The sequence below is a fragment of the Bidens hawaiensis genome, unplaced genomic scaffold (assembly GCF_021521415.1).
Source record: "Bidens hawaiensis isolate Kalapana, Puna unplaced genomic scaffold, B.hawaiensis_p1.1 tig00000097_1, whole genome shotgun sequence".
Taxonomy (NCBI): Eukaryota; Viridiplantae; Streptophyta; class Magnoliopsida; order Asterales; family Asteraceae; genus Bidens; species Bidens hawaiensis.
In genome coordinates this window covers 3888510-3960598 of record NW_027491017.1, presented here as the reverse complement: position 1 = coordinate 3960598, position 72089 = coordinate 3888510, and the positions used below count along the sequence as shown (strand labels likewise).

Genomic DNA, 72089 nt, shown 5'->3' with positions numbered 1-72089 from the left:
GAACTCGCTAATTCGTTAAACAACCTTAACAAATTAGCCTTTACATTAAATAACTAACATAAATTACATAAATGCCCTTAACATTAAAATATTAATAAATTACAAACGATAATTACAAAGACTCGACATGATAAAACCGTGTACTAACAAACACCCCCTCGTCTTGAGCTATTTGTCTTTAATTAACTTGAAGCGCTTTGATTGCCAATCGCGACAACTATGAATCCCAAACTCGTGACATACACGTATGACATGCTGGAACTACATAACTCGGTTTTAGTCTTCCTGGCGCTCTATCAAGATCTTGTTCACCAACAGCACGTCATTGTCTGTTTCTGAAAAGTTAACGAGCCACATTGGGCTAATAACTTAAATAAAATTAGTCTTCAAACCTTTCTCAAGAATAATGACGGCCTCACCGGTACGATTGTTGTAGTATCAACGGTTAAACGTTAGGTGAAGACCTTGCGGAAATGTCTTCATCGATACATACTTCATCGTTTTCAGTGGTTCTACCTTAAGCACGAGCTTCCTCCATCCCGTCGTGGATCAATCTCGTCAATACGTTTACGGATCGGAATCTGGCGCTTAAAGAATTTAAGCCCGCGGCTTACCTCGGAGAGCAAATGTTGATGAAACCATTATGCTCGACGATCTCCACCGCGGTTGGTGAAAGATCGATTCGCGAGGGTACGAGCATCCCAACGCGGTAATGAGAGAACGTCAATGATGTTCTGATAATACTGAACACCGTTCTCCCATTTTACAATACAGACCTTAAGCTCAGAATTATAAAGCCATGAAACGATATCACCTTTTACAGTTGACACGACTTTAAAGGTTATTTTCTAATTGTCTTTAGCGCGTGTGATCGCATCCTGCTTCAGTTCTTCATCCACATACATGTATGCTTCAATAATTTTATGAGCCCGTTTGCTCCGGTACTCGAACCAACCCTGAATATCAGCAATAGACGGATCAGGATTCCACTCAAACTTCTTGCCTTTACCCTTTGATATCTTTTCCATATGATCTTCAACAGCTTTGAAATTTTCTTCATTGAAGGTAGGAATACCCTCATCAACATTGGATCATTGATAAAGATCGGGGTATTCCTCTATTGTCACATCTTCAATCTCTATTTCTTCATCTTCATAAATAAATGACGTATTCATCTGAGGAATCATCGGATCTTGTAAGACTTCCTCATGGTTTACCACCTCTACATCATCCTCGGCTTCCAGAGCATCGAGTTCTTCATCGTTCAGTCCCAATAATAAAGCAATCTGTTGACGTGTCAAAGACTGATCGATGAACTACCCTTCTTCAATATCATCAAGGTTGGAAAAACACATCACGATGCCCTTCTTATAATTCATGAATAGGATGGTGTTGGCTTTGACCAACTCGATTGGGTGAACGTTCGTCGAGTCATGATAGACCACCATCTGTCTATCACCGCCTTCACCGTCGCTCGTGCCAGCACCAGAGGATGATCCGTGAGCTTGTTTCGGCTCATTGTGTCTAGCACCTGAGGCGTCAGGATCATCGTCGTCATTCTTCAGTTTCTTTATTTGATCGTCTTTGCACATAATCTAAAGAATAAGATCCTCTTGTTCCTTTATTTTCACCTCCTGAGCCATGACAATATCACGAAGCTCCTTTGTCTCCTTTTGGCAATATTAGACAAACCCCATCATACGCCTTTGATTGATTAGAATATGCTCTTGAGCTTAACGATCGTCCGCCATTTGATTCTCACAAAGATGAATCAAACTCAAGAGCATGCTCATTTAATTTTCCGGGGGCAAAGCATAGAAAGACTAAGGTACCGGCTGCATAGGACCTTGAGGACGACTAATCCTCATGAATGAGACATCCATGGGATGTGTCAGCATCATGGTCCGTTTTGGAGGAACCAAGCCTTGGATTATATGTCAACGTTGGTATAGCAGATAACACAAATTGAGGAATCAAACCAAGCCTCGGATCAGATGTCAGCGTTGTCATCAATGTGAATTCCGGAGTGCTAGTAGTAAGCGGCACCGCTGGGCTTTGAATATCAGACGACTTGGGCTCACGTTGACCTATCTCAACCCTAAAGCCATGAACCACACGACGTTTGGGCTGTTGCTCAATTGCTAGATCATTACCCTTTCGCTTACATTGTGCAGCAGACGAACTAGCTACAACAACCTCAACACGTCGTTGGTCACCACCTTGACCACCATCTCCACCATCATCTCCATCATCATCTCCATTGTTCCCACATGGACCCTCTTCACGTTCGGAATCCTAATCATCATGGATCCAACGATCATCAGAAGGACATTCGAACGTTGAATTCAAGTTGTGACCAATCAAGCGTTTGGTCCTCGGCGTTTCCTGACGATACTGCTTCATTCTCTTTAAAGTGTCAGCAATCATATGATTAAGCTTCAGCACGTCGTTGCAAAGCGATGCATCAACCTCCAAATCAGGAGTAGCGTCCTGAATGATCAACTGGATACACCGTGGATACATAAGGAATTTGTTTCATCGATTTTTGACTAAACAATTTTCCTTAAGATGATAGAAGATCATCTCGGAGAAGTTGAATGGTTTGTTCAAAACCAACGCGACAAATGTCAATTGCAACATGGTACGGCACTCGTCAAATTCACCTTTACAACCTCCAAGGCTGTGGATAAGCATGTGTAATAAATACTGTAAGTGGGGCACAAGTAAGCCTTGTTGTACATCGAACGTTCAAGGTCGCCGATATAAAACACACGACAAAATAAACCTCGGATCAACCCCTTATCGAATTCACACGGTTTGTCCATATTATAACCAAACCTCAACACCCTTCGTATCACCTCAGTTGATATAACAATCGGCCTCCTGTTTACCTCAGCAACTATATGATCTTCAGCCTCAATGTATCGAGCTGAATTCCAGAATGGTCGAATAATACTAAACCGAATCTCTGGGTTTGCTGTGACGGCATAGCTTATACATGATCGGCATTTAAAGGCTATCATCTCGTGAAATAGATCTTCATCAGCAAAATTTGTCCCGACAAAAGCACAGATGTTATGCTTTTTGCCAAACGATAGCAACGGGGGTTCCGGCTCTTGTTGTTGTTGCACTGGTTGTTGCTCAACAGCGGGGACATCTTGAACAACTTCGTCTGCCATCACTGAGGATGCATAAAACCCGAGATTTAGTAAAATGAAAAAAAAATAATATATATATTTTATAAATTTTTGTTTCAATTTTTCAAAATATATCTAAGTATAATTCGTTAGTTTTTCTGATTCGTTATAACGAATTAGGTATTTCGTTATATCGAATTGTTGTAACATCCCGTTTTCTAGTTTCGGTTAATAAATGAAAATACGAGTCATTATGAGTCAGGCTAGTGTTGGGATAAATGGATATGGGTTATGGACTTGGGTTATGAAAGAAAGTGGAAACGACCATGGGCTTAAGCCCATGATCCATAATTATATAAGTTATAAATACCCATTAATCATTCATTTCACACATATTCCATACACCACCAAAACACACACTTAAGCTTTCTCTCTCTCTCTCTCTCTCTCTCTCTCTCTCTCTCTCTCTAATTCTCTCTCTAGCGAAACATAGAAGAAGAACCGATCCTGACCCAAGGTAATGATAGTATGATGTTGTATTAACTAAAATCCGTTAGACATGGTCACGAAACGACGAGCCGACACCGTTAAACCGTTTAAGTCACGAGATCCGGGTGGAATCGGGTATAAACCGAACCTACGATGAGCTTAGGGATCACCCTAGCTCAGATCTGGATCGAACGGGGCGAAAAACGGTGAAAAACGAGTCCAAACTCGTTTTTCTGGCGAAACCGCGTTTTTCCGGCGAAACCGCGTTTTTCCGGCGACGGCGCCAGAAAGTGGTACGAGGTTAAGGGGAATGTCAGAGAATGTTCTGACATTCTCTGACCTAACCCTAATTCGTTAGCAGAGGTCTAACAAACTAGCATTGATTCGCGAACTGATTCGTTATGGAAAGACTAACGAACTTGCTCCAGTTCGTTAAGTCCAGTTCGTTAAGTCTAATTCGTATGATGACCAGTTCGTTATAAGGTCTAATTCATTATGAGGACCAATTCGTATGATGAATGGTTCGTTATAAGGTCTAATTCGTTATGAGGACTGGTTCGTTATTAGGGTTCAATTCGCTAAGAAGTTCAATTCGTTAAACAGACCAAACGAATAAGGTCCAGTTTCTTATAGGTCCAATTCGTTATAAGGACCAATTTGCTATAAAGGCCAATTCGTTATGAAGTAACAGCCAATTCGTTATGGAGGACAGAATTAACGAATGAATTCCAATTCGTTAAAGAGCATAATAACGAACTAGACTTTGAAAGAATGACATAATGGTCCCTGGACTTAGAAAAAGAATGAATTAATTACAAAGAAGCCCTTGGACTTTTAAGTTAGCAAATTAATTAATTATTCAAAATCCTAACGGAAAATGTGTTAAGACAGTTATTGAAAATGTGTTAACCCCAGCCAGGGGCTCTGCCCCTTGGACCCCGCTAGGGGCTGCCTCCCCTAGAACCCCGCTGCTAGGGGCGCTGCCCCAGGAACCCTGTTCGTTGAGGGTTATAATTAGACTAGAAAGACGATATGTGTAGTGATAGTTTGTTGATACGTATAACTTATATACAGTTAGTCGTGCACAACTCAAGAAAGGAATAACCATAAACGGTGAACGTAATCGCGTTCAGGTGAGTTTCTAGCCCCATTCCTTGTTATGTTTTCGGGGCTGTGTGCATACTCGATGTGATTAGTTAATACACTTATCCTAAGTGATAAGTTTATGCCATATATGTTTTATGTGAAAGGTATGATTGACTGCTTGTCGGTACATGAACGATCTTCGGATATTGCATGTACTTCCAGGTAAAGGTTTGATGATAAAATTGTTGTATATGAAGAATGAATGATGTATGTATGTATGAAACTTACAATTATGTATATAGAAAGGTATGTTATGAAGGTATGGAAGAAAGGGTGACCGGACCCTAATAATATCCGAGGATGGAGGGTACCGGACCCTAATAATATCCGAGGATGAAGGGAGACCTGACCCTAATAATATCCGAGGATGAAGGAAGACCGGACCCTAATAATATCCGAGGATGGAGGGTACCGGACCCTAATAATATCCGAGGTATGTAGGGTGAAATGTCCCTTATAACGTAAGGTTAGCTATAAGGGTGTATGGACGAATGAAGTACAGGTTATGCATGTAATGCGTACCTTCGGGCACGTATATGTGTATGTACAGTAAGTTATGTGATTAACTAGAACTCAATCAGCGTAGCTGACTTTTAGTATGCACGCAGGTTAACAGATTGAGGCAGCTGGTTTGAGATGGACACATGGCAGGATTGAAGAGGCCGGCATCTGATAATTGTCATGATGTTTTGAATGTTATATTTTATGTTATATTTTAAAAAGAAAAATTATGGATAATTTTAACGAATGGTTGATGTTTTATATTATTCCGCGAAGTTTTTAATTAACTCTGATATTTGGAACCGCGTTTATGAGTAAATCCAATGTCAAAAGTGAGGCATCGGTAATGGGGCCTTACAATTGAGTAATTCGTTATCAATAAAGGAACATGAACTAGACATAACGAATCACCTTTGAAGGAATAATGAATTAAAGAACGAATGTGAAGTAATTCGTTATCAATTTCATGAAAGAGTTGATTCGTTATGTCATTGGTAACGAATTGGACACGAATGAGTTTCAATTCGTTACTAAATAACGAATCGTCAACAATAATTTACAATTTTGACTAATCATAAGTCAAGGTCAAACTTGGGATGAACTTGAAAGTCAAACATGCAATTCCATAATCAATTGAACCATGTAGGACGATATCAAGATCTGCAATAAGCATAAATCAACTCGGAATCACATCGATAGCTAACCCAATATATCTAAATTGATCAAATCTGAGTATAACTTGGGTTTTAAAGATTTTTGTTTTATAAGTTAAACCGGTATACATAATCGACTAATAGACCCCTGAAATGGTCATGTTATTCAACGAAAATCATTGAGTTAGGATTCTCATTACCTTACGAAGCTAAATTGATGATCAAAAGAAGGTTTTGAGAAGATCGATATTTCTGGGAAATTTTTACAAGAGTTTTTTTAAGGACGAAGGACAAAAATAGTGGACGAATGAACTGAATCGTTCGTCACTGTTCCCTATATCAGACGAAATGGCACATTTCCCAAAAAAACAAATCAGCTGATTCGTTAATTTTGAATTAACGAATTAGCCAATTCGTTATCTCATTCGTAACACCTGGCAACTTATTAGTAATTCGTTATAACTTGCACGAAGAAATAACGAAATATGAGTAATTCGTGCTTAATTCGTTATTAATTTTTTATATATTAGAAGATGAATTGGGTCATTCATTACAGAGTCACGAAAGAGAATCAAATGGTAACGAATTGAAGTAATCCGTTATTAAAATAATCTCATTCGTTATCCATAAATAACAAATTAATTTATTATGAATTAATTTATTTATATCCCTTTTTCAATATAATTTAAAAATAGTTAACTTAAATAAATAAATAAAGAATTAAATAACCCTTGTCCCGATGACCTTATACCTTACAAATCTTACCCAACGTGATAAGATGTATTACCTTAACGTGTTTTACGCTTAAAACACATAACTTAAAACGAAATAAATAGACTCTCATAGTCGAACATCCAATCAGGTCATTTACCTTGGGAAGGTGTGGTATACCGTTGACAATCAACATGGTACCACTCCTCTACACAGCCCGGATAAAGTTAAATACACGTTTCTTAGGTTATGCATAACCTAACCTAAGAAATATCCTTCTATTACTTTTTTTTCAAATTTTTCCGCATCTTTCTTCAACATAGTACAAGGACACCCAAATGGTTCCAAATACTTTAAATTACGCTTATTTTTTTTCAGAAGTTCATAACTTGTCTTTTGAAGCTTCTTCACAGTCAAAACACGATCGAGCGTGTAGCAAGCAGTATTCACAGCCTCGTTCCAAAATTGAATAGGAAGCTTAGATTTTGCAAGCATTGTTCTTGCTGCTTCAATCAATGTTCTATTTTTCCTTTCAGCCACCACATTCTATTGTGGTAAGTAAGGAGCACTGTATTCTCGATGAATTCCCTTTTGAACACAAAAGAAATCCAATACATTATTTTTAAACTCCATACCATTATCACTTCGAATACTTCTCACTTTCAATTTGTATAGTGATTCGATCTTAGTGATTAAATTTTGAATTAGAATGGGTGTTTGATCTTTTGAACTCATAAATAAGACCCATGAATATCTTGAATAGTCATCAGTGAAGACTAGACAATACCAATCACCAGCAATACTCGCACGTCCACATGACCAAATAAATCCATATGAAGTCGTTCTAGTGGAGTATCAATGGTATTAAATAACTTAGATGGGTGTGACTTCTTCTTTTGTTTGCCCTTTTACAAGCAATACAGTGATCAGATTACTTAAAATGTTTCAACGAAACACCATCAACCAGGCCTTTTGCCATTAAATAATTCATTTTCCTAACATGAATATGACTCATTCTTTTGTGCCACGGAATCGTGTCCTTTTCAGTTTCCTTAGAAACAAAACACGTTTCCACAAAAGTCGATACTTTAAAAGACATGTTCAACACATAAATATCATTCGATCAAGGAGATCTCATGACTACCATGTCCTCAGGAATGACGTATCGCGGTTTCAGTATTATGCACTCCTTATCATTAAATACGGTAGTGTGTTTCTTATCACAGATTTGTGACACACCAGGTTGTGATCAACTTTATCACAATAATAAATTTTTCAAAGGTGATGCAACCACTTTTGACATTTGTTAAGAGAGTGATGTTTCCGGTTATGTGACGAGAGCATCCACTATCCATTATCCAGTTTTCCGCAGAAATAGTCTTGGATGAGCTCTGCACATGTAACTAAAATGATCAGTTCAAAAAGGGCAGCCCAGGCCTCAGTATTGGGCACCTCTTGAGTTTCTCTTTAAGTCTTAACATTCAATGAATCCAAATGTTGCTTAGCCGCTTGTGAATAAGTCACAGGACGTTTTGACTTTCGTCGCAAGTATGCAGCTTAAACTACATTTTTATTCACGTTTTCAAATAGGTTCCGTAGGAACAAATTTGGGTTTTACATTACTTACATTCTCATTAACATGAACCACTGATGTGCTAAAAACAGCCAATTAAATATTAACTAAATTAAAAAGTAATAAAAACTAGACTTAAGACTCAACTACACAAAACACCGACAAGTGAACCGGTCATTTGTACTAAAGCTAAGTAAGTCCGGAATATCGAACCCACAGGACTCTATAAATTACGTTAATTAACCTAATTAAACTCAATTGCAAAGTACAACTATTTATTAAATAAGATTAACGGGGGTTTTTATTAAACTAGTATTAAACTAAGAAAGTAAATTAGCAAGTAAACTAGAAAACAAGCAATCAAACACAAGATTGAAACCAATAAGAGAAGGAATCTACCTAGGTAAGAATCTCATGCATCAATAATCATCAAGCAATGGACAGCCAACATATTATGAAAACTGATTTCTGAACATATTCATCTAACAAACCCTAGAGGACCCTCGATCTCATCAAGTAAAATCCTAAAGAATAACTATTAGATTATTAAGCAATCAGTTGGATTGATTTCCTCACAATCATCAATTAGGGTTAATTAATAGTATCTAAAACAAACAATCTCACGAAACACTAAACCCAATATAACTTGATAAGCTAAAACATGACATCATGAACAAGGATCAACATAATAACCAAGCAAGAATATTGTCACGAAAAACCTAACTTAGTATGTAATTGACCAAGATACATGAACAACTCCTCACCTTACAGCTATTGAAATCAGCAGAACATTATAAACCAAATCAACTATCAACAAGCTTATATGATCTAATAGGCCTATTCAATCACAATAATCAAAACACCAAGTAATGATTAAACATAATCCTTGAATCTAAAGAACAAAATCAAGAGATAAAAGATCTATGTGAAGCAATAGTTAACAATCAATCAAGATAATAAACACTCATATGCATCATTAAAGTAATAACAAGTCTTTACTATTAATATAACGAAACCATAATCAAAACAATCATCCAAAGCAAGAATCAAGTCAATACATGTTCATCAAACCTAGGTAGACATGAAGTCTAGCCTAGAATCATTCTTAAAAATAATCCCAAACAAATATTAAAAACAAAGAAGAAAGACATGATAGAAAAAGTGAACAAGGAATGAAAGTTAGAGCAATAAAACCCTTGGTGATTGATCTTTTAACACCTCGTAGAAATACTTCTTGATCCTCTTTGATTCCTAGCTTCAAAAACCTTTAGTATTTGCTTTCTCTCTATGAAATTCGGCTTGAATAGTTGATAAAAACGGCTAGGGTTGGAAAAATATGTTTATATAGTGCATGGCTAGGCTTATTTGCGAAGTTTGATGGACCAGACTGCTAGAGGCGCCGCGCGACCAGGCTAGCCCTCCCTAGCCGCGTGGCGCGGCGTGCATGGGGAGGGGCTATGAATTTCCCTTTTTATTTTATTGCTCAATCATGCTAGAACTTTTTAAACCTTGTGTAATATCTTCCTTGAACTCCAAGCAATGATAGGAACCTTCTAGAACTTGTTCATCTTACTTTTCAAGCCATAAATCTATGAGGAAACAAATCAAAACAATAAGTGAACTAATCATGTAACCATTGATGAGCAAAAACGAACTTAAACTTCACATGAAGTGATAGAAAGAATTAGGGTTTAATATGCAAGACACCAAAAGGTTTAAAACATGATAAATATATAATAAACTTGACTCAAAACCTAATTTAACAAAAGATGAACAAACACGAACTAAACCGAACTCAAAACCTTAAATATACAAAACTTTACAAGGGATTTGAGATGTATAAATAGATGTATATCAACCACCTTACGAGGATTCACATCAGAAAACATAATGTGAGTTTCATCATCAAAAGACACTGGTCTTCTCAAAATCTCCTTAATCACAGGAACGGTTTTGGATTGTTCCTTGATAACTGGATGAAGATTTTGGGATTTTTTCAGACCACAGTTTTTGACTATGTGACCATGTTCACCACAGATTAAACACGTTCTCATGTCAACACGTTCATGTGATGATTTAGCATAACCATGAGTAACCGAAGGTTGATGATAAACACCAGCAATGGGACCTTTGTCCAAGTCATCAAACATCACAGATTTCCTTTTCATGTAGAAATCCAGATTTGAACAATTTGAAAAGTTTTGTAGAGTGTCAGTTCCATTTGATTTCACAAATTGAACATTTTTAGCAGATTTTAACAAATTTTTAGCTTTTATCAAAGGATCTACCATTTTTGATGTCTTGGAATTCACAAACTTGTTTTCAAGGTATTGTAACTTAGAAGTTTCATTATGAAAGACACTTTCAATCAATTCGGGCTAGATCAAGTTAACTGGAATGTCTTTCTCGGTGAACATTTTTCTTATTCCTTTAAGCTTAAAAACACGACCAGTTGATGGCTTAGATGCAACAGGATTGATAAAACGCATCAAATCCTCATCAGAGACTTTAGGCTTTTTTGATTTCTAAGCCTTTACTGGTTTAACTATGTTCTCCTTTTTCATCTAAGATGCGGTTGAACCATACACCACCTCCTCAAATTCATAAGGTTCATATAGAATGTGATTCGAATGTGGAATGTTCTGGTCTTTTTGTATCATTTCATGTTCAAACACATCCTCAATAATAACTTTCTCAACATTCTCAACAAACACTTTATTGCTTTCAACATGATGTTTTTGAGTTGATGATTGGGCTTTAACATTATCAGGTTTTACCAGTTTAGGTTTTTGTTGAATAATAGGTTCATTAACAACATCTTCTTTTCCAGCAAAAGGATTTGCAGTATAATCATTATGAAAAGGTGGTCGTACTTCAACAAAACTTACACCCTTTTTAGAATCTTTTTGGTTACCAGTAACTTCAATTATCTCATTTAGCAAAATTGATGAATTTCTAAATTTGCCCAATTTATTCTTCAACTCAAGAACTTCATTCTCAAGTTAGATTATCTTAGATCGATGTTTCAAGATTTCTTGAAATTTCTGATCATTAATTGTCATTTTAAATGATAATTCAGCTTTGAGATCATGGTTACTAATAGACAATGCATCAATTTTCTCTCTATAACTCATTTGAGATTCTAATGATTGTCAATAAGTATCCTTGAGAGAAGAAATTTCTTTCACTAAACGATCATTATTTTCTTTCAACGAATCTAACTTAGGCTTAACGTTCTCACAATCAACACAAGGCACATTTGCAGATAGATTAACAGAATCAGAAGCAGAAGGACTAACCTCGTCGATTTTGGCCATACATGCAAACGTGGTTGGCTGCATTTGACATGAGTCATCAGAATTAGACTCAGTGTCGTAGTCAGAAGATAACTCATTCCCACTTGCATCTTGAAAACTTTCATTCAATTCGATCATAGCCGAGTTTGCTTGATTATCGTTGCACAATAACCTTTGTGTCCAATCAGTTCCATCAGCAGCACAAAGCAAGGCTTGTGATCCCGAAGCAAACGATTTACTGCATGAAGGTTTATCAGCATCATTACTCTTTTTCACAGAACTTCTATCTTGGCTTAGAGGTCCATAACGGGTGCATCGAAGGATGACCCATAAGTGTGTTTAATTGATATAAAATGATATGCATTAAGTGTTAACTTCATGGAAATTGGATAACTACTTTTTTGTGGTTAATTGCAGACTAAAAGGAAGTTCCGGAGTCATTATGATGTATAATGAAGAAACCAAAGGAAATGGGAAGTCAAGAAGGTCAAAACAAGTGAAACATGGACTTTTTGGCTGAAGTCCAACGTGGCCCACAGTACAGACCATGGGCCACAGTCCATTATCAAATGGAGCAGAAGCTACCGTATCGTGGCGGGCATTGTCACCCACACCGTGGGCCACATTCCGGCAGTTGTAACCGACGATTCTTCTTTGTTTTATGTCATTTTTGTTGGTCTTTTCACATACTTTTAAATCAAGAACACCTAAGGGACGATTTTGGGAGTACAACAACGATACTTTGGTTATTGTAATCATTAGTTTGGGTTTGTGATTCGTATGATTACCCTAATTGATGTGATGATGAATCAAACTATGTGTGGCTAGTTCTCTTTATGTTCTCTCCCGAATTGTAAGGTTTCAATTGAATACTTGTGAATCATTTATGTTATTTGTGGGACAGTAATTTGATCTTATGATTGTATTGCTATGGTGATTGTGAATTTGATTAGTAATTTTTAGTATAGTATAATTCGTGTTCTTAACAATCAGTTCTTGGTGCTATAGGCAATCGGGATTTATTGGAAGGGAATTAGGGTTAACTATATAAAATTGATTATCGAGTGACAACCTTGAGTTTTTACAATCCAAGTACTTAGTCCTCTTTTATCACAATCAAACTCACTTTTACGAACTATATCTTTGTAGTTCATCCCAAAAGTAAACGTTAACATTATCAACATTGGAAACCTGAAATCGGGAGGGAGCGTTCTCTTTATTAATTCAGTTAACAATCGTTGAATTGTTTTAGTTCTTTTTGTTATTCAAATCAGACAACCAAATCGTTGAATTTACTTTTTGCACTTAGTTTAATACAAATTAATTACAAAGCTACTTAGTAACGCATCTTCCACAAACTCCTTGTGTTCGACACCCGCTTATCGCTATCTAATAAATTATAATCGGTTTATATTTGAGTGAGTCTTCGACCTCACATCAAATTTTGGTGCCGTTTCTGGGAGTAGTGCGCAACGTGTGTTAGCTTTTGTAGTTTTTTGTTTGTTATTTTCGGGTTTACGCTAGTTGTGTTAGTGTGCAGTTACCTACAGGTGTATGCATACTAGAAGATATAACAGGTCATCACCACTAATTATCGATCCTGAGATTAACCGAACACTTCGAAGAAACCGAGTCCTACTTAGGGAGAACAAACTTCTTGGCTCTCCAACTGCATCGAACGATACCATGGAATCACCAATTCCTACTTCAGGTCAAACATTGCCATCCACACATCCGCCTATTCCACCTCCACCTCCACCGATCACTACTACCATACCTACTGCAATAAGTGAACTGAGACCAACTCACACAACCGAACCCATCACTGCTCAGTACACCTACTCAACATCATCCACATTGCCATCTATTTCCAACCTTTTTCCCACCTTTGGTGCATCATCATCTCAACAAAACCAACAACCAACCTTTCAACAACCACAATCAAATTACCAATATCAACCCTCACATTTCATGCAACATTCAAGAACGCAAGGTGACAGTTACGGGTATGGGTTTGACAATGAATTTCAGGGGTATGAAGTGGAAGGTTACTACGCGGGAGGTGACGGAAATCAAAGGGTAAATCCGGGAAATTTTGCCTATTGTCAATGGCAACAACCGGAATTGGTGCAAGAGCTTAATAAACAACCACCACCGGTTGTTCAACAACAAGATCCACAACAAGGGCAACAACAAGATCAAAAATTTCAACAAATGCTCAACCATAGTTTCAACAATTTGCATCTCCAAGACCCGTTTATAGGCAAATGGGTCAACCAAGAGTACCAATGGGGGTACCAAGAAGGCATGCAAGAGAGATGGTAAGGGGTGCTGAAGCTCATTTTTGACCAATAATTACTAATAATCCATCTCCAGTGGTGATTCCTCACAACCAACAAGGGAGGACATTTGAGGTGAGAACAAATTCCTTCCAAAGTCTACCTAAGTATAAGGGTTTAACAACGGAGGAACCTTACTTTCATTTGGAGGTATATGACTCCATTTGCAACACGATTGGGGTCAAGGTTTTACATCAGATGAGGTTAAGTTGGTCTTAGTTCAATTCTTTCGAAGACAAGGCAAAGAGATGGGTTTACACTTTGCCTTCAGTATCCATTTATACTTGGGCCGAAATGCAGTATTGCTCTTTGGGAGTCGTTGAATGCTTTTCATGAGGGGTTGAGTATGGAAGAGAATGGGATTTGAGATCAATCATAAATGGCACATTTGGTTCTAACTATGAACAGGTCGATTGGGTATACTTGGAACAAATGGCGGTTACATCAAAGAGAAAGGCTCAAACCGGAAGAAGAGAAAGACCGGCAATCGGAAGACCACAAGTACAAGCCGTGGAAGAAGGAGGGGTACAAACTACTAATCAGGTAATTGATGTTTGTACGAATTGTAATGAATTGGGCCATGCTTCAGAGGTGTGTACGGTGGGTCAAGTGCAAGTGGAGGAGGTGAATGCACTTCAAGGGGGGAGGTGGTAGGAATTACAATATGAACTCCAATACTTACCACCCCGGATTAAGAAATCATCTGAATTTTCGTTATGGGAATCCAACTACTCAATCCAACCCAAATTTTCAAGGAAATCAAGGAAATTATGTTCCTCATCAACAATATAACAATCAAGGTAATTTTCATGGCGGGAGTAATCAAGGGTTCCAAGGTCAAGGGGTGGTGGTCAAAGTGGGTCCGCGGGTCAAGGTTCATCAAGTGGAATGAAGTTATGGAGATCCTCAAGGTGATGAAACAAGATATCCAAAGGAGGAATCAACTTGATGAGATTCGCATGCAAAAGGATGAGGTCTATGACAAGGCCATTCAATTTTTGACCACTCAAATGGGTCAACTTGCAACAGAAGTATCTGATCTAAAGAAAAACAAGGGCCAATTGCCAAGTGACACTAAGGTAAATCCTTCTCATAGTTCTTTTCGTAATGATCCTATTAACCATGTTAGTGTTTTGAGAAGTGGTAAAGAGTATAAAGCTGATTTGTCACCGGGTGTGGTTGATGGGGAAGTTGAGGACCTTATGGGTAATGAAAGTGATGATGAAATTGAAACTAATAAACCCACTAAACATGTCACTTTTGAAAAACCATTACAAACTTCAGGTCAAGATCCAAATTTAAAAAGTATAATAAGGAAGTCGAACCAAATGCGGTTCCATTTCCTTCGGCTTTGCTTGACCCGGGTAAGAAAAACGTAATTATTAAATGAGGTCCTCAAAAGGAGGAAATGTGGGAGGTATTTAAACAGGTAAAAGTGAATTTACCTCTACTTGAGGCAATTAAGCAAGTACCCGCTTATGCTAAATATTTGAAGGAATTGTACACCCAAAAGAGTCAACAAAAAGTGCCTAAGCAGGTGGATTTAACCGAGCGGGTAAGTGCGGTATTAAAAGGAGATCTTCCTCCTAAGATCCAAGATCCAGGAACGCCCTTAATTAATATTCAAGTTGGCGATTTTCAAATGTCTAGGGCATTACTGGATCTTGAGCCGGAGTAAGCATTCTCACAGGGGGGGGCTTATATGACCAATATGACTTTGGTCCTTTAAAACGTGTTGAGACCACGGTTGTATAGGCAGATTTGTCCCATAAAATTCCCCGTGGAATTGTGCGAGATGTAATTGTGTAAGTGGAAAATTTTTATTATCCTGTGGATATTTTGGTGTTAGACTATTCATCGGGTGACCCAAGTCAACAACAAAATGTTATCTTGGGTCGACCATTTTTGAACACTGCCCATGCAATCATTGATTGTAGATTTGGTACCGTTGACATGGCATTTGGTAATCGAAAATTGCGCCTTAATGTTTTTACTAACGTTGCTAATTCTTTGAGCGGTGAAGAATGTTTTATGGCAGATTTGGTGGATCATTGTATCCTCATAAATATGATGAAGATTGTGTGGAAGCTTGTATTTGTGATGATTCTGAACAAGTACATGTGTGTGCTTTGCGGATGGAAGAACAAAAACAAGAAGCTTTAGCTATGAAAGAGGGAAGACCACCGTGGACTCATCAATTCGAGAATTTACCAACGAAGATCAATTCGGACACAAAGCCATCTTTGGAGTGTCCACCAAAGGTTGAGTTGAAGGAACTTCCAAGTCATTTGAAGTATGCATTTTTAGGAGATAATAAAACCCTTCCAGTTATCATTGCTTCAAACTTGGAGGAAGATCAAGAGAAAGCATTGGTAAAGGTTTTGGGAGCACATAATGCTTCCATTGGATGGACACTTTCAGAATTAAAGGGTATTAGTCCGTCGATTGTTATGCATAAAATAATTATTGATGAGGAGGCTAAACCAACAATGGAAACTCAAAGAAGATTGAATCCGAGTTTGCGAGAAGTGGTGAAAAAGGAGGTGATTAAGTGGTTGGATGCGGGGATCATTTATCTCATTTCAGACAGTGCATGGGTGGGCCCGACACAGGTAGTACCCAAGAAATCCGGCATGGTGAACAAATCGCCACCCGACCGGTAACTGGGTGTCGAGTGTGCATTGATTATAGAAAATTAAATAATGCAACCTCAAAAGACCGTTTTCTGTTACCATTCATTGATCCAATAATTGAAAAACTTTTTGGTCAAAAGTATTATTGTTTCTTGGATGGATATTCGGGTTACAATCAAATTGCAATTCATCCCGATGACTAACACAAGACCAACTTTACTTGTCCATATGGTACTTTTGCCTTTAGGCGAATACCATTTGGACCGTGTAATGCCCCGCCACTTTTCAAAGATGTATGATAAGTAGGGATGGTAACGGGCCAGGTATTGGTAATCCCATGCCCATACCCATTTGTAAAATTGTGTTCCATACCCGGCCCATTACCCGTCTGGTATCAGGCATACCCGCGGGTATCGGGTATACCCATTAGTTTAAAAAAATTATTTGAAAGAATTTCTAAGTACGTTTTAATGATTCTAGCTTTATCCTTTTAAAAACTTCAACAAATTAAATATGACAAAACACAAGGATATAACATCACTATTAGATAATATATCAAATATCAAGATAATGTAAACTTTATGATCCCAAAAAAAGGAAAAATAATCTGCAAATCTAAATACCACTGTTTGCTTTTGCATTCAAAATACATATTCAAAAAAAATGTTTGTAGCTGCGTTCAGAATCATAGTTGCATATCCAAAACAATAATTTCATTTACTTGAAGCTACAGGTTGATTTGGATTTTCATGTCACTCCTAAAATTCAAAAAGAAAAAAGAACATTTTATTATATAAATCATCACTAAACCAATATATACAGTTAATTTGGAACATGTATATATATGTATTTATAGATTTACCTTATCACCATATCATAGTCATACTCGATTGTTTTACAATATGCTTCGGTTTCCATTGAGCAAGTTAGTATGTTTACAAAACAAATGCAACACAATTAAATTCTAGAAATGAGTTCATTTTAAAACTTAAGTCAAATAAAATTACCTCTTATTTCATTTAGCAACCAACTTTGAGCGCACATCAATGCTTCTAATGTATTTGGATGAAGACGACTACGATGAGGACTTACCAATCTACCGCTAGTGCTAAAAGAGGACTCAGATGCAACCGTTGTTATAGGGATTGCTAATACGTCTCGGGCTATATTTTGGAGAATCGGATACTTCATACCATTTGTTTTCCACCAAGCTAGTATATCAATATCCATGTTCGGTGGACAAATTTTCTCTTCAAGATAATGTTCAAGCTCCAATATAACACCTCCTACAACATTTAAATAAAATTTTAGGGTCTTACTATCTATTTGAGCATGTATATAATAACAAAATATAGTAAAAAACAAGCCATGCCAGATGTATTCTCATTGTCAACATATGATGAATAATCATCAAGCAATCCACTTTCACTCTTGTCATTGTTTGAAGTCGAACTACTATAATCTTTGTTCCTTACATTCTCATAACTTTTTGTCTTATAGTATTCAAACAATTCATATATAAATTTTCTGTGGTTCTCAACTTCAACATTTGCTGAATCATAAAGCTTGGGAAACAAATACTTCATATTTGTCAACTTGTAGCGAGGATCTAAAATAGTTTCTACCCCCATAAACCCATGAACGACTGACCAATATTTATTGTATTTAAAAATCATTTTCTTGGCCATGTCCTCGATCACTTTCTCCTTATCTCTACTCCACTTGTCGAACGCAAACTTTATTTCATATATAGATTTGAAAAATATATTTGCTGTTGGATATTTTGATCCAGAAATCAATTCAGTAACGTCATGAAATACCTTCAATTTGTTACAAATTTTAGAAGCCAACTCCCAATCTTTTTCTGTTAGCAAACTATTATAATGAGTATCCCGTTGCTTAAGACGTTTGAAAACATCTTTGTAGATAATAGCAACTTTCAACATCAAGTATGTTGAATTCTAGCGAGTTTTGCAACTAGGGACAACTTTTTTGTTGATGGAATTGCTAAATGTCAAGCTGCTTCTTCAAACTACTCAAGGCGTTTGGGTGTTGCTGTCCAAAAACCAACTCTATCCCTAATTTTCTATATCCCATCAGAAATAACCGCAACCCATCTTGAACAATTAGATTTAGAGTGTGCGCACAACAACACATTTGAAATAAGTGTCCCTCTAAAATAAGATCACCCATAGATAGTTTATCTAGCAAAAGGTTAATTAACAAATCAATTATTGAGCAATTATCAACGGTTACCGTTGAAACTTTCCTATCAATGTTCCAATCACACATGGACTCATATAATACATTGGCAAGAACTTCAGCAGTATGAGGACAAGGAATATAAATAAACCTAGTGTAATTTTTTAAGAATTAGTTAAACAAATAAATGGAAATTTATATATAAATATAACATGATATACCTCATTATTCGACTTTGCAACTTCCAGTTGTCATCGATGAAATGAGTAGTAATCGCCATGAATCCCTTTTTCTGATTGCTTGATGTCCACATATATGTGGTTATTGCAATTCTACTCGCATTCTTCTCCAATATCCTAAAATAATTAATCATTAGTATGAACATAAATTAATAAAGATTTAATAAAAAATAATAATCTATACCTCATTGTCTTATGTTTTTCATAATCAAAAATCTTCAATGTGTCACTTTTGAGGGTATTTCGAGATGGAACCTTAAAGAAAGGTTGAAGAATCCCCACAAATTTTCTAAATCCATGATGCTCAACCATAGTAACTGGATATTCATGCACAATTATCATCTCAACAAGATTTTTTCTTGACTTATCAACGTCAAAATTGTAGCAAGAGAGATCTGATGGTCCTGATATTTATATCTGATTCATCGATAACACTTCTTGACGTATATCTTTATTTTTTCATTTCTTACAACTTTTCATATGAGCATGTAAATGGTGTGTCCCATTTTTACTCTTTGCTCCTAATTTGGATAGGCAATAATTGCACTCTGCCTTGTCCTCACCATTCACCTTTATCTTTTTAAAATGTTCCCATACTTCTGAAACTAATTTTCTTTTTCTCTCAACCTGATTGCTCTCATCTCGAGTTTGCTGATCTTGTTCTTGTTCTTCTTCTAGAGTTTGTTGATTTTCTTGATTACTACCATCATGTTTATCTGTTTTCGAGCTATCACAATTTATGATTCCTTCTCCTTCCATATCTATATTACCTAAAAAAGAATATATAAACATAAAGTAAGCACAGGAAAAAAAAAACTAAAAACAATTCTACAAATTAAATCAAATACAAAATAAATTCTAGAAAAGCACGGTAGCACGTGAAGATAAATTAGTATTCAATCATAAGAAATGATAATCAATGTGTGTGTGTCTATTGCATTCAATGATAAATTATTATTCAATCATTCAAGTCCCCCCCCCCCCCACTGGTCACTGCCAATACATAAACAAATTGATAAACATGTGAACCACCCTCCTCCAAAGCCCAAACCACATTCTTTGCAACAGACCATAAGCACGACGGATGAGTAAAAATTTCAAGTATATGTGACCCATTAATTCATTAGTGGGCCACTTATTAGTTTGTTTGTTTACTATAGAATAAAAGTTTATAAAAAGAAAAACAATTAAAAGATACAGAAGGAGAAAATTTACCTAGGCTTCAAGTCTGCGACTGAGATTACTGATTAGATGAATGGATGAACGATATCGCTTCTGGAGATGAACCATGTTTAATCGTCGATGATATTAGGGTTAAGGGGAGTGACGATTGTATTATAATGAAATAATGAGTCTCTTTGAGAAATTAAAATCTTGATGACAGTGTTAGCAGTTAAGCTATTAATTGGATAAGCTATACGAAGAGTCACCAGGGAAACTTAATTCATAAAGCATTAAAGTATTGAATTATTAATTAAAGTATTGAATAAATAGAAAATTATAAAATGTACATAAGATATTTCGGGTATAATTGCGGGTAATCAGGTATATATATTTCGGGTAATCGAGCCGGCTATTACCTAATCACATGCCCGTACCCGAACCCAAAAAAAATATTTTTTTAATCCCATACCCGATCCCATGCACGTTTACCCGGCCAGTTACCCGGCCCGGATGCTTCAGGTTTCGGGTATACTCATCGGGTACGGGTTTTTTTGCAAGAGGGCATTGTGTTGGGCCATGTGGCCATGTGTTGGGCCATCTTTTCAGACATGTTTGGGGAGTCACTTGAAGTTTTTATTCACGATTTTTCCATTTTTGGCTCGACTTTTGAGTTTTGTCTTAATAATTTAAAAAGGTTTAAAACGTTGTGTTGAGACAAACTTGGTGTTGAGTTGGGAAAAAAGTCACTTCATGGTGCAAGAGGGCGTTGTGTTGGGCCATGTGGTTTCAAGAAGGGGAATGGAAGTTGACCAAGCTAAAATAAAGGTAATTTCATCTTTACCACCCCTGAAAAACGTAAGAGGGCGTTGTGTTGGGCCATGTCATTTTTGGGACATGCCGGTTTCTATAGGAGATTCATTAAAGGTTTTAATGCAATTTCTAAACCTTTATGTAATCTCTTATTGAAGGATGTCCCCTTTGAGTTTACTGATGAATGTTTGCAAGCTTTTGAACATTTGCTCGTCGTCTCAACCGCACCGTGGTATGCCCATTATGTTAATTATTGAGCCTCGGGTGCGATTCCGGAACATTGGTCAAAGAAACGGAGGCAACAGTTCATGTCCCAAGTCAAATAATACACATGGGATGAACTGGACCTTTTCAAGGTTGGAGCGGATCAAATTCTTAGAAGATGTGTACCTGAAAATGAAGTGCATGAGATTTTGACACATGCTCATTCATCAGCATGTGGGGGGAATTTTAGTGGTTCTAAAATGGGGTATAAAGTACTTACATGCGGGTTCTATTGGCCAACACTTTTCAAAGATGCTAATGAATATGCTCGACAGTGCTTGAATTGTCAACGAATGGGGGGTATATCAAAAAGGAATGAAATGCCTTTACAACCCATTTTGGTGGTCGACATTTTTTATGTTTGGGGCATAGATTTTATGGTCCCGTTTCCGAAATCGCGTGGGTACTTATACATTCTTGTTGCGGTTGATTATGTTTTGAAATGGGTTGAAGCGGTTGCAACAAGGACTAATGATCATTCCATGGTTTGTAAGTTTGTTCAAGCTAACATTTTCTCAAGATTTGGTATCCCAAGAGTAGTTATACGTGATGGTGGATCGCACTTCAAGAACTTCACACTTGGTAAGTTGTTAAAACGTTATGGTGTTAATCATCGAATTGTAACACCTTACCATCCTCAAACAAGTGGTCAAGTTGAAGTTTCCAATCGCCAAATTAAGGAAATTTTGATGAAAACAGTATGGGTGGATAGGAAAGATTGGCCTGTTAAGTTGGATGATGCGTTATGGGCATATCGAACCGCTTACAAGACACCGATTGGTACTACTCCTTATCGTTTGGTGTATGGAAAGGGTTGTCATTTGCCAATGGAGTTGGTTCACCGGGCATTATGGGCAATTAAGAGTGTTAATATGGATTATAATGAAGCTGGCGAGTTAAAGAAGTTGAAGTTGAATGAATTAGAAGCAATCCGGGATGAAGCATATGAATGTACCTCGGCTTATAAAGAAAAATTAAAAAGGGTACATGATGCTAAGATAAGGAAGAGAACACCCGAAGTTGGGAAAAAAGTATGGTTGTACAATTCGAGACTCAAATTGTTTCCCGGGAAGCTAAAGAGCAAGTGAATGGGTCTGTATGTCATCACAAGAGTAGGGAGATTTGGCGATGTGGAAATTGAAGATATGCAAAATCAAGTTAAACAAGTTGTGAATGGACATCGCCTCAAACCATACCTAGAAGGTAAAGATGTTAATATGCTTGAAGATGACAAGGTGAGTTTCTTCCTAAGCTCACCGGATGCTTCCACTTAGTAAAGGTCCAGGTATGTTGTATAATTTAGTCTTGCTTTTAGTTAAACTTTGGTTTTAAAAAGTACCTTTCTCACTTTGGAGTTTGTTCAAACCAAGTGTGAGGATTTTTTTATGAATTTGTTTACCATGTTGGGGACAACTCGGGTTTTTCATGGGGGGTAGGGTAATTTGAATTTTAATTTATAATTGTTATTTTTGATTTGGTAAGCAATTTTCGAGTCATTTTGTAACACCCTACTTATTGGTTAAAATAATAAAATAAATTTCGTTTATTTTATATTGTGTCATTTATCGATTTAGATAATAAATTGTACACGGTTGGGCTTGGACTTTAGAAGATGGAATATAAGATGGAATGGGCCTTAGGTCCATGGGCTTAAGGGACTATAAGTAACTCTTAAACCCTAAACCTTTCCATTTTCATCCATCTCTACACCTTAGCCTACACCTTCTAAAACACACATCATCCTATAACCCGAACCAATATCCAATGACGAGAACCCGAGCTTGTTGGTGCTAGATCGTCGTGAAGAACCAAAACAACATCAAGGCTTAACCGTGTTCGTAGTTCGACTCGTTTAAGGTACGTTTATGATTAGAAATCGTCCGTTTAGGTTCGGATTGGTTTGGGAAATCACAGATCTGTTTTAGTATGTTGAAAACGGATCCAACACAGCGAATATTACTGAAATCCATTAAGGATTGATAGGTTAATTGATAACCTAAAAGAACCCGTAGCATATATGCCTAAATCACACCCCATAAACATGAATATTTGGAAGAAAAAAGGGTTAGCGTTTGTAGGCGCTGTAATTCTGAATCCGTTGATACCAAAATCGTGTTATTTGGTTAAGAAACGAAGGTTTAATTGCATATCTAAGATCTGTTGACTATTTGTTGTTCTTGACGATTTTGACTTTGACCCCATGAGTCAAAGTCTGGATAAGATTTGTGCAATTCGTTAAGATAAGGTAGTGAATTGATTATCCCAGTTCGTTATGATCAGATAACGAATCAGTTTCCCCAGTTCGTTATGAACAGATAACGAATCAAGTGATTCGTTACCCGCCCAATTCGTTAGGATAACGAAGTAAGCTAGCGAACTTGGTTAGAGAACTAGGTAACGGATCAGGTGGTTCGTAACGCTCCAATTCGCTATGATGAGACAACGAACCAGACTAACGAATCAGATCATAAAGGATAACGAATTAGCTAACGAATTAGACTTAATTCGTTATGGCGAAGGAGTTAGCAAATTAAATAATAAATTAAAATCCTAATGGAAAATGTGTTAAGACAGTTAACGAAAATAAAATTTTTCCAAGCTGACCTGGCAGCTTAACCCCAGCCACGGGTTCTGCCCCTTGGACCCTGCTAGGGGCTGCCGCCCCTAGAACCCCGCTGCCAGGGGCGCTACCCCCGGACCCCTGTTCGTTGTGGGTAATAATTAAACTAGAAAGATGACAAGGATAGTGATAGTTAATTGATACGCGTAATTGTTATACAGTTAGTCGTGTACAGCTCAAGAAGGGAATAATGATAAATGGTGAACGTAACCGAATTCAGGTGAGTTTCTATCCCCATTTCCTTGTTATGTTTTCGGGGCTGTGTGCATACTCGATGTGAATGTTAATACACTTACCTTAAATGGTAAGTGTATGCCTTAATGACGATTGTGATAGTTATGTATGTATGCTTGACAGTGCGTGAACGACCTTCGGGTATTGCACGTATTGCTAAGGCAAGTATAGTGTAGTATGTATGATATGTGTATGTGAATAAGGAAGTAAGTAAGACTATGTTATGCATGGTATTAAATGCATGGATATGATACTGAAAGGTAAGGTAAGGTTAAAGGGTTGCATACCCTAATAATATATGCGAAGGTTAAAGGGTTGCATACCATAATAATATATGCGAAGGATAAAGGGTTGCATACCCTAATAATATATGCGAAGGTTAAAGGGTTGCATACCCTAATTATATATGCGAAGGTTAAAGGGTTGCACACTCTAATAATATATGCGAGTGTTAGAGGGCTGCATACCCTAATAATATATGCGAAGGTTGTAGGGCGTAATGCTCTTTAAAACGTAAGGTATGGTTATGCAAGTATGAAAGTATGAAGTATGTACGAGAGTATGTAGTTATGAATGTGTTGTATGTGTTATGATTAACTAGAACTCACTCAGCTACTTTTAGTATACACGCAGGTGAGTAGAATGAGACAGCTCGCTTGAGCGTGGGCACATGGCAGAAGAATAAGAGTCTGGCATCTGAAGACCTAAGACGTTTTAATTAATGTTTTTGATTTGAAAGACAATATGTTCATTAAAGACAAAGTTATGGATTTGATTGTAATGTTATGAAAGTTTTTTTTATGTTCCACGAATTTTTTAATTAACTCTGATATTTAGAACTATGTTTATGAGTAAATCCAACGTCAAAAGTATGGCACCGGTAACGGGGCCTTACACATTTGTATTGTTAATATATATATATATATATATATATACAGGATCAGGATCATGAGAGAACCTTTTTGAAATTGAAAACTATGAGAACCATTTTGGACCACAAGAAACCCAAAAATAAAAAAAAAATCATAAAATAAAAAAAACACAAAAATCAAAAAAGTATAAAAACCAAAATTCTTATTTTATCATCCCGATTACATAAAAAAACCAACCTCGGTTTAGCTAAATTATATACACATATGTATAATATATACATATATGTATATTTACATGTTTTTTGTATACATGTGTATAATTTAAGATAAATGATACTGTACATATGTGTGTATTACGTAACCAAAGATTATATAAAATTATTCATATGTGTATAATACGACGTTTTTTATTTTTTTGTATTTTTTTTATTTTTTTAATGAAACCGGAATGAAATATAAGAATTTTGGTTTTTTTACTTTTTTAAAATTTTTATTATTTTTTGTTCTTAGATTTTTTTATTCAAATATTTTTTTAAAAGTGTTTTTAGTGGTTCAAAATGGTTCTCAAAGTTCTCAATTTGGAAAGGGTTCTCTTAGGATCCTTACCCTATATATATATATATATATATATATATATATATATATATATATATATATATATATATATATGTATATATATATATATGTATATATGTGGTGAACCGTGGACCACGGTGTAGACCGTGGCCCGCGGTGATGAACATGAGGCACGGTGAACGGCTTGAACCACGGTACGGTGCCTTCTGTCCAAATTGATGCAACATGACCGTAACCCACGGTGTGGACCATGGGCCAAGGTCTACCTTTGACTGACGGAAATTTTAGTCAACCGTGGACCACGGTGTGAACCGTGGCCCACGGTGCGATCAGGACTGCATCATGGAGAGCCGGTTTTGGGGTTAAAAAACAAGATAAAAAGTATTTTCAAAACCAATCCACACCATAATTCACATCTACCTTTATTATTATCTTTCAATTTCACCTACTCACCATCATCTTCTCCCCAATTCCTCTCTACAAATCCTAGCCCTCACATCCTAACTTCTTCATATCACCATCAATTTCATAGATTTTTGACCCTATTTTCACTGGATTTTCGTGAGGATTAACAATAACAAGCCTAATTCTACTCTTTTTTTTTTGTTATTGTGTGAAGAAAGATTTAGTGTTCATCCTATTCAACTCTCAAGGTATGTTCTTTATCAATTTTCTTGTACATATTGAAAAATTGTTAAGGTAGAATTGATTTGAACTATATACCCACTTGCTTGTTTGAGTAATTAGTATAATGGTTGTACATTATGGTTGTGGATAATGGATAAGTGTTACAAACATATGGTTGTTATATTGATAAGTTGGAAATCATGTGTTGAAGCAATTCTTGAAATTTTTGGTAAATTGATTAACGAGTTATTATCCACAACCATAGTAACAAGCAAGTGTGGGGAATTATGTGTTGACTTAACTTAGGTTTTTTGGGTTGTTTGTTGTGTGTATATGGGTAGAACATCGGATAAGGGAAAAGGGAAGGCATCATCTTCTAGCGGTCGAGCAGCCCAAGAAAAGAGGCAAAGACTGCATGAAGAACAAGCACGAGCGCATGTACCAATGAAAAAACCCAATTGGAGGGGTAAAGTGTTGTCAACTTATGTGTTAGAATGACAGCCGGTGTTGTTCACAGATAAGATGGCCACTTTGCAAAATAGGATCGAAGGGTATGTGTGAGAAAGAGGTAACGGATCCCGGTTTGAGGCATTCGGGTTAATTGAAAAATTTGAAGAGTTAGGTTGGGAAGCAGCTCTTAAGTGTTACAATGGAGAGAGTAATACTTTGTATGATAGAGAAATTGAGGAGTGGGTGTCCACGTTGAGATTTCCCACATACAAGAAGTGGTTCGACATGAAATTTATTGGAACGGTGGGTGGATATGAAGTGGTGATGTCATTTGACACCTTCAATCAGATCGCTCTATATGATAGTAAACCGAGCAATTCATATGTGTACCCTTCGGCCAAAGATTTGTTGAAAGTCCTGACAAGCATCCCCAATGGCACAAAATGTTAGAAAAAGTCCTTAAAGGGGGTCGGGGTTTGAGTAATCAGATTAGGAGAAAGGACTTGAAGATTGAGGCAAAGTTGCTGATGTCGATTTGTATATACAATGTGGTGCCCCGTCGGGGGGATATTTCGATTGTGAGAAACCGTGATATTCCCGTGTTGTACACGTTAATGTGCGGGAACCCCTCATTTCTTTCCGTTATTTAGTAATGCACAACATTTGGATCAGCCGTGAAAGCAACAAGCGAAAGTTAATACCGCATTGTCGACTGATCACGATATTTTTAAAAATCATGGTGTGATCAATGGGATTCGGTGGGAATGACCAAAGTTTTCATAGAGTTCAAGTTGACGGATTTACCGGGGTGGGTATACACACGAAAAGACAGACATCATGAGCTTGTGAGTGATAACGTGAGATGGAGAGTAATAAGAGAAGATGTGGAAGCAGAGGTAGATGAGGAAGTGGAAGAAGTGGAGGAAGTGGGTGAGCCAGATTTCATGGGTATGGGTGGTGGTAGCGGTTCCCAACACGGGGGGTTGGGATTATTCGGCTGGTTATGACTCATATGGTAATAATTGGCCCCATGTGGGGTCATTGAATGAGGTGGTAGAAAGGCATAGGCCTTCAACATATGAAAATTGGTCGGATGAGTCGCGTGCATTATTTGACCATCAGATCTTCATGGGGGCCTATTCTGAGCAGGCCGAAAAGGAGAGACACCAGAGATTGGAGATGTGGAATCGTGCCCAAGATTACGGGTGGGAGCACGAGCTAAACATGCGATATTTGGATTATAGGAATCGATGGATGCATGAACAATGGCATGCGGGGGAACCAGTTATACCGGATCCACCAGTTGTTGATTACACAACTTTACCACCGTATGACGATTCTGTACGCTATTCTGAACCGCCTCTTCATCATTCAATGTGGGTCAATCCAATTCAATCAATGGCAAAACCACCATCACAAGGAGAAGGTAGTAGCAGCGGCTATGGGCGTTTAACTTTGGGCAATTTTCGAACTTCATGACGTCTGTGACATTCGTCAATTTCGGGTTCTATTTGGATTCGTTTGTGTATTCGTTTATCACGTAAACCGACCCGATTTATATCCCGAACATTTAATATATATAAAATATTGGATTTTATATTACAAAATCATTCCCGCATGTTCAATTTGAAAAACTCCTTTTACGGATTCAAAAACGCCTTTAAAACAAGCAAATTGCATCAAAAACGAACTTCCGGGATACGTAACGAACCACGCAAGACGATCTGACCAGCCCCACCCCTGAGGGCGCCGCGCCGCGCGACCACCAAGGGGCAGGGGATCGCGCGTGGCGGCCTCAGGTATGCAAGTATATTTGTTTGTTGTGTGTGGTTTATATCACTTTACCCAATCCGAATTTTCTACCCATTATACCTCTTACTTATCCTCTCAACCTTATCCCCTATTATCAAGACCCTTTCCTTCATTCATCATTGCTCTCACTTCATCTTTACTCCAAATTCTCTCTCAATTCTTAAGATTCAAAGGTTGTTCTTCATATTCTTAGTAGTTGACTTCTCAAGTCAAACTAACCATAATCTTTCATTCTAACTTGTTCATATAGTCTTACTAACACTTGATTATAGTGGTACAGCATATATATAATATAATACCCCTTGTTACCTTTGGTAGTTACTTCTCCGATTCCGATCGGTGACGTTTCGGACCTTGTAAGACAAGGCTTCATGGAGAACTTCGTGTTCTTAACATATATATATATATACTTATATAACTTTTTTATACATACTAACCATGCTTAACTTCTGCTCATTTTAGTTTGTTTATCATATTTATGAAGTTCCATGGTTATGGGTTAGAGAGTTTATGCTTCGGTTTAACCGTAAATGGCTCTAAACCTTAAACCGAACTTTGCTCACTAGTTTTTGTTAAATACTTGTTTAAACATGTTTAATGTTAGATCTTAGTTTATAAAATCATTTTTTATAGGTTCTATGGTTATGGGTTTGTGGATTCTAACCTCGGTCTTAACCCGAAACTAGATCCGAACCGAAAACCGAACTTTTGTTTAAAGACTTTATTGTTAACTTTTTGGTTGTAAAAACTTAAGTATTTTCATTTGTAGATTATTATACAAGTTCTTGGATATTTGGGCATGGAAACCATCTATGAACTTATTGTGAGATGGAAACCGAACTTTCGTTTAAAGACTTTATTGTTAACTTTTGGGTTGTAAAAACTTAAGTTTCATAATTTATAAATTATTATTCAAGTTCTTTGATATTTGGGTATGTGGAAACCATCAAGGAACTTATTGTGGGATGGAAACCAAACCAAACCAAACTAAACCGATTTTCACTCGCTTAAGACACACAAGTATGTTTTTAACTATAAAGACTTGTATAAATCTTCAAAAATACTTTATAAACTGATTTTAATTATTTTCTTAAGTACTTGGAAATGTTGGATCCACCTTGATATTATAACAAAGTTTGGACCAACAAAAACCGAACACTCGCTTAACGGACGTTATTAGTTCTAACACAATAGAACTACATACTTGGTTAAGTCTTATTAAATTTTATTGAGTTATATCATAACATTCATTATTTTGGAAAGTTGACTTTGGGTTTGACCAATTATCAAGAACCGAACCAACAACCCAAAACACTCGTTAAAACCCGTTTTAGTATCTTTATCCCAAAGGGACTTGCATTCTTGCATTTTACCCACCTTATTACTTAACATAGGTTGAGTAAATACTAAGGTTAGATACTTTAGCTCGGTTTCGAGCAAACTTACATTTTTAAAGGGTTATTATTATAAGTTCTTAAATATTTACATTTTTAAACCTTAAACTTTAAATTGTTTGCAATTATTTTCATCTAATTTATTTTAAGATTTCTTAGACCACCTTTCATATACAAGTTTTCCTTTCACCCAAACCTTGCTCGATCAACCTGATCCTTCCGGTTACCCGTCATTTTTACCGATCAAGTTTATTACTTGAACGTGAGTACTTTCATACCCCGTTTTCTATCTTTTATTTTGGGGGTCTCATTTCATACTTATTCAAATGAATGTTTTATACTTGAATCTTAAACCACAAACGTTATTGTATCATTTACTTGAATAATTGCTTCATTTGGTGTTCTATGATTCTATGCCTATGTGTTTATCGCTTTTGGTTGGCTGATCTATAAATCCTAGACTACTTGGCATCCCCTTGTAGCAAGGTGTCGTTAATGTAATGCAATTAACGATAACTATAAAATCCTAGACTATTTGGAATCCCCTTATAGCTAGGTTTCGTTAACGTAATTCTATTAGCGATATCTATTTATCCAAGTTATTGCTTTTATTTATTGTTTCATATACAAGTTTTGTGGCTTTTTATTACTATATATTTATATGCTCAAACTTATGAATTGTTCACCAATCTTTGTGTTGTTAAACTTTATTTCATGAAATGTTACAGGTTTGACTTTGGTTGACTCGAGAACTTGACGAAAAACGTTATCAAGACTATTAGGATATTAGTAAAACAAACAATATATTTGTTTACTTGTATTCAATTTGTTTGTATGAATATTATGTGTTGTTTATTGATTTATGAAATAAATGAGTTGATTAATATTGTCACTTTAATAGTGTCTTATGTTTAGGGCAATCCGTTGCATCCCGGCATGTTCTGCTGCCTTTGGACGGGGTGTGAGAGATTGGTATCAGAGCCACAAGACTATAAGATAGGTAGTTAGACGTAACGATCTAGTATAGTTTTTGCTTTAGGGTCCTTATACATGTTGCCTATACGTGTTTACCCTACTCGATTGTTCATTACACTTATTTATTTATATATACTTATTTATTTCATCAAATCGTAATTATACACAAACACTCGAAACATTCTAAGGTATCCTTACCTAACTTTGGTTTAATTTATACATACACATACATGAACTTCCATAATAATCTAAGTTACCCTTACCTTACCGCAAAAACATTAGTTTTTATTATGTTTTGTGGATTACGAGCTTAATTTGGATCCCCTTGTTTCAACTCTCCTTAAAGATCGTCTCAAATGAGATAACCACTTTAAGTTGTCGAATGCGAGCGTTCTAGTCGCCATCCTAATTTTCGGTGTTGAAACAATAGAACCACGGTGGTTCGTGGACTAGTATTTTGACATGACGTTGTATTCCGATTTATTATTTTTGTTACAATCGTTATTTGAGTCGAAAATATGAAAAAGATGCGGTGGCGTGCACATATTTAGACTCCAACAAGGTATTTTTGTAAAAAGGTTTTTTAGAGTCGGAATATCAAGTCACGGTGGTTCATGCACGATTTTTCCGCTTTTAAATCTTAAGACATTATTTACTAATTTCAAAGATTTAAACAATTTTTCCTTTTTACTTTGTCATATAAAAATTCTCATCACAAAAATCCCATTTATATAATTCTGTTTGACCGTTATGATTCATTCAAATATGTTTTGATTTCACATGATAAAGTTTTTATACAAATTTCCTCATTTTGATTTCACACCGTGATTTTGTTACAAAAGTTCATTTATTACGATCTCTTCAATGTAACTTAAAAAAAATGGTAATAATAATAAATATATATTTTGAACTATTTATAGTGATTTTTAATATGCCATCTTTGTTCATTAAGACTATTTATAAACCCAATTTTTATCATATGAATTTCATCATATTAAAAAAAGGTTTTATAATAAATTTTACCTTAAATTTTCAAGTAAATTCTCATTATATAGATTTTGAAATTGTCTTTAAAGTTTTCATACAAAATTTTATAAAATTTTATTTTTATAACAATTCCGTTTATTTTGAAAATATCATCTCACAAAATCAATTATTTAAATTCTCACGACGTTTTAATTACACTATATTATATAATACACATGGTAGAATTTTCATTACCCCATATCTATTTTCATAACAATTTCCATTATGCAATTTATGGTTCGTTATAACTTTTCACAAATAAAATCTACATCATACGATTTTCCTCGTTTTAAAATTTCTTATGGTAGTTTCGCCTTGATTTTTCAAGAAATTCACAAACTTATAACTTATAATTTTCTTAAAATTCTCATGTAAAACTTCATAGAAATTCTATTTTAAAGACAAAAATCGTTTACTTCGATTTCTCGAATCACAACGCCGATTATTTTAACTTACAATGATGTTTTTCGTTACACGATATTAAATAACGAACTTGGTAAAAATTTTCATTATACCTTTGTATAACCAAACGACATTTATCATTCACATTGATACCTCATAACAAATTTTGACATTCAATACACTTATTTTAATTTCCTCATAAGCAAGAAATTTTAATTTGATCCTTATAAAAATTTATTTTGCATCCTCATGACAATCTACTTTTATTTTTATAATAAACCTTAAAATGCAAACTTTATTATCTTAGTTTTCCGTGATATTTCCAACTACTTAATTTTAAGCATTTCATGAACGAGTTACGTTACACGGATTTGTTTGATTTAAAATTTCCTTCTAAATTATTTTCAATTTAAGCCAACCTGACGTGCCGTAACAACTCTCGTTTTAATGGAAACTTTCTTCTCTTTTGAAAGAAACTCGTTGAGAATTCACAAGCTTAAATTTTAATATTTTATTCTATATATATTGACTTGCAACTTTATTTATCAAAAGTTTCATGAACGTTTCAACATTAAATAATATTTTCAATTTAAAAATTTTTATTAGTCACAATTTAAAAATTGTTTCAATCAAAATCGTTCTTAGCCAAACATTTTCCCTAAACACAACTACAAGTTTCCAAACACTCGTATTCCAACTCCAACTGCTACCTTAAATCAAACCATCAACCCACTTCCAAAAGTTTCCCCCACACTCAAAATTTTTCCTCGACATGAACGAAACCCAACCTACCAAAACTATACTCTCACCTACTCAAACTCCGTGCAAGTCTAAGGCGTACAAAATCAACCCAACAACAAGCCCTAAATACCGACACTCTACGCCGTGAAAACCTATCCAACTCACCATCGTAATACTCCAAAAACACCGACAAACACACACACAAATGCCTTGAACGTATACAAACCTAAGCTTACCCAACTATGACCCAACCTTTCGACCTATACTACGTCAAATCACAAACCGTGTCGCCACACCGTTTCCATCCAACCATAGAGTTTGATATCAAGAAAAATAGCAACCTCAAGTACTCCTTTCAAAATACATGTATAAACCGAATCTCATCCCAAACTAGGCAAGGTCAAAATTTCCAACCCATTAAGATAAACGAGCTCAAATAAGTAATACCTCACCTAAATAGCCCAACCACTACTCACATAAGTCATCTAAGCCTAACCTACTCAAACGACCTAAACTCAACAAACCTCATCAATCCAACTCAAGAAAACCCAACTACGCAAGCTGATCGAAACACACTCACTTTTCACCAAATTTTCAAACCATTCACCGTTCGAATCCTAACCCCCCCCCCCTACACACACAAGCTTCGATTTACCCTTAAAATGTTTTTTACGTATATACAACTAGTGTATTTATAAAAACCTCATGTGTTCAAATAATCACTTATAGGTTATAAACTCTTTCAAGACTAACGATTTACATATTGTCCAAATATTATAAATCATCTTTCAAAAATCTAAGATTGTCATGACAACAAAATTCTATTATGAGGATTTGTTTTCAAAAAGATTATTAAACGATTATAGGTGTGATTTCAAGATTTTAAATATTGTCACCTAAGGTTATAAATCTTATAATAACTTTTTAAATACGAGGTTTCATTTTGAATGTTGAATTCGAGGTTTATTCAATGACAGAAATTTCAATTTTCATCATTTTGCATAAACTCAATGACCTTGGCATTACAAACTCTTTTTGGGACGCATTTATGAATACTTTATATTGTGACATGAATTTTGTTTAATAACGATTTATGCGAATTATTACCTTCTTATTATCGCAAGCATCAATTCTTTTATGAATTATTAGAATCACAACTTTATGTATACAAATTCCTTTAACAATTACACTTACAAGATTTACATTTGATAATGATAAAAATACTTCTCTAGCTAAGCGTTACCGCGAAGTCTTGTTATATATACATTTTCTTGGAAACGATTGAACGACTTTACTTGAGACTTGATTTTCAATTTCATTCTATTATTTTCAAAAGAGTATATGATACGCGATTTACTTATTTAGTCATTAATTCGAGTCACATGATTATTGCGATTTTCTTTTCCATTGACGAGATGTTTCGAGGGTAACTTTATGCACATGAGATTTCATTTTGTGTCTGGATTATTCATGACCAAATTCAAGCTATGCAATAACAATTTGTGTAATAATTTCAAAACCTCAATTTCGCTAAAAATTCATTTATATTTTAAGTCTATTTTCATAACTATGTTATTCATATTTGAGCAGTTATGCTTTTTAAGCAAGACACGATTCTATGCATTATTCTACATCGTTTCATTTGAGCTACTAAGCGGCCTATGTGTGGTTGTCCGCAAGTTTTAGCACTATTAGAAACCGTTATTATAATTACGATTATATAAATGGTTTCACAATAGTGGTCGTATTCATGTTTTATCACATTTCATAGATTGTTTTGGTTGTTAATCAAATGCTATTTTATTTATGTTGATACACGTATGCATACCCCAAGAAACTCACATCATTCTCATGTTATTACATTCTACGCAATCGTATTCTCAACTACTTATAATCTCAAGTTTGTTCACGTATGAAACTCATTGTACGCTATTATTAATTGTAACCGTCGTTTACCCCGACCTCATGGTACTCACTTATTGGGCTTCTCATTTGCACCTATCAGATTTTTCATTTTCACTCTTTGGATTCTCGTTTTCATTTATTGGACTTCTCACTTCCTCTTATCGGAGTTCTCATAATTAAAATTTCACTTATCGAATTTTTATACTAATTTAGTGACCCGACTTTCAACCATGGATTTTAATGATCTGTTTATTCTTTTCATATTGATGACATTTGACTTCAAATCTCGTTTCGTAATTGTTTACCCTAAATTTTATCCATTCGATCGTCTTTACTTATTTTTTAACCGGATTGATATTTTCACCTTGGTTTATATTTTAAGATTTAATTATTTCAATTATTTATTCCATTTTCCAACTTATTTAAAGTCAATCCCGAAATTTTCAACCGCTGGTATTGGTTTATCAATATTTGTAAAATTCAACAGATTTATGTACATTTCTAATGTTTAAAATTTTGAATAAATATGTCTCTTAAACCACACAATTGAACGAATCATGTGGACCATACGACGATCTACATAATTATGGGTGCACACTTGATTATCGAAGACCCCGTATGGAAGCCATAGTAAGTGCGGTTGTGTGCAATAACTCAGACCCAAGAATGATAGCGGAAAAATGGTAGAAATGTGAGTTATGATAAGGGTATGGTGGATACGCCGCTGGTACATCCTATATATAAGTGCATTTATTATGTTTCTCATTTGTGGCATTTTTCGAGTAATGCAAAGATTTGACGTTATTCTTTTGCTTAAAATTTTTCATGCAATTATTTTACTAAAATCAACATTCGTTAGTAATTACTTTTTCTTTGAGTTTATTTTAATTTCGGGACGAAATCTCAAAAAAGTTGGGGATTCTGTGACATACGTCAATTTCGGGTTCTATTTGGATTCGTATGTGTATTCGTTTATCACGTAAACCGACCCGATATTTATCCCGAACATTTCAAATATATAAAATATTGGATTTTATGTTACTAAATCATTCCAACAAGTTCAATTTGAAAAATCCCTATTACGGATTCAAAAACGCCTTTAACACGAGCAAATTGCATCAAAAACGAACTTCCGGGATGCATAACGAACCATGCAAGATGAGCTGACCAACCCCACCCCTAGGGGGCGCTGCGGCGAGTGGCCACCAACGACCAGGGGGTCGCGCGTGGCGGCTTCAGGCCTGCAAGTATATTTGATTGTTGTTATGTGTGGTTTATATTTACCCAATCCGAATTTTCTACCCATTATACCACTTGCTTATCCTCTCAACCTTATCCCCAATTATCTAGACCCTTTCCTTCATTCATTCTTGCTCTCACTTCATCTATACTCCAAATTCTCTCTCAATTCTTAAGATTCAAAGGTTGTTCCTCATCTTCTTAGTATTGACTTCTCATGTCAAACTAACCATAATCTTTCATTCTAACTTGTTCATATAGTCTTACTAACACTTGATTATGGTGGTACAACATATATATAATATAATACCCCTTGTTACCTTTGGTAGTTACTTCTCCGATTCCGATCAGTGACGTTTCGGAACTTGTAAGGCAAGGCTTCATGGAGAACTTTGTGTTCTTGATATATATATATATATATATATATATACTTATATAACTTTTTTATACATACTAACCATGCTTAACTTCTGCTCATTTTAGTTTGTTTATCATATTTATGAAGTTCCATGGTTATGGGTTTGAGAGTCTATGTTTCGGTTTAACCGTAAATGGCTCTAAACCGTAAACCGAACTTTGCTTACTAGTTTTTGTTAAATACTTGTTTAAACATGTTTAATGTTAGATCTCAGTTTATAAAATCATTTTTTATAGGTTCTATGGTTATGGGTTTGTGGATTCTAACCTCGGTCTTAACCTGAAACTAGATCCGAACCGAAAACTGAACTTTTGTTTAAAGACTTTATTGTTAACTTTTTGGTTGTAAAAACTTAAGTATTTTCATTTGTAGATTATTATACAAGTTCTTGGATATTTGGGCATGTGGAAACCATCTATGAACTTATTGTGAGATTGAAACCGAACCAAACAACCAAACCGAACTTTCGTTTGAAGACTTTATTGTTAACTTTTGGGTTGTAAAAACTTAAGTTTCATCATTTATAAATTAATATACAAGTTCTTTGATATTTGGGTATGTGGAAACCATCTAGGAACTTATTGTGAGATGGAAACGGAACCAAACCAAACTAAACTGATTTTCACTGGCTTAAGACACACAAGTATGTTTTTAACTATAAAGACTTGTATAAATCTTCAAAAATACTTTATAAACTGATTTTAATTATTTTCTTAAGTACTTGGAAATGTTGGGTCCAGCTTGATATTATAACAAAGTTTGGACCGACAAAAACCGAACACTCGCTTAACGGGCGTTATTAGTTCTAACACAATAGAACTACATACTTTTTTAAGTCTTATTAAATTTTATTGAGTTATCTCATAACACTCATTATTTTGAAAAGTTGACTTTGGGTTTGACCAATTATCAAGACCCGAACCAACAACCCGAAACACTCGTTAAAACCCGTTTTAGAATCTTTATCCCAAAGGGACTTACATTCTTGCATTTTACCCACAATATTACTTAACATAGGTTGAGTAAATACTAAGGTTAGATACTTTAGCTCGGTTTCGAGCAAACTTACATTTTTAAAAGGTTATTATTATAAGTTCTTAAATATTTACATTTTTAAACCTTAAACTTTAAATAGTTTTCAATTATTTTCATTTAATTTATTTTAAGATTTCTTAGACAACCTTTCATATACAAGTTTTCCTTTCACCCAGACCTTGCTCGATCAACCTCATCCTTCCGGTTACCCGTCATTTTTACCAATCAAGTTTATTACTTGAACGTGAGTACTTTCATACCCCGTTTTCTATCTTTTATTTTCGGGGTGACATTTCATACTTATTCAACTAAATTTTTTATACTTGAATATTAAACCACAAACGTTATTGTATACTTTACTTTAATAATTGCTTGATTTGGTGTTCTATGATTCTATGCTTATGTGTTTATCGCTTTTGGTTGGTTGATCTATAAATTCTAGACTACTTGGAATCCCCTTGTAGCAAGGTGTCGTTAACGTAATGCAATTAGCGATAACTATAAAATCCTAGACTATTTGGCATACCCTTATAGCTAGATGTCGCTAACGTAATTCTATTAGCGATATCTATTTATCCAAGTTATTGCTTTTATTTATTGTTTCGTATACAAGTTTTTTGGCTTTTTATTACTATATACTTATATGCTCTAACTTATGAATTGCTCACCAACCTTTGTGTTGATAAACTTTATTTTATGAAATGTTACAGGTTTGACTTTGGTTGACTCGAGAACTTAACGAAAAACGTTATCAAGACTATTAGGATATTATTAAAATGAACAATATATTTGTTTATTTGTATTCAATTTGTTTGTATGAATAAGATGTGTTGTTTATTGATTTATGAAATAAATGAGTTGATTAAATATTGTCACTTTAATAGTGTCTTGTGTTTGGGGCAATCCATTGCATCCCGGCATGTTCCGCCACCTTTGGTCGAGGCTGTGACAACGTCCATCTTCGGGCCGGCCTAACCGCCTTACTCTTGATTGAGTCTCGTCTTACCAGGTGAACACCATTCTGTTTATTTTTGTGTAGTTGTTATCATTTTACTTTTATTTATTTTTGGGCGGATGGGTGGAGGACGAAATACTTATGATTAAGTATTGTGGGTTGTGTTGAAAAGAAGGTTGTTTTTTTAGATGTAGTTTTTTTTTCATTTTTCTTAAAACCTTACATTGGGGACAATGTATCCCAAGTGTGGGGATGAGGAAAATATCGTTTGTTTTGAAAATTTTCATTTGATCTAAAAAAAATTTTAAAAATAAAAAATCTGAAAAATTTTAAAGAAACCGGAAAGTGGTAAGATGGCGGGGTAAGGTTTTGGTCCCTTTTCATGGTCACAATTCCCTCAATAGCATGTTGCCTAGTTGTTTTTAAAAGGAGATTATGTAGTTTTCTAATCAAGGTTAGCATGCTTTCGGTGCAATAACTTGCATAACATGTTCGTTTGAAAGTAATGATTGGTGAGAATGTTGATATTCTCCGATAGAACTTGTGCAATTAGTGTATTTAGAGATCATAGCTTGGCATGAGTGCAAAAGTGATAGAGGCAATTAGGTTTAGCCTCGTCTGGATGTGTGCTAGTGTGGGTTTGGGGGGTTGGGCCTCATACATTACATTTATGAGCGTGGATAATGAGAGGGGCTGGGGGTTGGTTCCCTTTGAAAACATTGTTGGACCTACTCTTTCATTCAATCAACACCGGTGTTATATTGCGAGACGATCCGACTTAATATATTTCATTGTAATTGCTTTAGTATTTATCAATAGGATGTATTAAGCATTATGTTTTTTATGTTTTAAAAAAATAAATGAAAATAAAAAAATTGTGTTAGAGATTCAATGTTCAAGGTTACAATGTTCAAGTATTATATAGTGAAAAACAAATTATGTGAAAAAAGAGAAGTTAGTGATGCATATAGTTGGTTATTTCATTATTTACTTAGTTGTTTGTATTAAGTCGGATCGGATCGTTTGAGCTACTTTAAATATTCCCTTCAATACCCTTACATATGGCCCCGTTATAATCCGTTTTAGGACCTCTTGATTTGCATTCATGTCAAAGCATTTACATAGGTGGAGGATGATTGTACAAGTGTATGCGAGGAGAATTGATTATTTGTGAAAATGTGTGTATGATCACCAAGAAGAGGGTTAATGCGTAAATGTATGTTATGTATGGGTAAAAACTGAAAGCATGTTAGGTTTGGTTAGAACTCTATGGTTTAAATAGAACATCAAGTATATTAGTGCAACCCGATAGAAAGGATGGAATAGGGTATGACTTGGGACCTTAACTGAACCGGAATTGTTGGTAAGATTGGTGGTTATAAGTTGAAAATTAAAAAAAATTGTGTTGAGTTGTTGCTTGGGGGGCAAGCAACGGTTAAGTGTGGGAATGTGATGGGTGCATCGTAGGATGACCCGTAAGTGTGTTTACTTGATATAAAATGATATGCATTAAGTGTTAACTTCATGGAAATTGGATAACTACTGTTTTGTGGTTAATTGCAGACTAAAAGGAAGTTTCGGAGTCATTATGGTGTATAATGAATAAACCAAAGGAACCGGCAAGTTAAGAAGGTAAAAACAAGTGAAACATGGAGTTTGTGGCTGAAGTCCACCGTGGCCCACGGTACGGTCCAAATTATCAAATGGAGCAGAAGCCACCGTACCGTGGCAGGCATTGTCACCGTGGAGGCCACCGCACCGTGGGCCACGGTTCAACTTATCAAGAACAACACCGTGACCCACGGTGTGGACCGTGTGTAACGGTTCGGCAGTTGTAACCGACGATTCTTCTTTGTTTTATGCCGTTTTTGTTGATCTTTTCACATACTTTTCAATCAAGAACACCCAAGGGACGATTTTGGCAGTACAACAACAATACTTTGGTGATTGTAATCATTAGTTTGGGTTTGTAATTTGTATGATTACCCTAATTGATGTGATGATGAATCAAACTATGTGTGGCTAGTTCTCTTTATGTTCTCTCCCGAATTGTTAGGTTTCAATTGAATACTTGTGAATCGTTTATGTTATTTGTGAGATAGTAATTTGATCTTATGATTGTATTGCTATGGTGATTGTGAATTTGATTAGTAATTGTTAGTATAGTATAATTTTTGTTCTTAACCATCTGTTCTTGGTGTCATAGGCAATCGGGATTTATTGGAAAGGAATAGAGTTTACTATATAAAACTGATTATCGAGTGACAACCTTGCATTTTTACAATCCAAGTACTTAGTCCTCTTTTATCACAATCAAACGCACTTTTACGAACTATGTCTATGTAGTTCATCCCAAAAGTAAACGTTAACAATATCAACATTGGAAACCTGAAATCGGGAGGCAGCGTTCTCTTTATTAATTCAGTTAAAAATCGTTGAATTGTTTTAGTTCTTTTTGTTATTCAAATCAAACAACCAAATCATTGAATTTACTTTTTGCACTTAGTTTAATATAGATTAATTACAAAGCTACTTAGTAACACATTTTCCACAAACTCCTTGTGTTCGACACCCGCTTATCGCTATCTAATTAGTTATAATTGGTTTATATTTGAGTGAGTCTTCAACCTCACATCATCCAATGTACTCTTTCTTTGGTTTGTCACACTATTTGGCAAAATGGCCAAATTCTTGACAGTTATAACACTTGACTTTTAGCTTATCAAACCCAACTCTCTTGTTCAACGATGGTAAATATTTCCCAGTTCTTTGCATGAAATTCTTCAGTTTCCTCACTATCATTTCCATGTTCCACATAAGATCCAAAAGTTCCAAATCATCAGGGTCGATTTGGTCATAATCTTTATCAGTTAACTCACGTGTTGTAATTTTGCTACCAACCAAGTTCTCATACGAAGTCATAAAAGCACACAGAAAGATAAAATTTTGTTTAGCCTCTTTCATGTTCACGTTAGGTGGTGCAGAAAATTGACTTGCTGTAGCAGAAGTTCCAGAACCTCCAGAGTTATCAGTGAATCCAGATGCCATAAAGCATACATTTGGATCACTATAAGTTGTTGTTGATCCTTCATTTGCATTCTGAGTGAGAAATGCAGTGATTGGAGATACTGTGGTGCTTAAAGGCATACATCCACCATAGAAATATGGATCTTGAACTTCTTTTCATGACTTTTGACACTTCAAATCATATTCTCGAGCTTCAATCTTTTACATAAACTCAGAAGCAGTCAAATCTTCGTTTTTGAAATAATTATTCTTCTTCAACACCATTAGAAATGTTGAGTATGAGCTAGGTAAAGCATTTTTAACCATATCCATCTTGTCAGATTCAGAAGGTTACATCTTTAACTTATTCATCTCAGCAATTAAATGATTGAAACGAGTAAGCATTTCCTCAACAGTTTCACCTTTGAATAAAAAGTTTCGGAATTGGAACTTTAACATTACTTTCTTACTCTCCTCAGTATTTCCCATGTTTCTCATTCTAATGTGCTGAAACAATAGAGCACAAATCTTGATACTTCCCACTTGATGGAATATATTATCAGGTAAGCCATAGTAAGAGTCGAGTATGCTTTAGTCTCGATTTCTAAAGCCTTTTTCTCTTCTTGTGAATACTGTGTAAAAGCTTTAGGGGTTAAACTAGTAGTCTCATCACCAATCATTGGCACAGTGTAGACATCATCAAGACATCTAGAGCAATCAGGATGCACGAAACCAAGATGTGCTCAAAATCGTGGTTCCCATTTTGCAAAATCGCTTATTTCATCAGTCAAGGACATTTGGAATGGGATCCAATTTCAGCATCCAAGTGCAACATCCGTTGCATAAGCACGTTCTGAGATACCAACGCGTAAAAACCAGCCATTGGAAATAACACGTTCAAACTTGACAAAAAGTCATACTTGAGGGTTAAAATTGAAACTTTAGTAACGAATCAGACGAGTTAACGAATCTGCTGAGGTATGGATAACGAATCAGGAATAATGATGAACTAGTAACGAATTAAGGTTATAACGAATTAGTAACGAATTAAAGACACGTCACTAACGAATCACTGACGAATCAGTGTAACGATTCAATAACGAATCATTGACGAACTGAGAACAAATAAGTAACGAATCACTAAACGAATCAATAAGCGAATTGATAACGAATCAGTGAGTAAAGTGTAACAAATTAAAGAACACGAATTAGGAAAAGGAAGTACGAATCTGCTACAGTTGATAACAAATCAACTATAGTTGATAACGAACAAGGTTGTTAGACGGTTACAACAAACTCAGCCACGTGGCATGAATCTTTTAAGTGTTGGTAACGAATCTGTTCAGTATTGGTAACGAATGAGGACACGTGGATGACGAATCAACAATAACGAATTATTGCCATTAATGAATCTTCAAGTCTTCAAGTAAATTTTCCAGAAATCTGGAGAATTTCCAGATTCACACACACACACGAAAACAAGCTCAAATCCGTAATACTAACTCAAACCAACACCAAATCGATCAAATCTTAGCTTAAATTACTTGTAAACCACTCGCGAATCAGATTTTCTCAATCCCCTATACATTAATTGGTCAAACAATCACCAAATACCACATATAACATCCCATGTTCCGTACACATGTCAATCCAAACCAAAACCAGTTCAAACAACCACCAATTCACAATTCGATCCACACACATATACCTTAATCCTTACCAAACACAAGTTGAACCAAATCAATCCATAATCATTCAAGTCAACTCAATATTCAAGCTGAATTTTAATAACACTTAAACGAATCGAAACTCAATTTAATAAGTTTCATTCACAACATAATCAAGAGCAAACTAACACCAATTGCTCTGATACTACTTGAGAATAGCTCAGATCTGATCTATTTCGATTAAACAGATTAGATCTAATACCTTAAACGGATCTAGTTTATGATATGCTATTAATTGATTATCGATATATGTAAATTATTAGTTATATTATGTGTATTAGTAATAGATTAGTGAAGAATTGAACGAGAGAGTATTTGGAGTTTTGGACAGAGATTCGTTACTGTTAACTCAAAGCTTAAATTATCAAGGGTATGAACACCCTATATAGAGACGATGGACACCAATTCGTTACGCATCTCGTAGCGAATTGGATCCAGTTCGCTAACTTACATGACTCTAAAGGAAAGCATAACGAATCTTTTATTCGTTATGACCCCATTCGTCAACATTCCATGACGAATGGGAACACACATAACGAATTAACAGTCCATTCGTTAAACATCCTTAACGAATGGGCTTTACATTAAACGAACTAGCTATTTCGTTAAACATCTTTAACGAATTAGCCTTTACATTAACGAACTAACATAAATTACATAAATGCCCTTAACATTAAAATATTAATAAATTACAAACGATAATTACAAATACTCGAGTCGACAAAACCGTGCACTAACAGAACTTCTAAACCTTTTGTTAGAACTTCTAAAGTTGAACGTTTAAAGGTGTTTGAGCATAACATTTTTTACATTAAGGAAACACAAAGAAAGATATGGGGTTAAACTTGAGGTCACGTCCATCGTGTATAAACTGCAGTGATCATCAATTCACCCATATAAGGTTTGTATTGCATACATTAGATACTTATTATGAGTTATGTTTGATTAAATATTACCTAATGAGTTGTTAGAAGGGACAAGCTCCGTAAAAGCATTCAAGGAATGGTGCGTCGAACGGATTAAGATAACGGATGTTGCTATGTGCTAGATGAAGAGAATGCGAGTGACGGCGCTTATAGTTTTTAGGTTAAAAGAACAAGTCAAATAGTTTTAAATTACTCATAAGTCATACTTAGACGATAAAACAAAAATTAGTTGACCCTCAAATAGAGCTAAATGGTTAATTATTCTAGTGGGCCCTTAACTCACACGGTTTGGTTTGGTTTGGTTTGGTTTGGTTATTCAGTTTTACGTATTTCGTTAATCAAAACTGAATCAAAAAATCATTTTTCAGAAATTCTAAATTAACCTACACTTATTGTTTCAGTTTGATTTTCAAAGTCCATATATTTTGGTTTTAATTCGGTTCTATGCATAGCACTATTGGTGATGGGTTCGACATTTATCCTTACATGTAATTTTTGGTATACATTTTGATATCTTCTAAATATAATACTGTAATTCAACTGTCATTCGTTTTTTGGAATAATGATATTCATTCTTTTGAGTATGTCATAGGATCTAGAGGGCGTGGTCGCAGAAAAATGGACTAGCATAATATAATATTGTTAGTAGTTGGCTTTAGTTAACCCTATGTGTGATAGATACTAGTGTGAGAATCTGAATATTATGGATTTTTGATGAAAAAAGTACCAATTAATAAAAATACAAAAAATAATAAACTCATATTACATTAATAAGTATTTAATAGTTATAAGTTAACAAATAAATGAATGATTTTAGAGATTTAGTTGATTTTATATTGTAATGATTAATTTGATTGTACGTTTTTAATAAAGATGTTAGATATAGATATATCTGGGTGATGATTAATTTTCCCTTTCATAACATATTTTAGCCGTTATAGTTATGTCGGAGATTGGCATAATCCAAGATTTCCTTTGAAAAAACTCAAATAGGTGGAATATGAAACTAAATGTTATGTACAAATGAATAGACATATTATTAACGTGGAAACAACTTTTAACAGTAGGTCAATGTTGTGAGTCAATAGTGTGTATGGTGTAGAGAAGACAAGACGAAAAGGGATATGATAGCATAATTTCAAGGTCCACATATGACTCGTTCAACTTCCAAGCAAACGCAAGTGCTTTCGTTTTGTATAAAATACTTTTTACATATTTATTTTATTAAATATAAATTATTATATTTACATAAATGAATTGCTCGTTTAGAGTTGTGAGCCTAATAAGCTCGGCATATGAAGCTTATGCTTGTTTTTTTAACCCAACTCCAATTCAAACTTGTGTTCAAGATCATACTCAAGTTTGTTTAAGCTCCCGCACAAATCAATCCAAATTTTTAACTAGTCGATTTCAAATAACTCATGACAGACTCGGCTCATTTAAATCCCTAATCCTACTTTTATCCCATCGGATAGGGTTTGACACTTATATAAAGCAAAATTTATCAAAACATAAATAATGTTTAAAGATTTTACCTTTAGATCATGTGTAGTGGGAGAGACTCTCACTAACAAAAGGTATTGTCACGTCACTGCCATGTAGAAGGAAGGGGTGGGTCATTCACAATCTTTTCCATAAAAAAATACATGGTGTTTTAACTAACAACACAATTATTATTTAATATTTCTTTTAATATAAAAAAATAAATTGATGAATGTGATTGGTTAGAAAAACATACGACCCCACCTCCTATATCCTTCAGGTGCGCCATTGTATTGTTGGTGTGACCTTGACGCCCTCCATGATGAGGAGTGTCATGGCTCTTGGCTTCAGCCCTTAGTAAAATGACAATGAATTAACGCTCACTGCATGACTCCACATGATTTTAGTGGGTTTAGAATTGCATGATAACTCAAATTTCAACAATAATTTACAAATTCATGAATGTTTTGTTTAATACATGGGCCCATGGGCATGGATAGAAACTTCCACCAAATAACGTTATAGCCCCACTCCAAAATATGTGATGTCACTTTGGAAATTCCACAAAGACTTCAAGTCAATCCTCCTATTTTTCTTTTATAAAATACTCTCATATATAAATACAAACTCCATGAATGTACTTATAGTTGTTCAATAAACCTCTACATGGAGATGAATCCATTGGAGCTCCAATTGCCGGGCTTTCGGTTTCACCCGACCGAGGAAGAGTTGCTTGAATTCTATATCTCAAAAAGACAGTTTTAGGAAAAAATACGCGTTTTGAAGTCATTGGCTTTTTGAACATATACAGCTACGACCTTTGGGTTCTACCAAGTAACTTTTCCTTGCTAGAATCAAAACCAAACTTCAGTTCATTTTAGTTCATCATCATCATCATCATCATCATCGTACTCAGTATATCCCACCAATAGCAATGCTATGGTAGGGTCTGAGGAGGGTAAGATGTAGCAACCTTACCTCTACCCCATAGGGATAGAGAGGCTGCTTCCGGTGAGACCCCCGGCTCGATAGTAGTTTTGCATCAAGCCTTGGACATAAGGCACATAGCACTCAATCATCGGGACACCGGCTGATTGGTGCATGTGCCCTTGTCTTTCGGCTATCAACGCCACCACATGATGCCTGAATAACCTTCCCCCACTTTTAACGTTATCTTCAGTTCATTTTACTTTCGGCTGATTAGTAAAATAACGTCAAAATTAGTGCAATTTTACTTTCGGCTATCAACGCCACCACATGATGCCTGAATAACCGTCCCCCACTTTTAACGTTATCTTCAGTTCATTTTAGTTGTTAATATGAATTCCAATTCAAGTATAAATGGGCTACAATAGGCCTAATGGGTCGAAACTCATCAGTCTAGAGCTAGACTTGTATGTTGAGCCAAATTCATCATAAGGCTGAGGGGTGTGGGGTTTTAACGGGGGCGCGAGAGCCCCTCCGCTCGCGCCCCCAGGCGCGAGCACCACACCACCGGGGCGCGAGCACGAAAAACAAAGCAGGCGCAAGGTGGTTCGCGGCTGCGGAGGGCATAAAAGTGACCTTGGGAAGGGACAAAGAGCCGTTGGCTCTTATTTAATTAAAAAAAAAAACGTTTTTTCTTTTTATAATACCCCATTTCATCCCATTTTTATACCACAACTTCAATCCTTCACCCAAAATCAATTCATCATCTCAACTTTTTTAAAAAAAAATGTCGTGGTACTCGTCTGATTCCGACTCCTCCGAAGAGGATGATTTGCTTCTTCATGTAGGGGGAGTTTTGACCGCAACCGTGGTCGATCTCTTGCAAAATCAAGCCCATCAACCTCGAGTCCCGAGGGTTAGAGCACCACCTCGTGATCGTGATCGATCGGGTGCTAACGATACTTTGATTAGGCATTATTTTAGCCCTCAACCGGTATACGAGGAGTCGGATTTTCGAACTCGTTTCCGAATGAGCAGACAATTGTTCATGCGTATAGCAAGTGATTTAGAGGCACGGTATCCCTTTTTTCAACAAAGGGAGGATGCTAGGGGTCTTCCCGGTTTTACCCCTCTTAAAAAATGCACGGCTGCTATCCGTCAATTAGCGTACGGCATCTCGTCGGACGCTTTGGATGAGTATTTACAGATGTCGAAAAGGGTTGCACGTGAATCCCTTCATTTTTTCTGCCAAGGTAAAAAACATTAATTTTACTTTTTATTAAATATTTATTACATTTTGTAATATTTATTATATGTTTATAGATTATTTTATATACGTAGGAGTCATATCGACTTACGCTCGGAGATAACTGCGTAAACCTACAATGTATGACATCCAACGCATATATGAGGTGCACGCAGAAAAACATGGTTTTCCTGGGATGCTAGGTAGCATCGATTGTACGCATGTTGGATGGGCTATGTGTCCAACGGCCTGGCGAGGTCAGTTCCACCGTGGTGATCATGAAGGGCCAGCCCTTATACTTGAGGCGGCGGTGTCACAGGATCTTTGGTTTTGGCATGCTTTTTTTGGTGTTGCTGGGTCAAATAACGACCTTAATGTTATCGATCAGTCACATTTGATCAACGACCTTATCGACGGGGTTGAACCACCTCAATCTTTTGTTGCAAATGGAGAACTCTTCAAGTACGGGTACTATCTGGTCGATGGTATTTACAACGAATGGGCTTTGTTAGTTCAAGCTTTTACAGATCCAATCGCCGACAAACGGAAGTATTTTACGAAGAAGCAAGAGTCTGCTAGAAAAGATATTGAAAGAGCTTTTGGAGCTATAAAAAAACAATATTATGTTCTGGCGAACCCGATACGTTATTGGACTCGGGAGAGGATAACGGACGTCATCTACACGTGTCTGATCCTACACAACATGACGTTAGAAGACGAGGGCAAAGCTATCTGCCAAAACTACCAAGGTGACATTCCGCCACAACCGTCCACAATCAGTGATCAACAAAGACTTCATAACATAGCAAATATCAAGAGCCGTGAGATACACGGGGATCTTCGACATGAGTTGGTTGAACATTTGTGGGCGAGGCGACCCGATGATCTTGTATTAGATTAGTGTTATTATTAAGTATTATTGTTTGTTTAATTTTTAGTATGTTTTTTTTTGTAATTTGAATTTTAAAAAAAATGTGTGTTTTTTTTAATAATTTATAGGTTTTTTTAATAATACGTTTTTTGAATATATTTATAAAAAAATAAAAAAAAAATCCGCTGGAGCCCCTGCTGGAGCCCCTCCACACCAGGGCCAGGGGCTCCAACGGGGGCTCCAACACCCCCCTTATCCAGTTTCTCTCTCTGCCACACGTCACAATATTATTGGCTGGAGCCCCCACTCGCGCCCCCATTAGAGCCCCCCACACCCCTCAGCCTAACCCTTAGACCATGATTAAGTTTTTACTGTTTTATTAATTGTAGAAATGTCGATGATTGAGGAGAGAGAATGGTACTTTTTTGTTCCAAGGAATAAAAAGCATGGTAATGGAGGGAGACCAACCCGAACCACTACAAACGGGTTTTGGAAGGCAACTGGGTCGGATCGTAAAATATTCTCTTTATCGGACACAAACAAGCACCTCGGGTTGAAGAAGACTTTAGTGTTCTACCACGGCAGGGCACCCGGAGGCCAAAAAACCGACTGGATTATGAGTGAATATCGATTGCCCGATTCTTGTCCACTATCAAAGGTAGTAGCTTGAACTATAATTTTAACTTACAAGTAAATTTTAATATATATATAGCTTCCTAAATGTTTGTAACCTTTTAAGAACCTGTTTTCCCACCAAAATTACAAGTGGAATTAAAAATATAAATTCATTTGTACAATTGTACATATAAGAAATGGGGTCGTCAATGCTCAAAAGATTTAGTTTTTGTGTTTTGCAAGTTGGTTCGGTCTTGTTTGTCGTATAAATCAAACCGACTATTTAACATCTATAATATATATAAACAAAAACATAAAAATCCTACGTGTCGCGATGTGGTTGCTCTCCTTTTTTTTGAAGTCACCAAATTTGCTTGATTTTTAAATGGAGGCTTCTCATAAATTTGACCCGAATTCACGGGTGTGGGTCTTACCAAACCCAGATTTTCCTTAAAGGGTTATAACATCTCATTAAATTAAAAATTATTCTCACCAAATTATTGATGAGAAAATCCTATAAAATAGGGTATACTAAAAATTATTATATGATTTAAAAAAAAGATATTATTTATAATTAAGAAACAATTTAATAGTAAAACAAATAAGCGAGTCTTGGGTCTCACCAAACCCAAATAACTTTTAAACCGGGTTATAAAATCTTAGTTATTTGTGAAACTCTTTTATTATCAAACTCTAATATAAATTTTCTTACAATAAATAAAATTGAACTCTAAAAAAGTATATAAATATTAAAAACGAATGAATGAATAATGTAAAACAGCCCCTGTAATACGGGGGATAAAAACTAAGTTATTAATATTTATGTAACTTCTTTTTCATTTTTAAAATATGTAGTGAAATAAGCGTATATAACCATCTTTATCATTTTAATACTGAACAAATTATTCGAAAAAATAAAAACCCATAAACACTGGCCAGTCTAGCCAACTCACTCAAACCATAGTTAGCAGTTCGGTCTAGTTCGGTCTAGAATTTTATTGGACCCAGCTGAGTTGAACCATGAACATTTTTATTCATCAGTTTATTTGTATATTATAAATATATTGATGAATTAGATTGGCAATTGGCAGGACATAGTGCTATGTAAAATATACAGAAAAGCAACTTCCATGAAAGTGTTGGAACAAAGGGCAGCAATGGAAGAAGCACAACCTCCATCACCTACAAGCTCCATCAACGGTCCACATCTTGACCTCTTGACTCCGTCATCGTCACCATCACCAATAAGATTAAGCCGCGTAGCGTCTTCCACAAATCATAAAGAACCCACCAAGGAACCAAGCCTAAAACTACCGATAGGGTCGAAGGAGATATCAGAACTCCGGTTACCAAAATGCAACATGGGTTGGTGTCCAGATTCTCTCTCTCGTAGTCCATGGCTCCAAGATATCATTTTCACCCCTCCCCCTTGTGCCAATGTACTTAACTTCCTCGATTAAGTATCGCTTGTCACTTTATGTATAAACCAAATAATTTTATTAACTTATGTTGAATCACATGAAAATTTTCAAGAAGCCGCCCAAAGAATAGACACGAAACAGAAACGGCTATTTACATCTTATAAGATGAATTCCGTTTATACCCATTCGCGTTTTCACTTCGTAGATCCTCTAAAACGGTCCCACAAAATGAAATCGAGAACCTAACTGAGATAAACGGACCCAAAAATTGGCGAGATACACTATCCTACCATCTACTATATCTATGTTAATCCATAAACAAAAACCAAAACTACACCCACTTTCGAAAGTGTGGCCTTTTTAACACCAATTGCAAACGCGAACGAGCTTGTTTGACCAGATTCACTTTTATGACACGCGCTCTCGTTCTCTTGAAGCTTTATCTTCTTCTATCCGTTGCAATAATTCTTCACACGCTTTCAAAGATTCAGCAGTGAATCTTTCCATGGCCTCAAAAACGAGCCGAAGATTCGTTTGCGCGCTAACGCTTTTACTAGTCTCGGTTTGATAAACAGCCGAAAGCCCATTACCTTTATCGGAAAGCACGATTTGTTTATCGAGCACTTGCAACTCTTTATGAATCTTTTGATCTTCTCTCTCCAAATCCTTGACTTTCCTCTCCATGTTTTTATTCATCATTAACCTCCGCCTCATTTCTTGTTTATCGCGGTCCCACAACTGAAGCACAACGTTAACAAAATCCCTCATTGACTCAACAACTTCCTTGTCAGATATCCGGTTGATGGCTTGGGCCCAATGGTTACATATTATAAAGATGGTTGGTGCACCAATTCGACTAGGGGAAAACGGGACCGGTCCGTCTGCGGTGTCTTCAGGCACGTATAACAGACATTTTAGAAGCCAGTTGTTTAAGGATGTTACAAATGCCTTCTGCGCTCCGAACCAACGTGAGAACCGATAAGTCCAGTTTAGAAGTTCGTGCTCTAATTGTAATGTGGCTTCTAGACTATCATCAGAAAAGTGTTTGCTTGACATAATCGCGTCTAATCGTTTAGCAGCACCGATAGCTCGGCATTGACTACGGTGGCACTCTAGCATTGACCGCCACATTCTCGTTAACCTACAAACCACAAATTATTTACAAATCAGAAGTTAGGGGTGTGCAAACTAATAAACAGAAAAAAACTGAAGACAAAACAGTATTCATAACAGAAAAAATCAAACCGAATTGTGAATTCGGTTTTCGGTTCCACAAATCTTGCTAATTCGGATAGCCTACGAATAAACCAAATAATAACCATTTTCGTTGGACAACTGAACCGAATAAAACGGTTTAGTTGGTTGAATTAGATTATACACATTTCTAATTCGGATCAGTTTGGTTTCTAGTTAGGGCCAAAAAAAATCAAAACCAAATAAACCGATATCCAAACCAATGAAAACCGCTAAATCAGATCATAAATTCTTGAGATAATTTCATGTATACCCCTACAATTCTACAAACTTGCGAATTACCAAGTTAAAATACCCAACTCAAACTTAAATGTTACATATAAATATCCTTAAAAACTAGTTAAAATACCATATTTACTTTGAAACTTCAAAATTTCCATATTTAACCATTTTTAGCCTTAAAATTTATTACTTACCCTTGAACAATACGGAGTATAATGGAATAAATCCTCTGAACTCCATTTCTAACATTATGCAAAGAAATTATTCTTTTTTGATCATTATAACATCAAGATATAAAAGCAAAAAACACGATTGACTAGCTACAATTATATAAGATATATTAAGTTTGGGTTATAAAAATATACGATTGGTAAGGGTTAATTGGTCATAAATTTAAAATTAATTCAAATTGGGCATATATGATATTTTAAGTTCAGATTAGGTATATAAGATATGTCAACAAGTTTGTAGGAATATATATGGAATTCTCCCTAGATTCTAACATTCAAACTCAATAAAAATAATTAAAATTACCCTTGAATGAATTCATTTAGTTGCGGCCACAACTCTTCGTCTCTCAACTTATTTATCTGCTCGGATATTTTATCAACAACTTGAATCGCGATTCTAATTTTGGTTGAAAGACTTCTAACTAAAGCTCGTGTTGCATCAACTTTATGTTGTTCCGCACCCTTTTCATCTAAACGTTTTAGCTTCATGTCCTTTTCATCATGAAGTAACCTCATTTTCTCCTCAACCTTTGCCATATATAACCGTTTAATAACTTAATATATATCCATTAATGTAAACAGCCTTAACGGCTTAACATATTGCATACCTTAACTTCCTCAAATAACTTCTTCTCCCATAAATATAGCTTATGCAAAGTAGATGAAAGATTTTTTGACCTCGTTCTTAACTCTACGTCCACGTCAGCAGGATCTGAGGCTTTTAAAGCTGCTGCTGCTAGTGACGGTGAGAACTTGTTCAACATTTTTGAAGGAACTGATTCAAAGACATAATATTATAGCAAAAGTCAGCAACTTTTGATAACTATAAATAAAATCTTTGAATAAAAATTAAACCTTGATACGCTGCGTGTTTTCGGTTGTGTGGAACTTTCCCGACTTCAAGAATCTTGGCTAGTTCATTCCCAGATTCTGAAGCGCGGTCGAATTGGATTTGAATTTCTTTAACTACTTCAGAATCGTTATGAAACTCGTGAAGCGGCTTTTCGGTTCTAGAAGTTTCTCCTTTATCGACTACATGAACTTCAAACTCAACGGGTTCTTCTTCTTCGGGTACACTCGGTCCACTTCTGTAATGCAAGTCAATCACAGAGCTTTCCTCACTCTCATCATCCACCACCACCGGTTTCTTCGAATCCACATTACCCCCACCACCGCCAACACCACGGTGACCATCGAAAAATTTTGGATTCAAAGAATGTATTTCTTTAACAACCTCTTGTTGGATGTAATCTTCATCTTCCAACTCAGGAATACCCTCTTCCTCCCTGACTTCCCTTGAATCCCGGCTCGGTGTATACGGAGGATAATAGCTCTCATACGATTCAAACGGGTTCAAAAAGTCCCAAGTAGAGCTAGCCGGCGGGGGTGGGGGCGGAGGCGGTGGTTTCGAATTCGACGATGATGCTTCAGACTGTAAGTACGGCGGATTCGACACACCGCCGTAAGACGGTTGTTGCGATGAAGAAGAGGCAAAATAGTCACCGTAATTACCATATTTATTGTTGTAAGAATAAGAATTAGGGTTTTGGTAATTATAACTACTACTACTATTATTATTATAATACGAAGATGAGGAAGAAGCTTCATCGTAATGTATAGTCTCCGGACTCATCGGGCGTTGCTGGAACACCATAGACGGAGTCGGTTGCTTTCTCATGAAGTTCATAGTGTAGCGGCCTGGCGGGTAATCCATCGGAGGATAACCCGCTGGAGGATATCCTGCATGAGGATAACCCGCCTGGGGATATTGGGAATAAGCCTCCTCACGATATCCTGCAGTCGGGGGCAGATACCCTACACCCGCCTGAGGGTATCGTGGATAACCCGCGTCAGGATATCCTGCAGGTGGATAACCACCACCGGGGTCAGGATACCCTGGGGGCGGGTTATTATTATTATTATTAAAAGGTAAATTATGTTGGTGCGGGGGCGGTGAAGATTGGCCGGAGTGCAAGTGAAGAGGACTATCACCATCACCATCATCATCGTCATCGGAATCGGAGTGAAAGTGGATGTGAGAGGAGCCGGAATTGGAATGAGAGTGGTGGGGTTCGACCTTGCGCTGCGGGGGGAGGTTGAGGACCGGCGAGGGGCGGCCGTCGTGCACGGAGGCGGAGTGGATATCGAAAAAGCGATGCAGTGAAAGGCCGACGTTTTTTAGGGAGTGGCAGTAGGCTAAATGAGCCTCGGCGAGAGCGTAGCGTTGGTGGATGGCCACGTCGAGGAAGGTGCAGCGTTGCTTGCATAAAGCCACCGCCGGTGACTCGTCGGGCTTGGAACCTACACAGCCCATGATTATAATTATAATAAATCAAACCTTGTTTTGTTGGGATATAGTAATAGTAATAGTAATAGTAATTGGGGGTTTTAGTTTAGTTTAGAGTGATGGGGGAATCTTTGACAGCGGGGAATATCTCGTCGGTTTGTAGGAATAGAGAGAGAATGCATCGTCGTCGGTGTGTTGTGTGTGAGAGAGAAAGAGAAAGGAGCGTACTTTTAGAGACTGAAAGTGCGTGTGTATGTCGATGCTGCTAGTACCATTACATTTGCGTATGAGTCCTTATTCTTTTCATATGTTGTCTTCTTTCGTCCCTTGAAAACGGATCGAACATTTTTGACCCAGGTCAAACTAAAATTCAAAACACATATATAAAATAAAATTGATAAAACCCGGACATTACAACAGATTGAATGTCCGTATTCTTATATCTAAATTAGCTCTTGATAAATGAACACGATAAGAATCTAAGGAATGAAATCAAACCAAATGAACAAGAAACATAAATAGAAATAAGATGTGCTTAGATGGCTAAATAATTACATTGTGATCGAATGCTTGGATCATACGTACATGCACAAACATACATTATTTAAACCATGTGCCCACCCAAGGTGAGCTTCCTTAGGGCGGGTTATTTCACTATAAAAAAGGTAATCAAGGTCCTTGATTTTACTAAAATTGAAATTCTCGCGTCAAATGAAGTTTTGCATGCCAATGTTATTGCTTTGACTTCATTCCCGCATGCTTAAAGTAATTGCTTGACATTCTTAAATATTCAAGTTATCGCCTTCTGATATTGTAACTCATTGTTAGTCCTTACACGACTAGTCGGCGCGAACTCGGTTTGTATTAGTTATGTCTGTTACAATACCATACCGAAACTAAACCAACAAAACAAGTTTGTTAAATAAGCATATTTTTTTTAAAAAAAAGGATATTGGTTTTTAATACTTCAAATTTTCACTCGTTGGTCGATCACTCCCAACTTTTATCCTATTTGTTTTTATCACTCTCTCACTAACAGACCACTAACGTCGTTAGTAATGATGCTGGCGTGGCTTTTTTAACTGAGCTAGCATAATGATATAATGCTAAATATTTATGTTTCTCGTGTATATTTTAATTAATATTTTAATAGTTTATGTTCGTTTTTAGTCGATATTTGTATACTACTAACGTTTTTATGTTTCGTAGGTTCCGGGGTTTGATCGTGATGAAAAAGGGTGAAAAACGAGCTAAAACGAGCCGAAACGGAGATCCGGAACGCATCAAGAAGGAACCGGTCTGACCGGCCCCCATGGAGGAGCACGCCGCACTGCGCCTAGAGGAAAGGTAAAAAGCCCTAGGCGCGGCGCCTAGGCACAACTGGGCTAAAATTATTTCGTTTTTGCTTATTGTCGGGCCTTGTTTTCGCTATTTAAACACCTTTAACTTAAACAAGCCACCAGCCGAATTAGAGAGTCTTTGGAGCTATCTTATGAGTTTTGTGGTGATTTTGAAGGCAAGAGAACATCCGGTGAAGAGCAAGACGTTTAAGATCGAAGAATACGAGTTTTATCGCCTTTAATCTTTCGTTCTATATTATTTCACCATGTTTTCAGTTTTGATTGTTTCGTTTGATTTAGACTATATGATGCTAGGCTAAACTTATAAACTACCTAGGTCGTGATGAACCTTGGTTCGGTTTGATTTTAATTTGGATTTTCGTTTCGTTATGGATTTTATGTTTTAAGTAAACGGTTGAGTTTGATTCAATTAATGCGTATGATTACTTGGTTTTGTTTACTTGAATTTATTGTTTCACATTGCCCTTGTTGATTGTTTCATAGGATAGGGTTTTGTTAGGTAATTTACTGTGTGTTCTTGACTAGTTTGTGATTAATATGCATTAAAATCATAGAAACAATAAAATCAAGTAAATAGATAAAAGTGAACTGCCAGCCTAGAAATCTGTAAGGTGATAGGTTGTTGATAGATCTTTGCTTGTCGGGATTGCTAGATTTAGTTCTTCGTAAGGAGTCCGTCTAGGTTTGATTGTCAGCTTAGTCTATTAAGTTAATTGAGTCTGCTTTGCTATCTTTTGAATTCCGCGTTGTAAGGTAGGTTTTCGTCATAAAAGATACTTAGACATAAGCAATTAAATAACCGTAAGGAATTTTAATATAAAACTGGTGAGTCTTAAAACTTGTTAGAAATCCATAAGCGTCTTCTTGAAGTTCAAGGGTCCTGTTCGGGTTTTCTGTCAATGGTCTATTTTATGATCCCGGTTTCATAACTTGCGTTTTTTCCATTTAAATTAATAACCGTAACTTTGGGAATTCCGGCCTGGGTAGTTATTTTAATCATCTGAATTAATCCAAGTTTTCTAAATTGTTTATTAGTTAAAATTAATTATGTTTAAGTTTTATTAATTAATTAATAAGTAATTATTATGTTTTATTATTATTTAAATAATTAGGGTTTGTTTTATTATTTTATTAATTAGTTTATTAATAGTTTAATTAAAGTAATTATTAGTTAATTATTTTTAGAGTTTTAATTAATTAGTTTTAAAATCCCTCTCAAATATTATTAATAAATAGTCGTGTCTTGTAGTTGAGTCTAATTTGCTAGTTTCGTAATTTAAAGAGTCTCGTGGGTTCGATATCTGGACTTACTTAGATGTACTAGAGTCGACCGGTTCACTTGACGGTTAGTAGGTTAAGGGTCTAGAGTATTACTTAGAGTCTAGATTAGTTTATTTTTAGTTAATAATTATTTGACTACTTTTAGCACATCAAGTTTTTGGCACCGTTGCCGGGGACTCTTTGCAATTGCGTTATTTGCTTTTTTTGGACTTAATTGCTACATACGTGCTATTTGTTTTATTTTCGTTTGAGTCGTAGGAGTGTAATTAAGTTTTAGTTTATTTTTGTTTTAGTTTTTAATTTTTAGTCTACTTACTTGGTCTGTTGTGATTTCAGGTTTATGCCACATCTTCGTTCGCAAGGACCACCGCTGGTTATCTGGATTTTTCTTCATTCAAGACCGAGACCAGCTCGTCAGCAGAGAAACCACAGTCAGAAGCTACTTCTTCACAAAAATCGTCACCACACAGTTCACCACCCGAAAGTCCGAGAATTCAACCAAACGTTCAAATGGCCGACGATAGGACAATTGTTGCTCAAGCCTTCGATGGCTTAACCGGAAACCAGTCATGCGTCGTTGTCCCCGCGATCGACAACCCCAACTCGTGGCAGATTCCGTCATACGTCATGAACAACATCGTTCAAACTAATCAGTTTCATGGGAACGATGACGAGGATGCGCCGGCTCATATTAACCGGCTTTACAGCGTTTTAAAAAACTTTTAAGTTGCAAGGTGCTACTGAAGATGCAATTTTCTTACATCTTTTTTCCTTTTTCACTTACAGGTAAAGCAGCTATTTAGCTTGACACGCAGCCACCTGGCACGTTCACCACTTGGGAAGCACTACGTTCTGCATTTATTAAGAGATACTTCCCACCGGCGAAGCGACTGTTCTTCGAGATCAGATTCACTCGTTTCACATGAAGCCGGATGAGCAATATTGTCATGCTTGGGAGCGTTTTCAGAGCTTGTTGTCTCGATGCTCACAGAATGGTCTTACACCATGGACTCTCGTGGAGAAATTTTACAATGGGTTGAACTACGAAACCCAAGTTCGGTTCGACACGGCTGCGGGAGGAAGTCTACTGGCTAGGAAGAATGTCGCCGAATGTAACGAGATGTTTGAGAGCTTCGCTCAATCGGACCTCGCCAAAGGGCCACGACGCGGGAATTCCACTCCCGTTAACAGTACATCCTCATCTTCTCGAGGTGTACACCAGGTTAATCTGGATATTACTGTGGCTTCTGCTTTGGAATCATTGACCCGAGAGGTGAAGGAACTTAAGACAAAGGTGGACAAGTGTGAGTTTTGTAGAGGTGGACGCAACACTTTGGAGTGCCCGGTGATGAATCAGCAAGTCGATTATGTTGGTGCTCAGAATAGGTTTACCAACAACAACTTGAACAACAATCAGAATTGGAATACCTACAAGAACCCGAATCAGAATAACTCCAACTGGCGTCCGTCAGGTGCACTACCCGGCTACCAAAATTCTTACAATCAAGGACAAGGTCAGTATAATAATAATAATAATAACAATGGTACTAATGTTCAAACTAATGTGCAGGATCCTAATGGAAGCATGGGACGTCTAGAGGAGATGATGAAACAATTATTGGAGAGAGATCAAGTTACACAGAAAAAGTTGGCCGAACACGATATGCTCATCAAGTATCAACAATCTTCTTTCAAAGAACCGTTGGTGATAGTGCTCGTCTTCTCGAAGAATGACCTCAAGGACAGTTTTCGGGTTCTACTCAGACTAATCCGGCCGCTCAGTTGAAAGAGATTACTACTCGTAGCGGAAGGGTTTTGGGTCCCGAGGTAGTTAAGGAAACGGGTGGAGTTGAATAAGAGGAAGCGGTTGATGAAGAGATCGAGTTGGAGGCTCCGGGTAAGTCACATATTAAGACACCAATTATTGGGCCACAAGTTGAGAAAAACCCAGTCGTATTTCGGCCACCACCCGAAATTAATATTGCCCATGTTCCTTATCCCGCTCGTCTCAAGAATCAAAAGTACACGAGGGAATACGGGCATTTTTTAGATATGTTCCGCCAATTGAAAATTAATCTTCCTTTTGTTGAAGCCCTCCAACACATGCCAAAGTATGCAAAATTCTTGAAAGATTTACTTAAGAGAAAAGATCGGTTGGGAGAGGTTTCGTCTATTCCGCTTAGCGGGGATTGTTCGGCGGTAGTGTTGAACCGGGTCCCGGAAAATTTGTCGGATCCGAGTGTTTTTACAATCCCATGTACGTTCGGAAGTGATATGATGAGTCAAGCGTTGGCGGATTTGGGTGCGAGTATTAATCTTATGCCGTATTCGTTGTTTGAGAAGTTGGAGTTGGGTGAGCGTACATCGACTCGTATGTCGTTGTCGTTGGCGGATCGTTCGGTTAAGTATCCGCGAGGTATTATTGAAAATTTATTAGTAAAAGTTGACAAGTTTGTATTTCCGGTTGATTTTGTGGTACTTGACATGGAAGCCGACGAGAAAGTCCCCATTATTCTTGGTCGGCCGTTTTTGAGAACGGCTAAGGCTCTCATTGATGTGTATGAGGGGCGAATTACACTTCGGGTTGGTGACGAGAATGTTACTTGTGATATTGCAAAGTCGATGAAGCACCGGGATGATAGTGACGATGTTAGTGGTCCATGCCATTCGGTATATTTTCTAAATTCTTTTATTCGGGGTTTCGATAAATGTCTTGATTATATTTGTGGAACCGACTTGGTTGGGATGGATAAGGAGAACGAGTTGACGGAAATTTCAGAAGAGAACGAGGAAGAAGTGGTAGATGACGTTTCTTGTTCGGCGGAGATTATGGAGGTTAGTGAGATTATTTGTGAAGTAGAGGCGGAAAACCCGCTCCGTTGGAATTAAAGGTACTTCCGTCACATTTAGAGTATGCGTATCTTGAAGAGGGTTCGGATTTGCCTGTTATTGTTTAGTCTAAGTTGAGTGAGGAAGAAAAGTCAAAGTTGATAAAAGTATTAAAGATGAATAAAGGGGCGATTGCATGGAGACTTTTGGATATTCAAGGTATTAGCCCCGCTTATTGTACCCACCGGATTTTGATGGAAGATGAATATAAACCGGACCGGTGGTTCAACCCCAAATGCGTTTGAATCCAAATATGCAAGAAGTTGTCAAGAAAGAGGTTCTTAAGTTGTTGGATACCGGGGTGATCTATCCGATTTCGGACTCTCCATGGGTAAGTCCGACTCAAGTTGTTCCAAAGAAAGGGGGAATGACGGTTGTCATGAACGCGAAAAATGAACTTATCCCTTCGCGTACGGTTACCGGTTGGCGGGTTTGTTGACTACCGGAGGTTAAACGATGCTACTCGAAAGGACCACTTCCCGTTGCCATTTATTGATCAAATGTTGGAGCGTCTCGCGGGTCAACAGTTTTATTGGTTTCTTGACGGTTTTTCAGGTTATTTTCAGATTCCTATTGCACCGGAAGACCAAGAGAATACGACTTTTACGTGTCCTTATGGTACATATGCGTATCGTCGCATGCCCTTTGGGTTGTGTAATGCTCCGGCTACCTTTCAGCGTTGTATGGTGGCAATTTTTCAGGATATGATAGAGACATCCATGGAGGTTTTTATGGATGATTTTTCGGTGTACGGTAACTCTTTCGATAATTGTTTAGTTAATCTTGAGAAAATGTTGAAGAGGTTTATTGAGACGAAATTGATGCTAAATTGGGAAAAGTGTCACTTTATGGTGACGGAAGGGATAGTTTTGGGTCATAAAATTTCAAGAGATGGTATAGAAGTGGATCGGGCGAAGATTGATACGATTAGTAGGCTTCCTCCACCGAAAAATGTTAAGGCTATAAGAAGTTTTCTTGGTCATGCGGGTTTCTACCGGCGATTTATTAAAGACTTTTCAAATATTACCCGCCCGATGACCCGGTTATTAGAGAAAGATGTCCCGTTTGTTTTCGATGAAGATTGTTTGAAGGCGTTCAAGTTTCTGAAAGATCAACTCGTAAGTGCTCTTATTCTCGTATCACCGGATTGGAATTTACCTTTTGAGCTCATGTGTGATGCGAGCGATTATGCGGTTGGAGCGGTTTTGGGGAAAAGGCGTGATAAACATTTTCACTCTATTTATTATGCAAGCAAGACTTTGAATGATACCCAAGAGAATTACACCACCACCGAAAAGGAACTTTTAGCCATTGTGTTTGCATTTGACAAGTTCCGGTCTTATCTCGTACTTTCAAAGACCACCGTTTTTACCGATCATGCGGCGTTGCGTTTTCTCTTTCACAAGAAAGACGCGAAGCCCCGCCTCATACGGTGAATTCTCTTACTTTCCGAGTTTTATATAGTGATTAAAGATAAGAAGGGGGCGGAAAATGTTGTGGCGGATCATCTTTCTCGTTTAGAAGATCCGAAGAGAGAAGAGATTCGCGAAGAAGCAATTGGTGATAGATTTCCGCATGAGTCGATTGATTTTGTTACAGCCGAAAAGCAATGTTTGCCATGGTTCACTGATTTTGCTAATTTTTTATCTACGGGTCTTGTGTTAAAAGGGATGACTACTCAACAAAAGAAGAAGTTCTTCCGGGATGTTAATCGGTATGTTTGGGACGATCCTTATCTGTTCAAGATTAGCAGTGACCGAATTCTCAGAAGATGTGTGTCGAAAGAAGAAGGGTTGAATATTCTAAAGCATGTTCATGAAGGTCTAACGGACGGTCATCATGAAGCGCATGCCACGGCTCAAAAGGTATTTGATAGTGGTTTTTATTGGCCATCGGTTGTAAAGGATGCGGTAGAATATGTTAAGACTTGTGACGATTGTTAACGCACCGGAAATATTTCGTCGAAAAACGAGATGCCTCAAAACCCCATACAAACTCTTGAAATATTTGACGTTTGGGGCATCGACTTTATGGGACCGTTTCCCGTTTCTGGTGGTCACAAGTATATTCTAGTGGCAATAGATTATGTTTCAAAGTGGGTCGAAGCGCAAGCATTGGCCACGAATGATGCTCGAGTGGTTGTGAAGTTTTTAAAGAAGTTGTTTACTCGATTCGGAACTCCAAGGGCAATTATTAGTGATCGAGGTACCCATCTTTGTAATTCCATCATGGAGAAAGCATTAGCTCGTTATGGAGTTACTCATCGCACCTCTACCGCTTACCATCCTCAAACGAATGGTCAAGTCGAAAATGCTAATAGAGGGGTGAAGAGAATTTTGGAGAAGACGGTTGGGATAAGTCAGAGAGATTGGTCGGATAAGTTGGATGACGCGTTGTGGGCATTTAAAACCGCGTACAAGACACCGTTGGGTACTACACCGTTTATGTTAGTTTACGGTAAAGCATGCCATCTTCCCGTGGAGATGGAACATCGAGCGTTTTGGGCGTTAAAGACGGTAAATGTTGATCTTACTGAGGCCGCTAGAAAGAGGTATTTTCAAATTCATGAGTTAGAGGAGCTTCGTGATGCGGCGTATACTTGATCGTTGGATATTAAGGAAAAGACGAAAGTGTTGCACGATCGACGTTTAAAGGGAGGTAAACACTTCAAGAAAGGTGATAAAGTTTTGTTATATAATTCTCGTTTGAAGTTATTTGCAGGTAAGCTGAGATCCAAGTGGACGGGACCGTATTTGGTGAAAGAAGTATTCCCGTATGGAGCGGTGGATTTAGAGAATCCGGACAATGGAACTTCGTGGAAAGTGAACGGTCATCGTCTAAAGCATTATCTTGGAGGGCATGAGGATTCAACCGAGGTGGAGGAAACTCCCCTCGATCCATCGAATTAAATCATCAAATTGGGTTCTTGAGTGAAAACTCAAGTGTAGAGTTTGTATAATTCTTTTACTTTATTTTCGTTTCGTCGGGTCACTAACTTTTGTTTTTGTAGTTTAATTGCGTCATCGAGTCATTGCAAGAGATCATCACCAACTAAACGAGAGGTTTTAAGAGGTTTCGAAAGATGCCAGGTAAGTTTTGCACGTAAAAGAAACATAAAATGGGCATAAGAATGAGTGGGTAATCATCTAAATTTTTTTCTAAGGCAAAGAGAGGTCCCAAAAAACTAAAAAACTTTCTATTAACACACCCCGTCGCGCACGCGACGGGGTTCTTTTTTTGCCCCGGCGTCCGCGAACACACAACAAAAAAAAAAATTAAACTGCAGCTATGCCTAGGCGCCCGCGACCGGAAATGCCCTCAGGCTTCGCGCGTCGCGGCGCTCTAGGCTACAAACATCCGATTTTTTTTTAATTATATCAAATAATATTTTTTTTTTCAAATCCCATCTTCTTCTTCTTCAAGCCCTAGCCGAACCATACCCCTTCTCCACCATAATCCACCTATTTTTTTAACATTACTCACCAAATTAATCATCTCCACACTTACATATCATCCTAAAACCATAACCCACTACCAATTTTAACCTTAAACTCACTAAATCTCTCACTTGCACACACTTTAGTTCTTATTTGCAAGTTCCATCTGGGTTTCACACTTCAAAAGGTATGATTTCTTGTAATTTTTGTAATATTTAATGTTAGTTTTTAGCTTGGGTTTCACAAACTTTGTTGTTAGGATTTGTTCAAGTTAGTTGTTTAAGTTCTTTGTTGGGTGCGGGTTGAAGGGCTGGCAGTTTCGTTGTGATTTTTTTGGGTGCGGATGGTTAGGTTGGACTTTGTTGAAACTTTAGTTTTGGTTGCGGTCGGGTTGTCGGTATGGGGTTAAAACGAGTTATTTAGTGTTGGTTGTTGGTTTGAGATGTTGAATTTTAGTGTTTTTAGTAGTTAAAACGAGCCGAAAAACAAGTTTTTTATGCAATATATGGTTTACCAAATTGTGGTTTTTCGCTCGTTTTCGACTCAATTTTGCGGGTTTTTGGCACTTGGGTTTAATTGGGACAATTAAAGTGCCGGGAGGAGGTGATGTTGGTTGAGTCGGTATGATCGTTTTCGGATTTTTAAGCTAGTAAAAGTGTATAACAAGTTGGTTTTCCGTTAGCTTTTAAGCGAATATTTAAACCACTCGCACCTACTTGTTTTTCATCTAAATAAGTCGGTTTAAAATATTTGTAACCCGAACTTCCAAAGTTTATTTTATTTACAGTTTTTTTAAAAAAATAAAATAAAATAAAAGATCCAAAAATTAAAAAAATATTTTGTCTTTCTTTTTAGTTTTTATTTACTTACTCCCATGTTTGTTTGTTTGTTTAAATATGTTTAGATGTCTAAAGAGGCGGGAAAAAGGAAGCGAGGTCCGACCGCACGACCACGTGGTGATCAGGAACTGGTTTTTTTCATAGACCCGAGGGCTCGGGTGATCGAATACCAACCCGGACCGATTGTGTTAAGAAAAACTGCCAACCTCAAGAAACATTCATTACTTAAGTTTGATGTTGATTCGGCCGAGTATGAGCAGTTATGTAAGTTGGTTAATTCGGATCTTCTTACATTTAAAACGATAAATTGGGATTTATTGGATTCGATTGGTCAAAGAGAGCGCATTGAAGAGTTATTGGGCCAAAAATTTAAGGCGATGTTGGATTTTAACGAACCACAGTTTCACGAGCTGACACTTGAGTTCCTGAGCACGTTTAAATATAAAGAAGGAAATTTTGCTCAGTCAAATGCGGTGTCGTTTTCATTGGGCCGACAGTTATACAATATGACTATCGCACAGTTCGCGGTAGCAAGTGGCTTTTATACGGATGCGGAGGTGAGAGAACCGGGGTTTGTGACGGGTCTAAGGGGTGCGTTTTTGAATAAGCATGCTATGTGTATCGGTTCAGACGAGTTGGCCACTTTTTGGAACAAAATTTCTATTTGTTCGTTTTCGAGTGCGAATGTGGCGTTGGATATTCGAGATCCCGTGCTTCGGTTTATCCATCGGGTTTTGGTTAATACTTTGATTGGTCGCGGTTCGGGCGACAATAAAGTAAATTGGTTGGATATTTTCTGTTTGATGGCTATGGTTGATAAACTACGCGAGTCTATTGGCGTGGTCGTTTCATCGGATGAGACGTGGGGGTACAAAAAATAGGTCAAGGTTGGATATGGGCCCATACGTTACACGGATTGCTAGGTATTTGGGAGTGTTTTAGAGGTTTAAACCGGATATTTTGATAGAGGGACCCGTTAGAGAGTTTTTGGAGGTTAAGGATTTGAGGAATGCTGGGATTTTGAAAGGTACCGATCCATTAGAGTGGGAGGATGTTAAGTTGGACCCACAGATTCAAGCACCGGCGAGGACCGCGGCTGCTGCTGCTATGCGAGCTGGCTTACCGTCCCGTCATCAGAGGCCACCTCACAGGTCAGAGAGACCGGGTGTTCAGCTCCTGGTCAGAGAGCCTCGCCCTGAGGATATTACTTTGGAGTCGTTATATGACCAGATGGAGTCCGGTTTTGATCAGATCAGGGGTTATGTGACCGAGAGTCGAGAAGAGTTGAGACAGATGATAGAGGCGAACAAGCGGAGGTAGGATGAGCACATGAGGCATATGATGAGTTCAATGCGTATTGATTTGCCTGCTTCTCTTCGACAGCCGGCCGATGCGGGACCGAGCGGGTCGAGCGCCCCGGGTGGGTCGGGATTTGGACATGGAGTACCTTTTTATTGGACGGGTTGCCCAGAAATTGATAATGCTGAACCGTACCATATTCTTGAGCAGGAGTCGGAGTCGGAGGAGGAAGAAGATGAGGATTGAGTTGACGATCTGACATGGGAGTTTATGTTTTGTGATGTTTTTATTTTTCTTTTATGATGTTTTTGTTTTTATTTGGTCTGTACGGATATTATTTTAGACTTTTTGGTTGGGTTGGTGGGTTGGAAGTTGGTGGATGCTTGAACTTTATAAGTAACCTTTATGTTTTAGTTTTTATGTTTGATGTTACTTAGGTTTGTCGAGAGGAGAGGCCGTGTCCGTTCAGAAAGAGAGAATGAGTTATCAATTCATGTTGAGCGGTTGGTGAGGAGAGCACCCATGGAAATAGACTGGCACATTGACAGTCTCGCATATTACCAACTAAGTCTTTTCCATTGTACTTTATTTTTATGTTTTCATGTTTTTATTTTTGTCTTTGTTTTTATCTTTTTAGTTTTTTTTTGCTTTTTATTTTGATATTGTTAGTTTGTTTTAAATATTTTCGAGTCGTGTTTCACGTTCCTGCATTGAGGACAATGCAAAATTTAAGTGTGGGGATGGGACACAATTGTTTTAACTAATTTGAGTTTTTTTTTCGTTTGAGTCATATTTAAATAATAAAAAAAAATTGAAAAATGTTTTAAAAATGTCTCATTGAGTCTAGTTTTTGTTGCGTTAAAGTGGGAGATGATGATTTTATCGGAATTTGGTTTTTCAAACTACTAATAATATGAGATAAATAAAAGAAAGCGCACTTAACTTGGGATGTGTCGGTAGACTCAGCCTTGAAAATGAAAGGGCAAATTTGATAAAATGGGTCGGAAATCTCTTGTGGGTAAAGCATTTTGTCCGTGGAAAATAAGTAATGAAAGGTCGGGCCATACTCAAGCCTCTGTTTTTGGTATGAAAAGTGGAAATGTCATAAATTTTTTTAAAAAAATCTGAATACGTTATCATATGATGCTTGGGTAGGTTTAACGTTAGAGTATGTCGTGTAGCCTGTGATATAAACTTAAAACTGCTAGTTTAGTGTTTTACACCTCATCGGCGTATGCTTTTATAACCTTAAATCCTGTATTGATGTGATGCTTCGGGTCCGGAGACCATGGGTCTGTATGCCGACTATTCATCTGGGTATTCACAATTCCAAATGGGATTGTGAATATTTAAAATTAAGCCAAAAAGAGCAAACCCTTATAAGTCTATAAACATGATCACAAAAGTACAAAAGTACAAATTCACTACAAACTTGATCATCCACGCTGTTAGCCATGTGGGGACCCCTTGCTCGCGTCTCATTACCATTAAGAAACAGACCACAAGGGACACGCTACATGTAAGCCCTACATATGAAATTTTGCATATTCACCTATGGTGATGGATTTGGGGTGTTGCTTGATAACGGGGGTATGTCATGTTGTGGGGAACACTAGCTATAAATTAATTGAACCTTAATCGTATCTAATGGCTGCTTGGTAGACTTTGATGCTTAAGCTTAGGTGGATAAACAATACCCTTGATCGTCTTATCTATTCATGAAAAATAGAGCAACAAAAGTTTTAAATCTGCTAATTTTGAGGTTTAAGTCAAGTTGGGGTGGTCTGGTCCGGTAAAAGCTGAAAATAAACGGGTCTTAACTGTGTAAACAACTGAGTAAAAAAATTTTCGGATCATATTTGTCCCGGTAAAGATTAAGGCATGGGTTTAAGTGGACAACAATATCGGTGATCGCGGTTTTTGCGTTTTTCGGAGCTTTAAAAATTATCTTATATGTTTGTTAGACTATATTTTCCGATTCTGATCCAACTGCATCAAACTTTTTCAGGGACGAAAAAAGAATAAGTGTGGGGATATTTGATATAATGCTAAATATTTATGTTTCCCGTGTATATTTTAATTAATATTTTAACAGTTTTTGTTCGTTTGTAGTCGAGATTTGTATACTACTAACGTTTTTATGTTTCGTAGGTTCTGGGGTTTGATCGTGATGAAAAAGGGTGAAAAACGAGCTAAAACGAGCCGAAACGGAGATCCGGAACGCATCAGGAAGGAACCGGTCAGACCGGCCCCCATGGAGGAGCACGCCGCGCTGCGCCTAGGGGAAAGGCAAAAAGCCCTAGGCGTGGCGCCTAGGCACAACTGGGCTAAAATTATTTCGTTTTTGCTTATTGTCGGACCTTGTTTTCGCTATTTAAACACCTTTAACTTAAACCTGACATAACCTGAAAGCCACCAGCCGAATTAGAGAATCTTTGGAGCCATCTTACGAGTTTTGTGGTTTTTTGAAGGCAAAAGAACATTCGGTGAAGAGCTAGACGTTTAAGATCGAAGAATACGGGTTTTATCGCCTTTAATCTTTCGTTCTATATTATTTCACCATGTTTTCAGTTTTAATTGTTTCGTTTGATTTAGACTATATGATGCTAGGCTAAACTTATAAACTACCTAGGTCGTGATGAACCTTAGTTCGGTTTGCTTTTTATTTGGATTTTCGTTTCGTTATGGATTTTATGTTTTAAGTAAACGGTTGAGTTTGATTCAATTAATGCGTATGATTACTTGGTTTTGTTTACTTGAATTTATTGTTTCACATTGCCCTTGTTGATTGTTTCATAGGATAGGGTTTTGTTAGGTAATTTACTGTGTGTTTTTGACTAGTTTGTGATTAATATGCATTAAAATCATAGAAACAATAAAATCAAGTAAATAGATAAAAGTGAACTGCCAGCCTAGAAATCTGTAAGGTGATAGGTTGTTGATAGATCTTTGCTTGTCGGGATTGCTAGATTTAGTTCTTCGTAAGGATTCCGTCTAGGTTTGATTGTCAGCTTAGTCTATTAAATTAATTGAGTCTGCTTTGCTATCTTTTGAATTCCGTGCTGTAAGGTAGGTTTTCGTCATAAAAGATACTTAGACATAAGCGATTAAATAACCGTAAGGAAGTTTAATATAAAACTGGTGAGTCTTAAAACTTGTTAGAAATTCATAGGCGTCTTCTTGAAGTTCAAGGGTCCTGTTCGGGTTTTTTGTCCAGGGTCTATTTTATGATCCCGGTTCCATAACTTGCGTTTTTTCCATTTAAATTAATAACCGTAACTATGGGGATTCCAGCCTGGGTAGTTATTTTAATCATCTGAATTAATCCAAGTTTTCTAAATTGTTTATTAGTTAAAATTAATTATGTTTAAGTTTTATTAGTTAATTAATAAGTAATGATTATGTTTTATTATTATTTAAATAATTAGGGTTTGTTTTATTGTTTTATTAATTAGTTTATTAATAGTTTAATTAAAGTAATTATTAGTTAATTATTTTTAGAGTTTTAATTAATTAGTTTTAAAATCCCCTCAAATATTATTAATAAATAGTCGTGTCTTGTATTTGAGTCTAATTTGCTAGTTTCGTAATTTAAAGAGTCTCGTGGGTTCGATATCCGGACTTACTTAGCTGTACTAGAGTCGACCGGTTCACTTGCCGGTTAGCAGTTTAAGTTAAGTTTAAGGGTCTAGAGTATTACTTAGTGTCTAGATTAGTTTAGTTTTAGTTAATAATTATTTGACTACTTTTAGCACATCACATAATATTATAATTTATAAAGCTGATAGGTCTACCACTCCAACTTCAACTTCTTCTCCCAACCTGCAAACACAAATTCCAGATGTGGACCATGTATCATCTTCTTCCTGATATGAAGAGATCCACCATTCAACTGCTTCAAACACGCAATGCATGTCAACATATTCTTTATGTTTTAGATCCATATTCAAATAACAAGTCGTTGAATAGACAATAATGTCGTAGTTTGTTGAAGATGATAGCAACGAATCAAGAGAGAATGGACGAGCAAGACAACACTAGGCATAGAAGAAGAATGAACGAAGGCAGTAATTCTTGAACGAAGGCAGTAATTTCGTTCAGATATGTTAAACCCTGGTCAAATCTAAGGGTTAGTTGTGGTTAATGGAGATGACGCTGGCGATAGTGGTGGTTAACGGAGATGGCGATGGTGTGGTTAACATATATGGCAATTTAGATGGTGGTTGGTAACAAAGGTGGATCTGATGATGATGACCGCGACGGTGGTTGGGGGGGTGAAGGTTTAGCTGCAAATGTGTTGATGATGATAGGTTCAAGTGGGGTGGTAGTAGGATAGTGGAGATGGTTGTTGGTAACTTTGGTTCAGTGGAGAATGATGTATAGTTAGTGGTGTAGGGTGGCCGGAGTTGTGGTGATTATGGTAGCTGGAGTTAGGTTTTCTTGAAGAGAAAGAGGAAGAAGACAATGTGTGGGTAAGAAAATGAAAGTATGACTTCCTTGTCATCATCACCGTATGCCAGCTCAATTTAAAAAAGCCACGTCACATGCCAGCTTAGTTAAAAAAAAAGTCATATCAGCATCACTACTAACGACGTTAGTGATATGTTAGTGAGGGAGTGACAAAAACGAATATGGTGAAAGTTGGGAGTGGTGTGTAGCAAACCGAAATTTGGGAGTGGTATCAACCAACGGGTGAAAGTTGGAAGTATTAAAAACCAATATCTCTAAAAAAACTTTAAAAAAAATGAAAACAAATATAAAAAATCAAATAAGGTTTACCAAAAATTATTTGTGACATCAACAATGTATTTTAATATATAGTACAATATAAAATGAGTTGAAACAAGCCCGGGGCCAACCTGCCTTATCTCAACAAGTTTACAAACCGCAACGAGTCGGCTCGACTTGCTTATTTTGAAGAATCGAAAGGTCAAGCTCAATCTCGGCTTGTATGTAAGGCCCCGTTCCCGGTGCCCTACATTGGACGTTGGATTTACTCATAAACATAGTTCTACAAATTAGAGTTAATTAAAACTTTCGTGGAATAATAAAAGTAGTCAACCATTCATTATAAACATTCGTAATTTGTCTTTTTAAAACATAGAATAAAACATAGTATCAAAACATCATGACAAATCTTCAGATGCCAGCCTTTTCGATCTTGCCATGTGTCCCGCTCAAACTAGCTGCCTCAATCTGTTAACCTGCATGCATACTAAAAGTCAGATACGCTGAGTGAGTTCTAGTTAATCAGACGACGTACATTACATTCACATACTTACATATATACCCGAAGGTACATACTTTCATTTTTACTTACATACTTAAGTACACACACACTTTCATCCCGCCGTCCATACTTACATACATACTTTTATTCATACACATACGTTTTAAAGAGCATTCCGCCCTATAACCTTCGCCGATATTATTAGGGTCGGTTCCCTACATTCGTCGATACTATTAGTGTCGGTTCCCTACATTCGCCGATACTATTAGGGTCAGTTCCCTACATTCTCCGATACTATTAGAGTCGGTTCCCTTTTCTAACTATACCTTTCGTACCTTTCTATACATTCATAATTATAACTTCCATACGTCCATACATCATTTATACATCATATACATGTCAATCATATCTTTACACTATCCCTTGACGGTACATGCAATATCCGAAGATCGTTCATGCATCGTCAAACATTCATTCATACATAAATCATATAAGACATACGCTTACCACTTAAGGTAAGTGTATTATAAGGCCCCGTTACCGGTGCCTCACTTTAACGTTGGATTTACCCATAAACGCAGTTCATAATATCAGAGTTAATAAAAACATTTGCGGAATATTAAAACATTCAAACCATTATATTACATAACCATCATTTCTTGTCTTAATGGGCATTCAAATTATTTAAACATAAAACATTGTCTTTTAAAACATCATAACATAACATTTCATTGAGATGCCAGTGTCTTCAAATCCATGCCATGTGTTTCCCCTCAAGAAAGTTGCCTCATTCTACTCACCTGCGTGCATACTAAAAGTCAGCTACGCTGAGTGAGTTCTAGTTAAACAGGCAACATACAATACATTCACATACTAGCATATGCACCCGGAGGTACATACCTTCATATTTTCTTACACACTTACTTACATACGTACTTTCATTCTTTCTTTCGTACTTACTTACATACTTTCATTCATACATATATGTTTTAAAGAGCATTCCGCCCTATAATCTTCGCCGATATTATTAGGGTCAGTTCCCTACATTCGACAACACTATTAGGGTCGGTTCCCTTCATTCACCGACATTATTAGGGTCGG

The 72089-nt window shown here is 36.6% G+C and overlaps 1 protein-coding gene and 1 pseudogene across 2 annotated transcripts; one reads left to right on the top strand and one right to left on the bottom strand.

Annotated features, from left to right (window-relative positions):
- The first annotated feature begins 46230 nt into the window (after positions 1-46230).
- Positions 46231-50713, top strand: LOC143571465 (NAC domain-containing protein 6-like; annotated as a pseudogene). Its single transcript, XR_013142104.1, has 3 exons — positions 46231-46413; positions 49013-49281; positions 50330-50713. The product of XR_013142104.1 is annotated as an NAC domain-containing protein 6-like (transcript).
- Positions 50714-50785: 72 nt separating this feature from the next.
- On the bottom strand, positions 50786-54679 carry LOC143571375 (uncharacterized). Its single transcript, XM_077056832.1, has 4 exons — positions 53221-54679; positions 52974-53140; positions 52670-52893; positions 50786-51800 (listed from the first exon to the last, which is right to left on the bottom strand). Exons 1-4 carry the CDS (start codon positions 54677-54679, stop codon positions 51068-51070), a joined length of 2583 nt encoding a protein of 860 aa, XP_076912947.1. The 3' UTR covers positions 50786-51067.
- Positions 54680-72089: the final 17410 nt, after the last annotated feature.

Bases quoted from the DNA above. Each gene is read 5' to 3' on its own strand.
- LOC143571375 (XM_077056832.1), bottom strand. From the start codon at position 54,679: ATGGGCTGTGTAGGTTCCAAGCCCGACGAGTCACCGGCGGTGGCTTTA. The intron at 52,894-52,973 runs GTATGCAATATG...TATATGGCAAAG, and splicing joins AGTTATTTGAGGAAGTTAAG to GTTGAGGAGAAAATGAGGTT. The intron at 51,801-52,669 runs GTAATTTTAATT...TGTGGTTTGTAG, and splicing joins CTAAATGAATTCATTCAAGG to GTTAACGAGAATGTGGCGGT.